This window comes from Neofelis nebulosa, chromosome X, assembly GCF_028018385.1.
Source record: "Neofelis nebulosa isolate mNeoNeb1 chromosome X, mNeoNeb1.pri, whole genome shotgun sequence".
NCBI classification, from domain to species: domain Eukaryota; kingdom Metazoa; phylum Chordata; class Mammalia; order Carnivora; family Felidae; genus Neofelis; species Neofelis nebulosa.
This window is the reverse complement of record NC_080800.1, coordinates 23,543,168-23,615,256: the sequence shown is the minus strand read 5'-3', so window position 1 is coordinate 23,615,256 and position 72,089 is coordinate 23,543,168. Positions and strand designations below refer to the sequence as shown.

The window sequence follows — 72,089 nt, the reverse complement described above, 5'->3', positions numbered from 1 at the left end:
CTCTATAATACTCTAATAACACTATGCATTTTTCAAACCTCATAGAACACGAGATCACAAAGAGTGAACCTTAATGTATGCAAATGAAAATCAGTTCAGAGACCTGGGTGTCCCAGGATGATATGCAGACTGTGACCAAATAATTCTAGCTGTATTACAAATGTGTGAAATAATATCAGTGAAGAGGATGAAGGAAAAGAGGTGCTGACCTAAGTGACTTTGAAAATGAGTGGATAATTTATGACTAAAGAAAAAGGAACTGTATTCCAGTTAGTAAAGTTTCTCAGAAAGGTATGGGCTAATAATCTGAAATCAATATACATGTTTACTGGGATTGAATAAATAAGTATATGAATGGTGGATAGTTGGAGCCAATTTTCTCATGGAGATAAGCAAAGGGGAAAGGCTGGAATGAATAATGTGATGCAAGGTTAGAGTTAGAGAAATCAGTATGACTCATGTTTAGTTTGGTATAGATACAGATGGAGAAATATAGAAATTATAGATACATGTGCATACATGGGGTAGTATACAGACATTTTCCTAGCTTTGTCTTCTAAGGGGGCTTATTAGATTCTACTAAGATTCTAGTAGTAATGGAATAATTTAAGCAGGAAAATAAATAACCTAATACTGGGTTATGACCTAAGTATAAAATAAATATCCATGAACCCATACTGCTGTACATAACTGACTGAATCAATAAATAAGTCAGGGATAATAGAGTACTGTATTGAAAGAAGGGGGGAAGAGTAACTTTACAGGAGAGAAACTTGACAAATACTACCTTAGGTAGCTGATCAAGGTGATATCATCAGTTACATCATGTTTATAATATGTGCCCTTGATGGAATGCAATGAAAATAGCCCCTTAAGTCCTGAGAATTTACTCCCAAGAGGAAATTTCCCCCAAGAACCCATAGTGCCAGTCTAATCATGAAAAAAACACCAAACACATCCCAGTTGAGGGACACTATTAAATACCTTCCCCAAACTGTCAAGGTCATAAAAAATAAGGAAAGTGAGAATCTGTCACGACCTAGAAGGACCTAGGAGAAATGATGCTCAAATGCAATGTGATATCATGGATAGGATCTTCGGCCAGAGAAAGGATGTTAGGGAAAAAATAAAGGAAATCTGAAAGAAGTATAGACTTTAATTAATCATAATGTGTAGATGGTGGTTCATTATCTGTGCCAAATGTATCACATTAATATATGATATTTACAATAGGGGAGAGTGAGTGCTAGGTGTAAGGGAACTCTCTATACTATCTTAGCAACTTTTCTGTAAATATATAATTATTTTAATTTGTAAGCTTCTTTTATTTTATTTTTTCCAAGCTTATTTTAAAATAAATGATTTTAAATAAACATGAACACTATAATTGTGATGTACTTACCTAGGGTCTATCAGTGTCCAATTCTCCCATTCAGCCACCCTGTCTGGGGCCTACCAGTACTGACCACAGGGATGGGGCTCTGTGGAGATCCCTCTGTTCTGCTGTGGGTGGTTCCCTTAGACTTCACTTGAAGTTCTTGTCTTCACTTTTGTTAGGGCCTGAGCACCTTCCCTCTGGTGGCCTGAGGTCAGTACCCTGGTCTGATACTCTCAGCAGCCAGAACCCACAGGGAAAATTTAGCAGGGTGAAATCAGATAGTCCCTGCCTGGGTCTACTGGGGCTGAAAGCCCTTGGTACTCTGTGGGATACCCTTTAATCTGGGGTGGGTGGTCCCCTCAAGCATCACTCAGGGTCTTTACCTTACCTCCTGGCAGGGCCTGGGCTCCTCTTCCATCTGCTGACTGGACTTCTCCGCACTCATAACAAAATCTTCACTACTCTGAGACACCAGAGGCACAGGTACAGGGAAGTCAATTCCTGAGATCCCTGCATAGGGCCTGCCGGGCTGACAGCAGGGTTGGGGTTCTAAGCTGGTCCCTCTGGTTTGCAGGAAGAAATATCCTCAGTCCTCAGTCAGATTTCTAAACTTGACTTGTAGATGGACCGGGGACTCACCCTTCTGCTGAGTTGGCCAGCCTTAGATCAAAGCCAAATCCCCACCCCCTCCTATATTTCCACCCCAAATCCCAATCTCAAGAGGATGCAGTGAAATAGTGCCTGCACTTAACAACCATGCCCGGTGCTCCCAAGGCAGACAGCCAGCAGAGGCAAGGCTCTATGTGAGGCAATCTGTTCTCTGGTAGACAATTCCTCTAGGCTTTCCTCCTGCTTCTCACCGTCACTTCTGTTCAGGTCTGAGAAGCTTCTGCTGGCCTGAGATTGACACTCTGGTCCAATGACATCACCTTTCATTCAAAAAGTAATAGTATTTGCTACAGACCATGTGAAAATGTTGAGTATAGCTGATAGAATTTTATTTTTTTTAATTCAATCAAGCCAGAGTTACTACAATTATAAAGAGCTTTGAACACCACATCATCGTCACCTCCAGTCAATTTAACAAGGAACTGCACTATCTAAAATGATTCTCTCCTTCCATTCTGTAAAAGGTTTACATGCCTGGGGTCAGCCTTCTACCCCAGCAGGTATATGGTGGCAACCTACACCAGCAAATAGAGCCATAGGACATTTATGCTATGGCTGCGAAGAACTCAGGAAACAGAGGAGGCGGTCTAAGTTGAGTTAGCATCTAGATCATTTTTTAATGATCTAGCCCCAACTTTAGTGCTGGAAGGGCACTATACACAGAAGAAATAGCCTTCCCCAACAGGCATCAAGACAGCTCTTAGCCCTGGTACACTGGCAAGGTGCACAGAACCATGAAAGTAGTGAAGAGATATAGGCTTCCCAAAATTCATTAATATTATCACTGGGTGATGCATGGGAGCTCGCTATATTCTGCCTGAATATAGGCAAGGGGATATATGCACTGGGCGGGGGGGATTCTAAAGTAGGGAGGGGTATCAGGCATGCCTCTGGTCCTTTATCCAATACATCTGCCCACTCAGATTGCTGTGCAACTTTAGACTGATAATAATGATTCATAGATATTCCAAGCCTTTTCCTAGAAGTTGTCTAGGACTCTCCAAGATTCCACATGCTCTCTCCTTCTGGTCCCTTTTCCCTTATATGCTGAGCTGTAAATTCACAACCCAGACTGCCCTCCTGGCCTGGGCTATCTGGGCTTCATTTAGTATGTGGTCTCTCTCACGGACTCTAGAAATTTCTTCACTCTCCAGACCTCCTGATACTCCTCACTAGCTGACAGCATCCTATCTAGAATATTTCCTGAGACTCAGTCATTCTGATCAAATCCTTGCTTCTTACAGTAAATGGAAAAAAATCTTATTGACACAGAATTTTAAAACACTCCCCCATAGATATCCTGGTACTCAAGATACCTTGCAAATATCTTGCTTGCTACCGATGAGGAATTAATGAAGAATTCATTTTTGAACAGCATAATTCGAAAACATGGAAATACCAAATAAAATAACAGTGAGAATAAGTTTGACACAAAAGATTGATCAGCATTTAAAATTGATCAATTTAAAATGCTTGTGAGAGTTCAGGATATTTACATACATTACTATGTGAGAACATAAATTGGTACAGCTTTGTTGAAACAGAATATAGCAATACTCATACAAATTTGCAGTCACCACACTACTTCCACTTTAACCCAATGTTCACTTCTATGTCTTTCCTGTAAGAAAACATCCATGTTTACCTAATAATTTATATTTAATAATGTTGGTATCAGTTCTATTAGTTATAGCAACAAATGGGAAAAAAACACTTACGTGTCCATCAGGATGAGAATGGTTAAATTACTTATGGTACATCTGCACTTTGTAGAATTCTTGGCAGTAGTTAAGAGTGAGGTGGACCTATATTGCTCTCACAGAAAGATCCTGCATTCATTTTGTTAGGGATAAGGGCAAGAGGCAAGACAATATGTCTTGCAAGACCGCCTCCTCTGTATCATTATCCAAGTACATTAAAAAAAAACGAATTATATTTTTCTAGGACATCTATGTAAGAAAAAGCCCAGACTATATTTTAATATAATATATATATTTTAAAATTGTGGTTACTTCTGAGGAGGGCTGAATTTTGGGGTATGGAGTAAGGAATGAGATTTTTGATTTATCCATGTTTTTAGAATTTCTTTAGCATCAAGGATATGTGCCCTATTTCTTTTATAAATTAGTATATTTAAGAAAGGCTCCCAACAGAAAAAGTGGCTGTGTATTATCCAGATGAAGTAACTGCTATCTGATGTAATGGAAGAAGCCTGAAATATGAATGAGTTAACACTGTGAAAGTTTCTTCCTCATGCACATAAAATCTGACAAAGGTAGGCAATACCTCTGCTGTCCGCTGACCCCAGGATCCAGGCTGCTCCCATCATGTGTCCCCACATCTCAGCAGAAGCTCTGCGTGTTTGCTGTTCATTGAATAGAAAGCATGGAGGTAGCTTACTGACTCAAATGTGTTGGTCTGCAGATGACAAACACTGCTTCTGTTCAGGGGCAAGGATAGTCACAAAACCTGTTCTAATACAAGTGCATTTGATGATATAGTATAGCTTATGAGCCCAGGAAAGAGGGCAAGACAGCTGTGAAAGAGCACTTACAGTCTCTCTATAAATAGTTACAGAGCAGGTTATCAGTAATGTACAACACTTAGAATTTGTATGACAAAAGCCCTCTTCCTTCTTGGAGAAGTTTCGGAGAAGGCCGGAATTGCCTTGCAACACTCCAAATTTTTCTAAGTGTTACTGTGTGACAGGTGTTCAAATATAGTAGCACACCCGTTTTCTAAAGAACACTGGAAATCTCACCAGGGAGGCGTTACCTTTCCTCATGCTATAAGGACCTTCCTGTACTGACCTTTTCAATAACCTCTGTAATCTCAATACACTGACACTTTGCTTCTTCCTTTTGCTACATGGTCAAAAATCACAACTTTTGAGTTTCTGCTATGCACCACGTGATAAACACAACTGAAAACTTGCACACGTATCTTAGGGCACACTGAAAACCAGGATTTTTCCCTGCAGCAGATACAGACAGGAGTCAGGAAAATGGTGGTCAGTTAGCTTTTCTTTTCTTATCAAAGCTGGCACATCTTCTGGGAAGACCTTTTCTACTGAATAGTTGTTGACTGAATAATTGTTCCACTAAGATATCCATATCTTATCCCTGGAACCTGTGAATATGGTATGTTACACTTTGCAGATGTAATAAGGTTATGAAAATGACTTTAAAAATAAAGCTGTTACACTGGATTATCAGAGTGGGCCCAATCTAATGACATGAGGCCTTATAAGCAGAGAACTGTTTCTGGGTGGATACGAAAGAGATACGGTACAGTTGGGGGAGGGGCAGTTAGATTCCAAGCGTGAGAAGAACGCAAGGTTTTATTGCTGATTCAGAATATATGGGCTCAGGGGTACCTGGGTGGTTCAGTTGGTTGAGCATCCGACTCGTGATTTCAGCTCAGGTCATGATCCCAGAGTCCTAACATCGAGACCTGTGTCAGGCTCCATGCTGAGTTTGGAGCCTACTTAAGATTCTCTGTTCCTCTTCCCCTCTCTACCCTGCTCCCATGCTCTTCCTCTCTAAAATAAAAATAAATAAAGTTTTAAAAATAAAGTTTAAAAAATATATATGGGCTCAGATGCAAGGATTGGAGACAGGCCTGGAGAAACTATGTCAGCTCCAGCTGACAGTCAGCAGGAACACAGGGCCTCAGTCTTATTACCACAAAGAACTGGATTGTGCCAACTGCCTGAATGATCTTGGAAAGATACTCTTCCCAGAACTCATGATGAGAGACCTGCCAGCTGAAAGTTTGACTTGGGCCTTGTGAAACCCGGAGGAGAGAATTCAACAGAAGCAACTTGGATTTCTCACCCACAGACATGTGAGATAATAACCGTGTGCTGTTGTAATCTGCTAAATTTGTGGTAATTTGTTATGGCAGTTGTGGAATACTAGTCCAGCCTTTTGGAAGGAGTACAGGGTCTGTTAGAATTCAGCCTTTGCTGATGGTTGCTACACAGTGACTACCCCCAATCCTTCCTCATCTACTGCTTAGGGAGGGAGGCTTTGGTTCTCATGACTTAGTTAAGCTCACTCATCAGTGTATGGATTCAGTGGCCAGTCTCCGATAAGTCACCAGATTTCTCATCTGCTTTATAAAATCTCCTCTCTTATTTCAGGGCTATCTTTCAAGAATCTGTAGATTCTGTGCCAAATCAGATTCTACCTCAGGAGCTGATTTGGAAAACACTTTTAAGAGTGTGCTGGCAGCTCCCAGATCAGATGAGCAAACATCAAACATCACTGCCAAAGTAAACGACCACATATACTGGGCTGTTGTTAGCAGAGGGGTTCCATGGTCAGGGATGACACAGACAGGAATTGTCTGCAGTGAATCGGAATGCTCTAAGGCAGGGAAAAGAAAGGTGATTCTGGGTTGTTGTACCCTCTCCCCCCCCCCCCCCCCGCCTCCCCCGCCCCAGAGCGGAGTGCAGTCTTATGAAAGGATTCAGGGGAGAACTGGACAGCAGGTCAGGATCCAGATTTGGACACCAGGGCACATTGGGGAAAGCCCAGGGCAAGAGTCATAACTGGGAGCGCGCTGGTTCTCATCCTGTGTACTAGCGCTGGGCAGAGTCAGCTTTAAAAGAACCCTGGGGCTAGGGGCAGGTGCACCTTATGCAAATGCAGCCCAGAGATACTCCCCACGTAATGTTTAATTCTCATTTCACCTTATTAATCCATCTGAATTTAATACATTGGCTGCATCTTGCTTCCTTTTACTTTCTGGGACACACTGAAGAGGAGGGAGCAGAGAAATGAAGTAAGAGACACAGGTCCACCTCAGGCAGGGAGAAGCCAAACAGTGTATGTTCTAGAAGAAATCAGATCAGGGCCCTTAGTCCCAGCCTTGTCACTTACAAGCCAGGTGAACTCAGGAAAATTTCAGTTATGTAAGCTTTCATCTGTGAACTGAGTTGTATAAGCAGTCCTCTTGTTTTTGGCTTACATATATCTTGTAAGTAGGAATGGTAGGATATATCTAACTTAAGGAAGACTCGGGCATAGTGTCTGGCATGTATTATATTTTGATAAATTTTAGTTATTACTGCTACTATCATTTTCACCCTAAAACCTACCACCTTCCCTTCTGAGATTTTTTTTTAGTCCAGGAAATTTCAGTGAATTCATAGCCCTCTAGGACATGGCACAAGAAAACAGCCAATATGATGCTAAACAAGTTAAACTAAGTTGCTTGCTGTATAACTTTTTTGAGGCTATGTTATTTATTGTTGTTGTGGGAAAATCTTGCTCAGTTTTATGCATATCAAACCTCCTGGAATTTGTATTAAAATCTGTTTCCATCTCTCCCTTCCCTCTGGACTTCCATCTGAAACACTTTTATTTGCAATTATTTCACCCCGATCACAAATATAATTCTAACTTAGACTTTACCAAATTACATTTCAGATAACTTAATTAAAATGTCCATTTAGGGCACCTGGGTGGATCAGTAGTTAAGCATCTGACTTCGACTCAGGTCATGATCTCACAGTTCGTGAGTTTGAGTCCCTCATAGGGTGAGCTCGTGCCCTGCTTTGTGAGCACAAACCCCGCTTCAGGTGAGCACGAGCCCCAAATCTGGTGAGCATGAGCCCTGCTGCTCTCTCTCTCTCTGTCTCTGTCTGTCTCTCTCTGTCTCTGTCTCTGTCTCTCTCTCTCTCTCTCTCTCTCTCTCCCTCCCTCCCTCTCTCTCTCTGCCCCTTGCTCACTTGTGTCCTCTCTCTCTCTCTCCCCCCCCCCAAAAAAAATGCTCATTTAGTGGATGGGCTTTGCCTCTTCCATCCCAGGGCAAAGATCGCCAGCACAACAACTTCTGAGCATTCTACCTCCTGTGAGTATCACAGCCACTCTTTTAATATGACATACACAAATTGCCTATTCTGTGCACTGTGTTCTTCTGCACAGGGACAAGACCATAGCACCTCTTCTATTCCTGGCCCAGGTGAAGATTTCGCTCTGCTTTATCTATGATCTTTAAGTATTAAAAACGCTTTTCTATTCCAGGCTTCGGTCTCATTGTGAGACACATCATTTGAGGTTTTGGACCCTGCTCAGCACTCAGACAAACTCGTCTGACCCACCACGCGGCTTAGTTCAAAGTACCTCACCCTGAAGGACTTTCAGTTTCCCAAGGTCTCAAACCCCCTTGCCACAGGGCTTTTACACCTGACTGCTCACACCTAAAACCTCCGTGTCCTCACACCATCTTTTGATTTGTGTTTTTTGTCATAGGGAGTATCTTACAATATTCCTTGTATCATAGCTGCTCTGAGACTACAGAATTCTGTGGGCAGGGATAGTTTTTGTTCATGTTAGCATTTCCAGTACTAACATGGAGCTTTGCAAAGAGTAGATGCTCAATTATTGTTGGAGAAAAGAAAATGGGCCACTGAGAAACAGGTACCATTTATTACAACATAGGGCACCTAGATGGCTCAGTAGGTTAAGCGTCTGACTTTGACTCAGGTCATGATCTTGCAGTTCATGGATTTGAGCCCCACGTCAGGCTCTATGCTGACAGCTCAGGGCCTGGAGCCTGCTTCGGATTCCGTCTCCCTCTCTCTGCCCCTCCCCCCTCACATTCTGTCTCTCTCTCTCAAAAGTAAATACATATTTAAAAAATTTAAAGAATTTATTGCAATATAATTATTTATCCTTCATTCTTGAATAAACTAAATACATCCAGTTATGTGTATATGTGTGTGTGTGTGTGTATATATATGTATGTATATAGTTACAAAACAAGACTAAAAGTGATAAATGAAACTAAGAATTTATCATTTTTTATCTATCTCTCCATTTCTGGACCCCAAGTATTACACTACTGAGTTTTTCACACTTCCAAGGAAATGCCTCATCTACTGCCACTTTATCTTGTTCCAGATTACTAAATAAGATGGAAGTTTTCCAATTTTACAAAATAATAAAACTCTTACTCTTGAGTCTCATCCACACCAATAAATATTTGAGCAATATCATTCATAAATTTGGATTATGAAGCTACTTAAGCCTTCTATTAAAAGGAACAATATTTTAAAAAATTATCCAGGTTACCACATAGAACAGAAACACAAATACATTGTACACTGTGTTTTCTCCAGCCCCACCCTGATCCTCTACTCCTTAAATATAGACTTCTCTTTTTAACAACAAAGTAAAGAATCTGCCTCAGACTTTATTAGGGGTGGGAGGAGCTGCTGGCATGGCCTTGGTGCACACACTGGTTTTGGCCCTGGAGCGGGCACTGGTCGTGGCCTTGGAATGTGCACTGGTCACGGCCCTGGCACGTGCACTGGCCATGGCAGCGGTATGAGCCCTGGCTGCGGCTCGGGCTCGGGCTCGCTCTTCCTCATCTCTCAAAGCCTCTTCATACCAGGCTGGGAAAGCACTGGGGACGGTATCGTGAACTTTGGCTAGAAACTCCAGGACTCTCATCTTGCTGGTCTCGGCGTGGGCTCTGGGGCCCCACAGGAACTCATAGTGCGGAGGGTCGCTGTTGGGCACCTGCCGGTACTCCAGGTACTTTTCTTTCACAAAATCCTTGGTGATGAGCTTCCTGGGCTCCCCAAAGAAGAAGTGCTGCCTCCCCTCGTATAACCCCATCACGTTCAATGTTTGCCAGACTTGTTCCTCCATGGCACGGTTGCGATTTGTGAAGATCACACCCAGAATAGTCATCAGCAAGCCTGTCTTGGGCACACCACCGTAATCACTCAGTACTGCATCGTAACTTGGTTCCAGTTTGTTCACAAGGACATAGATGTGCCGGTTGGGATCTGCTTCCTTCAAGTCAAGACCAAAAACCAGCTCCAAGTGGTCAGAGGCTCTCTTAAGGATCTTATGGAACTGGTTCCTATACATTTGGATTACATTTCTCAGCATTCCCGCCTTGGTAATGAGCTCTTTCTTTTGATATTTGCGCAGCAGATAGTGTACCAGCAAAGCCACCTTCTCATCTAGCAGGTCTCTCTGAAAGGGCACAGCGGTGGGCTGGGCCTGAGAGGATCTTGGCCTTTCCTCCCCTCGGTTGTTGGCAGCTTCATTCAATTTTGTGTATGAAACAGGCACAGGAGTAGTGGTGGTGGCTGTGGCTCTCTGACGCTCCTGGGGAGCACGATATGACCCAGCAGTAGGTGAGCTGTTGAAATGAGGACAGCAAAGGGAGGGGAAAACTTCTCCCACTGCTGTAGTGGCCTGAGCACTCACCAAATCCTGGGGCTTTTCTGGAGCCTGGCGGCGTTTCTCACGGGCACGGAGCTTACTCTTCTGACCCCGGGGCATGATGACTTTTGATAAGAGCAGGAGACAAATGGGCAGATGACTCAGTGATCTGAAAGGGAAAGAATGACATTGTTGGGCCACTTCAACAAAGAAATACAGCCTTGGCTTTATTAAAGGCTAACTCTGCAGGTTTCCTTGAGGGTGCTGCTCGAGGAACCCACAAGGCTCCTATTCTTTGATGGCCTCTGCCCTGAGGACCCTGTGGACCTTAGCTCCTACCTACAGATCTATCTGGAGCTCACTGGGGCTTAGAGCAGTTGCTCTGAGTTAGGGAGCATTTCAGTTCACATTAAGGGTCATCACTTCACTTTGGGCAGGACCTGGGGTCCCCATGCTCTGCTTTTCAGAGGCTGACCCCCCTCGTCTGAAAGCCCTCAATCACTCTGAGACCTCAGAGGAGGAACTGAGGGGAACTTCATCTTACTATGTCTGCCTGGGAATGAACAGGGAAGAAAGCACAGGCAGAGCTCTGAGGAATCCTTTCCATTCTAGAGTAATTAGGGTTCTCCTCACTCAAGCTGGAAAAGCGTTGATCCTTCCAGTAATGACAGTGATGCTGCCCGCTCAACCAGATTTCATCTTCCTGACTGCCCAAGGGTGTGAGGGGGTGCCTCAGCCTCACATCGTTACCAAGGCCTCCCAGGGCTGACCTCATTGGTGGGGCTTTGTGAGGTACCCTTTGTTGACACTGGGTTTATCCTTTATACCTCATTCAGTGTCTTCACTACACTGTGGCAGGGCCTAGGGGCTCCTCCCTCCCCTAACCTAACACCTACCTCCTCCTAGTCTAAAGTATTCACTGACGCTGAAACACCAAATACAGATGTTAGGATGCCTTACGTCAATCCAACCTAGCCTGCAGCCTCTGGAATAGAAAGTATGGGCAAGACTCCACAAAGCCCCTATGTTCTGGAGTGGGTGGTTCCCTCAGATGTCATTCAGAGTTCTTGCCTTTAACTCCCTTTAGAGCCTCAGACTGTTCCCTCTGCTGATTTGAAGTTGACAGACTTTTCTGATTACCTCACCTACCTCAGTCCCCTCCGGGGAACTTTAGAAGGTAGTCGGATGTCCATATGTCAAATGCTTCCTGGCTAGGTTCTATCAAGGCAAATAGCAGGGACAGAACTGACTGGGAACCTCTCTAATCTAGAGTGGCTGATCCCCTCACAGCTAACTAACGGTTTTCCCTTAATTCCAGGCAGGGCCTGGATCTCCTCCCTTGACTGTTCTGATGCTGCCCAATAACACCAAAGCTAGTGCTGCCCTCAGATACCAGAGGCAGAAGTTAGGGTGCATCACATTCTTAAATCCTCGTGGGACCTCCCAGGTCTGATAGCAGAGGCCTCTGTGAAGCCTCCTTTCTTCTGTTGAGGGGAGTGGCTCCCTCAGATGTCCGAGTCCTTACCTTTACTCCTGTTAGGGCCTGGGACCATTCTTCTGCTGCTCTGAAGCTGACACCCTCACCCCCATCAGTCCCCTTGGGAAATTTAGAAGGTTCTCAGAGTTTGCTACATCAGACCATTGATTCCTGCTTGGGTTCTGTCAGGGCTGATAGTAGGGTCGGGACTCTCTGGGAGGAGCTTCCCCAGTCTGGGATGGGCAGTACCATCACACTTAACTCAGGATCTTTACCTTACTTAATTCCAGGCAGAGCCCACAGGTCCTCCCTCAGTGGACGTGTCACACCACTGCCCTCAGACCAATGCCTTCACTTCCCTGAGACCCCAAGGCGGCTATCAGAGTATACCATTTCTGGCCAACTTTGCCTGGGGTGTCGCAGTGGTGGTGTTCTCTGTCACATAGGGTTTCAAGAAATTTTTAATTAATTAGTTTTACTTCTGACTGATCCTAGGTATCCTCCCCTCCATGTTAGCCCTAAACCGAGGCCCTCCCACGTCACTCTCCAGTTTCTAGAGGATAAAGTGAAAGGGCTTCTGACCTTCATCACAAGCATATCAGGGCCTCCCAGAGCTGACAGCAGAAGCTGGCCACTGTGCTGCCCATCTGTTGGGGTGGGCAATTCTCACAGAAATCAGACTGAGTCCTCACCTTTACTTCTGTTACTACCTGGGACCTCCCTCTCTGTAGCCTTGAGGCCACACCCACCTCCAAATGCCCTCAAGTCCCTGAGTCCCCAGTGGGGAAATTTGGAGGTCACTCCTTAGGCAATCCCTGCACAGAGCTTGCTAGGACTGTAAGCAGGGGTGAGTCTCTGTGGGGTCGACACTCTCCTGGAGTGAGGATTCTGTTAAACTCAATCCAGGACCTTGTCTCAACTCCAGGCAGAGACTGGACTCTTCCTTTTGCTAACCTGACACTGCCCACCACAGATCAAGGTGTTCATTTCCCTGAGACACCAGAGACAGAATTCAGGGGAAGCCATTTCCATCCACCCCTTTCTGGAATTTCCCAAGGCTGACAACAGGGATGGGGCTGTGTGGTGGCATCTTCCATTCTGGGATGGGTTGTTCCCTCTGATTTCATTCAGAGTCCTCACCTTTCCTGCTGTTAGGGTCTGGGATTCCTCTGTCTGCTGGCCTGAGGTTGACAGGCCGATCGACTGTCCTCACTTCAAAATTTTAGATTTTCTATATTTACTACAGATCATGTGATGATTTTGAGAGTGGCTAGCACAGACTTTTTTTTTTTAATTCAATCAAATTGGAGTTATTACACAAAAAATATAGCTTTGGACTCCACAATATATCTGTCACTACCAGTCAATTTAATAAGGAACTACACCAACTACAGTCATTCTCCATCTACCTGTAGGTATTCCCATTGTGGGCCCACCCCCCCCCCCACTCCAGTCAGCATCTGGTAGCAACAAAGACAAGACACAGCCAGAGTACATCTGCCCTCTGGTGTGCAAAGAAGTCAGGAAGCACGGGAGGTAATCTAAGCTGAGGATAACACCTGGGTTATTTATCAAGACAGGTCTATCCATAGCCCTTTCTTCCCAGAGTCACTGGGGTAATGAGCCTCAGCGAACTCCCCCTCCCGTTCCCCTCCTTGCAGCTACACACCTCCTTCCAGCACTCACTGGTAATACTTGCCTTTTTTGAAACATTCTGAATCACCAACCAAGCCCAGCCACTTGCAGAGCCTCAATCTCAGTGTCAGGAGGGCCACAGCATAGGGGAAGAATTAGCCTTGTCCATCAGGCTAGTGGTCCATCAAGACCACTCATGGCTCCAGTACACTGGCAAGGATGCATAGAATGATTAGAATAGTGAAGAGATGTAGCTCTTCCAGATTCCATCAGTAACATTACTTGGTGGGTGACACAGGGGCAGCCAGCTATATGCTGCCCGACGGTGGGCAGGGGGCACTCTGGGGTGAGGGGGCTATCGGGCATGCCTCTAGGGTCCCTTCATCCAGCAGATCTACTCACTCACATCACTCTAAAACGTTGGGCTGGCAGTGAAGATACAGATTCCCTAGCCTATCCAGCTATCTGGTACCCTCTACCAGATTCCCCACGTTCTCTCCTTCTGGCACCTCGTCTATTTTTGCTGAAGCCTACGTTCAGGTCCCTGACTACCAGCTGCCCTGGGCTGTCTCATGGATTCTGGAAGTTGCTCTACTTCCTTCACCCCTGGTCCTCTTGATAGTCCTCACTTATTGATGTTTTCCTGTCCAGGCCCATTTCCTGGTACCTGGTCATTCTGACAAATCCTATGTTCTCAAAGGAAAGGGGAAAATCTTTTGGACATAGAATTTTAAACTATGCACCCAGAAGAATCCTAGTACTTAATCTACACTGCAGAAATCCTGCTTTATATGGGTGAGTGATTAAATTAATTTTCTGCTTAATCTGTTTAGGAAGTAGGGAAATACAAATTAAAGTAGCAGTGAAATAATATACTTTTGATCAAAAGTTGACCAAAATTTAAAAAGTTGATAAAGTAAAATGCCAATGAGAGCCTAATTTATTCACATACATAAATATATGAAAAATAATTTGATATAGCATTATTAGAACAGAATATCAATTGGGGTGCCTGGGTGGCTCAGTCGGTTAAGCGTCCCACTTCAGCTCAGGTCAGGATCTCGTGGTTTGTGAGTTCGAGCCCCGCATCGGGCTCTTTGCTGACAGCTCAGAGCCTGGAGCCTGTTTCAGATTCTGTGTTTCGCTCCCTCTCTGCACCTTCCCCACTCATGCTCTGTCTCTCTCTGTCTCTCAGAAATGAATAAACGTTAAAAAAATTTCAAAAAACAGAATATCAAGAAGATTTGTAAAAATTTACTGTCATCAGATTCTTTCCACTTTAATTACACTGTTCTACATCTCTCCATAACAAAACATCCACATTTTCCCAAGAATTGATGTTCAATGATGTTGATGTCAGTTCTCTTAATCATAGCGACACATGAGAAGCAACTTGTGTATCCTTCAAGAGGCGAATGGTTAAATTAATTTTGGTACATACACACTTTAGAATTCTAGAGAGTGGTTAACAGGGTGAGGTGGATCTGTTTGTGCTCTCTCGGAAAGATCCTGCATTTATTTTATTCAGTGACAAGGGCAAGAAGCAAAATGATATGTACACTGTTATACATGTATTTTTAAAATCCACGGTGTATTTTTCCAATACATGTATGTAAGAATAGTCCTGGAAAAAAATCTTAAAATACTACACACAAGATTTTTTAATGCAGTTACCTCCGGGATGGGATAAAATTTGGAGGAACATAGTAAGGAAGCAGAATTATAATCTATCCCTATTATTAGAATTTTTTGGCAACATGAATATATGCCCTATTTTCTTTGTAATTAAAATACATAAGAGAACAGAAATAGTATCTGTGTATTATTCAGATAAAGTATTTATGAGATATAATGGGAAAACGTGGTTTAGAATTGCTTCACATGACAACGTTTTATTTCTTAGGTACATAACATTTGATGAGCATTGGCAAGGTGTTTCAATTGTCAGGTGATCCCAGGATCCAGGGTGCTTCCGTCATGAACTTCTCCAGCCCAACACAGGCTCTGTATGTGTGCTGCTCGATAAAACAAAAAGCGTGCAAGTGGCATACTAGTTCTCAGATACCTTTGTCTGGAGGTGAGAGGCATGCTTCTGCTCATATTTCAGTGCCAAGGATAGTCACTTGACCCTTCCTAACTACTAGCAGAGTGTCAAGTAGCCTCCAAGGATAGAGAACAAGACATGAAGTAACTGAGCATCTGCAGACCTTCCCATTAACTGTTACATAATAGGCACTCAGAAAACAGCAACTATTACAATTTGCTATGACATTAGCCCTCTTTATTCCTGGAGGATTTTCTGAGAAGATCAAATGTAGCTGCCGTTCAACAACTTTTTCTAGTGCCCATGTGTGACCAGTGTTTTCAAATACAAGATCACACCAGTTTTCTAAAGGGCACTGGAAATAATCTCAGCAGGAAGATGTCACCCCTTTTCACTGTATAGCCCCTTTCTGCTCTGACCACGGATTATAATAATGTTATAATCTCAATACACTCAGAATTTTCTGATTCCTTTTGCTGCATGGAAAACCTATAATTTGTGAGTCTCTGCTATCCACTACCTGAAGAATGTGGCTGAACACTTGTTCAGGTGTCTTTAAGCACACTGAAAAATTAGGATTTCCCTCTGAGGCAGATAGAGACAAGAGTCAGGATTATGCTGGTGAAGTTTTTTTCTTTTCTTATGAAAACTGGTGTGTCTGCCAGGGAGATATTTGCTGTCTTGGTGGTGGACTGAATGATTGTTCCACAAAGATGCCCATACCCTTATCCCTGCAACTTGTGAATATGTTATGTCACATGGTCAAAGGCACTTTGGATATGCCATTAAAATTAAGGAATGGACCTTCAGAGAGGGAGATTATAATGTATTACCTGAGCAGACTCAATCTAATGACATGAGCCCTTATAAGCAGAGGACTTTTGTTTGGCCAGAGGCAGAACAGAGATGCAGCACAGTGGGAGTAGGAGAGTTTCCACATGAGACAAAGTCAACATGCTGTTTCTGAAGTAGGGGCCCATTTGCAAGGACTGGAGGGAGGCCTTGAGGAGCTATGGCAGCTGCAGCTGACAGTCAGCAAGGAAACGTGGCCTAGGTCTTATCATTACAGAGAACTGATTTCTTCATAGAACTGGATTCCTAAAGCAACCTGTGCAAGTGTGGAATGAGATTCTTCTCAGTGTCTCCCCATAAGAACCCTGACTGACAGCTTGATTTGGGCTTTGTGTAACCCTGAACAAAGAAAACAGCACAGCCAACTCATATGTATTACCTACAGAAAGGTGAGATAATAAATGTGTGTTGTTTTAAGTGCCTTGATTTATGACAATTTGTCGGCAATAGAAAGTTACTACATTCTCCTGGAAGGACACCTGAGTTTTTAGGAATCCAGCTTCTGCTGCTTGTTGCTATATAGTGATTTCTTCACACCTTCATCATCTACCACTTAGGAGGGAGGCTTTGGTTCCTGACCACTTAGTTAAGCTCACTCATCAGTTTATGGATTCAGTGGCCAGTCTCAAATATTTTATCAGATTAAGTTCTTTTGTCTTACTAATCCCATCTGCTTTCTAAAAACTCTTTAGGGGCACCTGGGTGGTTCTGTCGATCAAGCATCTGACTATTGGTTTTGGCTCAGGTCACGGTCTTGCAAGCCCAGCATCGGGTTCTGTGCTGACACCCGGAGCTTGCTTAAGATTCTCTCTGACCCTCCCTTGGTCAACCTGTCCCTGCCTCTCTCAAAAATAAAGATAAATAAATAAATAAACTTAAAAAAATAAATTAAAAAAAATATTCCCTAACTTCAGGGTTATCTTTCAAGAATCAGTAGATCCTATGCCAAATCAGACTGCTCAACTGCTCACAAGCTAATTTGGAAAAAAAAACTTTGAGTGAGAGAGAAGCACCGAGAGCAGATGAGCAGTCTAAACTTCACTGCCAAAGTAAACAACCACATGGATGGGATTACTGTTATCACAGAGGGATTCCGTGGTCAGGCATGGGACAGACAGGGGACACCTTCAGGAGTTTGGAATGCACTAAGTTAGGGGAAAGGCACGTGATTCTGGGGCTTCTGTTTCACTGTGAACAGAGTGCAGCCTTATGAAAGGAAGTTGGACAGCTGGTCAGGATAGAGATTTTGACATGAGGGCATACTGGGAAGACCCAGGGAAAGAGTGACGTAATTCAGGAAGCGCTGGAACTGGTCCCAAATTCTGGGACCTGGGTGGAGTCAGCTCTCAAGGAACCCTGCGGGTAGAAGCAGGAGGAGCCTAGGTAAATTAAGCCCACCAACGCTCCTGAAATTGTTTTTAATTCTCATTTTCTTCTTTATTTATTTCAGCTGGGCTTAATACATTGGCCACAGGGTCCTTCATTTCAATTTCCTGAGATATTGTGGAGTAGTGAGAGTAGAAATGAATTAAGAGACAAAACATTTGCTTTATTCAAGGAGTGGAATAGTGAGGGACCGTAAATGAAGTCAGACCAGATGTCTAGTCCCACTTCTGACATTTATGAGCCAGATGAAGTCAGGAAAATTGCAGAGCTCTGTAAGACTTTTCTGTGAAATGAGCTAGAGAGGTCCTATTCTGTAGGACTCCTGGGATGTATATAATGTATGAAAGCGCTCGGCACATGTCTAGCATGTATTCTGTTTTTAATAATTTGCAGTTATGACTATTACTTTTTTGACCCAGACTTTACTAAAATCTGCTCTGTGATTTTTTTTAATCCAAGAGGTATCAGAGAATACGCAGCACCCTATGAGACAGCACAACAAATCAGCCAACATGATGCATAGCAAGTAAAGCTAAATTACTTACTATGCGTGCTTTTCAGGATATGTTATTTATTGCATGTTGGGGAGAGTCTTCCCAGTTAGGTGGAACTTAAGAGTTGTTGGGGTCAAGAACCAACTCCCTCCAACTGTCCTTCCATCCAAACCACTTCTCTTTTCATTTATTTCAGTTCCATTCAAAATCTATCCCTCACTTGGAGTTTGCCAAATTACACATAACTTAATAAGATGAACTTGAATGTAGTGGGAGGTTTCTCGAGGCCAGAGCAAAGATTGCTAGCACAGTGGCTTCTAAGCATATCCATGTCATGTGAGTATCACCTCTGTTTCTCAGAAACTCCCTGGGGATGATATGCCTAAAACACAGTTTGTGTGCTGTGTTGAACCGCACTGGGAAAAGAACCGTGGGGAAGGATGCAGGACACCTTACATTCCCCAGGAGATTTCTCTCTGGTTAATTCATGATTTTAAAGTAGCTGCTAAATAGTTTTCCATTCCAGGCTTTACGTCTCTTAACTCTGGACACAACTTCTGGGGGTCTGGCCCCTACCCACCGCCCCCACAGCCTCATCTGACCCACCACCCAGCTTCTTGTAAAACTGACTCACACCAAAGGACTTGCAGTTGCCCAAAGCCCCAGACCCGCTGGCCTCAGGGCACCTTACACTTGACTTCTCACATCTGGATCCTCCCCATGGGAGGATGTGAGAAGTGAAGTGATAAGTGCCCTGAGGCCAGTGGGTGTATCCCATCCTCTGTCCTACATGACAGCTACTTCTACACTCTCAAATTCTATGGGCACAGTGGGTCTTGATTATCCTGACACTCCCAGTACTAGCACGAAGACTCCCAAAGAGCAGATGCTCACGGAATGTTTGAGAAATAAACGAGACAGTGTGCAAGACGTCTAATTTATTATGCTATAATTAATTCTACATTATTGAATAAACTAAGCACATCTAAGTGTGTATATATATATGTGTGTGTGTATATATATATATATACGTATATATATATGTATATATATATATACGTATGTATATATATATATATATATATATATATATATATGTGTGTGTGTGTGTGTGTCTATATTAACTTGAGAGAACAGACCAAACGGTGATAAAGGAATGTAAAAAATTCATCATCTTTTACACTCTCTATTTCTTGATCCCAGCATTTTACTGCTGAGTTCTTTCATGGAAATGCTACGATGTTATGTTCCAAGTAACTAAATAAAATGGAAAATTTCCCAATTTTTTCTATAAAATTGTAAAACTCTTACTCTTAAAACTCATGAACATCAATAAATGAGTGACTTATTCATAAACTCATACTCTGAAGCTACTTAAACTTTCTGTTAAAAGGAGCAACATTTAAACAAATATCCAGGTTCCTACATAGAACACAAACATGTTATATATTCTCTGGTCCCCAGCCCCACCCTGACTTTTCACTAATGAGAACATTAGCTGTTCTCTTCAAACAGATAGTAAATAACCTTCTTCAGCCTTCACTTGGGGTAGGAAAAGCTGCTGGCTGTGGCCTTGGCACGTGCACTGGCCATGGCAGCGGTACTAGCCTTGGCTAGAACTCTGGCTCGGACTCGCTCTTCCTCATCTCTCAAAGCCTCTTCATACCAGCCTGGGAAGGCAGTGGGGACGGTATCATGGGTCTTGGCCACAAACTCAAGGACTTTCATCTTGCTGGTCTCAGCGTAGGCTCTGGGGCCCCACAGGATCTCATAGTGTGGAGGATCGCTGTTGGGCATCTGGCGGTACCCCAGGTACTTTTCTTTCACCCAATCTTTGGTGATGAGCTTCTTGGGATCCCCATAGATGAAATTCTTTATTCCATCATATAACCCCATCATATTCAGCACTTCCCAGACTTCCTCCTCGGTGGCACGGTTGCCCTTTGTGAAGATCACACCCAGGACAGTCATCAACAGGCCTGTCTTGGGCACAGCTCCATTATCATTCACTCTTGCATCACAGCTCCGTTCCAGTTTGTTGATAAGGACGTAGATGTTCCTGTTGGGATCTATTTCCTTTAAATCAAGGCCAAAGACCAGCTCCAAGTGCTCAGAGGCTTTCCTTAGGATCTCATGGAAGTGATTCTTATAAATCTGGATTACATTTCTCAGCATATCTGCCTTACTAATTGGCTCTTTCACTTGATACTTGTACAGCAGGTAGTATACCAACAGAGCAACTTCCTCTTCTATAGGGCCTCTGCGACATTGCTCAGTGGTATCCCTGGCCTTTGAGGTATTTTGCTTTTCCTCCACTTGATTGCTGGCATCTTCATTAAATTTTGTGTTTGAAGCAGCTGCAGCAGTAGTGCTGGTGGAGCAGACTCCTCCAGGAACTTTAGGACTCCCGGGTGTTCCCGTGGCAGGGGAGCTCCGGGGAGCATCTTTGAAATGAGGAGATGGGGAAGAGGGAGACTCTTCTTCCTCTGGGGCAGTGGTCTGAGCAGGCACCAGACGCTCCGGCCCTTCTCGAGCCTGGCGGCGTTTTTCACGGGCACGAAGCTTACTCTTCTGGCCCCGAGGCATGATTCTGGTCAGGGACAGCAGGCACGAATGTGGAAAAGAGAATAGATGATTCAGTGACCTGGAGAAAAGAGGATGAAATAGTGTGATATCCTTTGGCAGAGAGATACCACCTTGGGCTTTATCAAACAGCCATTTCTTCAGGTTCCTTGAGGGTACTGCTCTAGGATCCCACAAGGCTCCTCTTTTTGGATTAGCCTTTCCTCTGAGGACTCTGGAAGTAGCCAGAGTTCACCTTGGGCTGAAGCTTTCCACCCCTACCTGAGTCTACGGGAGCTGATACAGGGTTTGGCAGGTCCAGGCTCTATGGAGCCTCCCTTGTTGTGGAGTAAGGGACATTTCCATTCACATTCAGCACCATTTCCTTGACTTCTGATAGGACCTGTGGTCCTCTGATTAACCGATTTGATGCTGCCTCTTCATTCCAAAGCCCTCACCTCAACTGACGTCCTGGAGGAGGAACTGAAGGGGCACTATATCTGAGCAAATCTGCCCAGGGCCGCCCTAAGACGACAGCAATGGCAAAGCTATGTGGGACCTTCTTCATCCTAGGATAATTAGGGTTCTCACTTTGCATTTAGAGTCCACAACTTGGCTTCTTGCAGGGCCTAGGACTGCTCTCTTGGCTGACCTTAGACCTATCCCCTCAGAGCAAGAATTATACATTTTTGAAAAATTTGAGGAGTTTGGGGAGGACTCAGTCTAACGTATCTTCCCCAGGGACCCCTTTGAGGGATGATATCACATGGAGGGCTCTGTGAAAAGCCTCTGTTCTGTGATGAGTGGTCTGCCCAATGCTCAGGTTCCTTATTATGGCTCCTCTCCTTGACTGCCAGTTATCCTCCCTTCTGCAGACTTTGAGGGCTATAATAATCAGACCAAGGCAGTCATCCACCAGATATCCTAGAATATGCAGTGGGGGGGGGGGGGGGGGGGTAGGAGTGGGAGGAGACCCAAAATGATAGATATCCCCAGGGTTTTCCAGAGCTGATCACAGAGGAAGGTCCTGACTCTGTGCATCCCCCTCTGTTCTCACTTTGACCCCTAGAAGTAACTAAGTTATCTCCTCTTGTCTCCCTGAGACCACTGAGGATAAAGTGAGAGGCATCTTAGCCTCACAGCCCTGCTAAGGATCCACCAGGGCTTATAGACGGGAAGTATTCTTTGGGGCCCCTTTTGTCTTGAGGGAGGAATTCCCCTCAGTCCTTTTTCAAGGTTATGAACGTCACTCAAAACCACCCCTAGGCCTCCATCTGCTAACCTGAGTCAAATAGCCTTAGACCAAGGCTCTTATGCACACCTTTTCCCGAAACTAACCAAAAGATGAAGCAAGGGGGCACCCGAGCCTTATGGTGGCCACACTAGGAGCCTCCAAGGGCACACAGCAGGGGTGGGGCTCTTTAGAGATCTGGTTTCTCCTAGAACACAAATAGGGGCGTTCATCAACTCCAGGCAGAGCCTGAGACTCAGTCCTCTGATCGCTTGAGGCACACACTGGAGTCAAATATCCTCACCCCTTGGGGTCTACTAAGGCTGACAGCAGGGGCACGGCTCAGAGGGGGCTCCTCTCTTATGGAGGAGGGGAAGTTCCACTGAGTTCACTCTACGTCCTCCGCTTACACCTCTGATACTAACACCCTGGTTCGGTGCTATTATTTATCTGAGTTCTCCGAAGGAGAATTCACCCAGCAGTACATCGGGTAATCCCTGCCTGGAACCATCTAGGGCTAACTGCAGTGGCAGGACTGCGGAGTCTTATGTCTGTAGGGACGGAGTGGAGGCGGGGGTTCCTCAAACCTTACTCAATATTCTTATCTTACCGGAGATGAACATGGATTCCCCCCTCCACCGATCCGCCGCGACCCTCTCAGAACAGGGGCGCACCTCCCACGGACCCCAGAAACGGAAGTCAGTGTGGGCACATCCGGCTCCTCCTGCCTGGGGCCTCACAAGGGGGGACTGCAGAAGTCGGGCGATAAAGAGTGACTCTGTGGTGCCCTCCCTGTTAAAGTGTCAGTAGTACTCAAAGTCATATCTAAGTAGGTTCTCATTTTGGCTCCTGGTGCATTGACTAAAGGGTCCCTGGGAAATATCCCCCTCTCTACCACCCCATCCTTCCCCCCACTCCAACCCCACCCCACCCCACTCCTCCTCCACCTCCCCCATCCCGCCCCTCCCCCCCTCCTCCACCACCCCACCCCTCCTCCACCCGCCCCTCCTCCTACATCCCTCCCCACCACCTCCCCTCCACTCTGCCCCTCCTCCCACATCCCTCCCCCACACCCCACCCCTCCCCCCAACCCCCCCAAACTCTGGACAGTTTCTCAACTTAAACCCTTGCAGATGGCGGATCAGTGTCCTAGGCAGGGTGTGAGATTGAGAAACTGCAGCACTAGGTAGGAGGGGCCAGAACAGGTTCTGAGATGTCAGAGAAAATGCATAGTGACCATAGGCTCTCTTCACTATTCAAACAGACTTTTGGGAACTTTCTGTTAGAAAAGATCTACTTCCTATAGGAAAGAGGCAGATCTGCATAATTTTGTGAGACCCAGGTATTTTTATCTTATCTAATATTGAACAGTGTAGTGAAATTAATTTTACTTTTGGTTCTCATTTATAATACATATATACATGTCCTAATAATTATTGTATTGTATGGCAAGGCTCTTGATTTTACTGTAGTTATCTACACACCAGTTTTTTTTATAGTCATTTATTTACTTAAATAATCAATAGCCTTTTCCTTTGGATTTTGTAAATGATACTCATATTTAAAGCAAATAATTTCTATTCCTTTTTACTATTCCTAACGTTTATTTCTGTATGCTTATTCTCGGGTTATGCATTCTGATCCAGTTTTGAACAGTTAGAGTTGGTAGCATACTGCTATGTGCTGTTCCTTACATTTATGGGAATGCTACAGACATTTCACATTTAAGTTTGTTTCCTATAGACGTGAGGAAATGGAAGTTCTCTTCTAATGTTAGTCTGCCAAATGGTAGGATCATGCATTCACGTTGAATTTTTTTCAGAAGTTTTTTCTGTACTTCAGTACATGATCAAATGCCCTTTTAAATCTTATCTGTTAATGTAATATTTTAGGCAGTTTTTTCTAATGTTATAGCATCGTTACATTTCTTGGAGTCAGCCTCTTTTTTTTTTTTTCCTTCTCATTCACTGCTATATTGAAACTTAGATGAATTTATTTAGGATCTTTGCTTGTAGGTGAGTGAGCTTGGCTCAAGTGTTCTGTTTTCAAAGTGTCCTCAGCTGGTTTTCTTATCAAGGAGAGCTAGCCTAGGAAAATAAGTTGGAAAATTCCCCATTTTGGGATGCTTTGGATGTGCTTACATGAGATGGCAATTAATTATTTGCTTGGTACTTGGTAGAACTGGTCCCTGACTGCCCTTGTCCTGAAACATTTGAAGGTGACTGAAGCTTTGAGGATGGTTTACGTTTGTATTTCTCAGTAACAGTTTTCTATTCTGTTTGAACCTCTTGAGTAATTAATACTTTTTCTGAATAATATTCTATTATCATTTGGAGTTTGAAATTTAGTGGCTACATACATATTCTATTTGTTGTAGAAATTTTCATCCATACACCGCAGTAAAGAGAATAGCGTGGTAAAACCGATAGACCTGACGTCAGAATCAACAATCATCAATACATGACCTACCTGTTTACATTTATACCCATATCTACCCCCATTTCTGCCACTGAAATAACGAGAAACAAATCCTAGATATCATGCCATTTCATCTTTAAATATTTAAGTATCTATTTCTAAAACACAAGTTTCCTTTGTGAAACAAATGTTCAATACTTAAAAAATTAATATACTCAAATATCCAGTTATTTTTCAAATTTACCTGACTGACATCCTTTTAATGTTTTTCTTTAATTTGGGTCAAATAAAGTCTATTCATTGTCCTTGCTTTTTATGCCCATTAATTTATAGATCCTACACCCTCCCACATATATACATTACCTGTTTTCCGTGTCATTTCTTGTTGAAAAAAATAACCTCATGTTTTTTCCAGTTTCACATGACATGGATTTTTTCTGATTGCAACACTGGTGTCCTTCTCCTTCTGTATTTCTTTAAATCACTAGAAGATTCACCAGATTAAGTGTAACTTTTTACTGTCTCCTTTTTGTTGTTTGGAAAGACATTCATGGTGATATTGTGAATTTTTATTGCAAGGAACCTAATGTTTGTCTCCCTTTGTGTTGATGTTTGCAATCTTTTAAGATTAACATATTTATCCATTAATTAATTAAGGGTTACACGATGTTAATTTTGTATTTCTATCATTTTTTCTGAGTTTATTAGTTGAAATAAATTTTTATGCAAAAACCTATCCTTGCGCACCATTTAGTAATGATATTTATAATGTTCTCTTATAATATTTAAATTCCTTTTGCACCCATATTTTGTACATTATTTAACTAATATCGCTTACTTCTGTTTCTTTTGTTAAGTGATGATACTTATAAAACTGTCAGTTATATCAGTCTTTTCAAAGAACAGTCTTTTGTTTGTTGGCTGTATTGTCTTCTAATTCATCATTTTCTGCACTTTATTATTTCCTACATTCTATTTCTTTAGTATTTCTCTAGTTTCTTGAAATTTTTGCATGTTATAAATATTTTCATTTTTTGTCTACTGAGATTTTAATTTCAATAACTGTATTTTTATTTCTAGGTATTATTTTAGTTCTTTTTCAAATTAGCCTCTTCTTTTTTTTCCAATTTGTTGTTCTTATGATCTCTGTAATTCTTCTTTCTCTTTAATGGACTTTATTTTTTACTGAGATATAATTGACATACAACGTTATATTAGTTTTAGGTGTACAACATAATGGTTCCATAGTTGTGTATATTGTGAAATGATCACCACAGTAAGTCTAGTTAACATCCATCACTACCCATAGTTACAGGTTTTTTTCTTGTGATGAGAACTCTTAAGATCTATCCTCTTAGGGGGTGCCTGGGTGGCTCAGCTGGTTAAGGTCTGACTCTTGATTTCGGCTCAGGTCATTATCTGATGCTGGTGAGATTGAGCCCTACATCAGGCTCAGCACCGATGGTGTGGTGCCTGCTTGGGATTCTCTCTCTCCTCTCTCTCTGCCCCTCCTCTCTCTCTCTCTCTCAAAATAAATAAATAAAGTTTTAAAAAAATAAAAAAAAATCTATCCTCTTAGCAACTTTCAAATATACAGTACAATATTATTAACTATAGTCACCATGCTATATGTTACATCCTCAAGACTTACTTATTTTATAACTAGAGATTTGTACCTTTTGACCACCTTCACCCATTTCACTCACCCTCCACCCTTGCTTCTGGCAACCACTAGTCAGTTCTCTGTATCTATGAGCTCTTTTTTTTTTTTTTTTTTTTTTTTTTTTTAGATTCCACATATAAATGAGAGCATACAGTATTTGTCTTTCTCTGACTTATTTCACTTAGTGTAATGTCCTCAAGGTCCATCTATGTTGTTGCAAATAACAAGATTTTATTCATTTTTTTGGCTGAATAATATTCTACTGTGAATGTGTATATGCATATTTGTGTGTGAGATATGTGTGTGTGTATATCACATCCTTGTCCCTTCATCCACGGAAGGACACTTAGGTTGTTTCCATATGTTGGCTATTGTAAATGATGTTGCAGTGAACATAGGACATATATTTGTTTGAGTTATTGTTTTCATTTTCTTCCAATAAATACCCCGAAGTGGAATTGCTGGACCATATGGTAGTTCTATTTTGAATTTTTCCAGTAACCTCCATACTGTTTTCCATATTGGCTGCACTATTTTCTTAATAAATCTACTTAAGACTATAAATATTCTTGTGAGTACCCTTGGGCTGTTTCCCACAAGTAATTCTATAGAGTTTTATGTGTAGTGCTGGAATTTTTTACAAGCTGAATGAATAGCTTCTATATTCCTTATCTTAGAATTTTTTGAATACACACACACACAAAAATATTAGTAAGTGCAGAAAATTATTTTTGATAAGGATGTGAAGAAGAGGAGAGAAACAGAATTATTTAGAGGAAGTATCAGAGTCCCAGGGGTGTTTTTGTTTTTGTTTTTTGTTTGTTTGTTTGTTTTGGTTATATGTGACATAAGGGACTTGAATGCATTTCATTGCTTGTGACTGAGTTGAGTTTTTTCTAGGAGTGAAAAGAGGGATCCACAGCTAGAAAATCAAAACAATATAATTAGCTAAGTGCAACTGTCAGAGATTATTCAGGAAAACAGAAATTACCCTAATTCTATAACTCAGACAGAATTTAATGGAAATTACTGGTTATTCACATGATGGAGAACCAAACCAAGTAGAGTCAGGCAAACCAATACTTAGCAACTTGAGGAAGTCACTCTCATCTCTAGTGTAGAGGGACAAAGAGAAGAAAGAGATAATGTTACTAGAGATTGGTAATTGGAGTCAACAGAATCTAAAACCACAGTTAACCAATATGATGGGAGCTAGAGCCATGGGGAAGAAATAGCCATTGAAGGAGAAGCCACCCGATGCAGAGGCAGAAGGAGAAAAACCATGGCTGTTCCTGCCCTCCTGGGTGATAATCTGCTGGTGTCCTTATTGCCTGAACTATGAGAGCATGAATCTCTAAGTAATTACCCTGAATGAAAGAAGCCAGGCTAAAGAGCACATACTGTATGATTCCATTTATATAAGATTCTAGGAAATGAAAATGAAAATATACTGATAAAAAGAATGTCATTCATTCCCTTCCTCTATGTTCATCTGTTCTGTTACTCAAATTCCACGTTTGAGTGAAATCATATGATATGTCTTTCTCTGACTTATTTCATTTAGCATAATACCCTCTAGTTCCATCCATGTTGTTGCAAATGGCAAGATTTTGTTCTTTTTCATTGCTGAGTAATATTCCAGTGTACATAAGGAAAGGAAAAAATAAGAGAAAAAAGAGAGGGAGGCAAACCATAAGAAACTCTTAAATGTAGAGAACAAACTGAGGGTTGCTGGAGGGGAGATGGGTGGGGGCAGGGATTAAATGTATGATGGGGTTTAAGAAGGGCACTTTTTGGGATGAGCACTGGGTGTCATATGTAAGAGATGAATCACTGGGTTCTAGTCCTGAAGCCAAGACTACACAATATGTTAACTGACTTGAATTAAAAAAAAAACTCACAAACTACGAGATCATGACCTGAGCTGAAGTCGGACACTTAACTGACTTAGCCACCCAGATGCCCCAATATAGAATTAGTTTTAAACAACAAATAAATACTTCCATTGTCATCTAACTTAGATATAACAGCCATCAACATTTTTGTTTTAATTTTTTACTTATCTGTATTTTTGAGCATACTGCTTAGCAATTTGGGACAAATGGTAACATTGACTCCTCGGAGTTTCTAGGTCTAAAAACAGGAATAATGAAAGAGGAAGCATAGACTTCAAGCGTCTTCAAACTAATAGTAATGTGGCAAATGTCCAGAAGTCTCTTTTTCATGTCTACTTCTGTCTGGGTTTTTAGGGCCTAATCCTAAGCATGGAGTCATGCTGGTACTATATCTGAAGGACATTTAACAGCATTCATAGTCTACTGAGCTAGAAAAGTTTCTTAAAAGTTCAAAAATGTATTTTAATTCTAGTCTCCAAGTTTTCCATAATGACATTTGCAGCTGTATTAAAAATGATTGACTAAAGCTGTACCTATTCCTCAGGCTAGTCCTTGTTCTTGGTGAGAGAAATAACTTGGTGAACGTTGTTCAGAGCTGTAGCCCCACCAGCACCAGTATTCTGGTCAACACTGGGGCCAACAAATTAATCATGCTGATGAAATCTAGGGAGAATGTGTTCCCTGCTCTAGCAAGCACACTATTAGTATAGCTAACTATGACATGGAGTTGGTAATAGTGCTGCCACGTGTCTGCAGAACTCATTGGTGCTATCTGCAGCATCACACCTGGATGTAAAATTGCATGTCTTCCCTCCACCACGGGAGTACTTCTTTGAAATGTTTGTGCAATAGTTAAAATTAAAAAGAAAAAAGGGGTGCCTGGATGGCTCAGTCGGTTAAGCAACCGACTCTTGATTTCAGGTCAGGTCATGATCTCAAGGTTCAAGATTTCAAGCCCCACGTCGGGCTCTGCACTGACAGTGTGGAGCCTGTTTGTGATTCTCTCTCTACCTCTCTCTCTGCCCCTCCCCTGCTCACATGCACTTTCTTTCTCAAAATAAATAAATACACATTAAAAAAAATAAATAAAAAAGACATGATTTGCAAATGGCAAGATAGAATTGTTGAATCATTATATTATACATCTGTTAGTATATAATATTGTTTGGTAATTACGCTTCCATGAAAACAAATAAAAAAAGAAGACATGAGGAAGGAGATCAGACATGAGCCTATGACAGAAAGCCATGAAAATTTTCAGTAAATACTTCTGTTTCCCCTATATTCTTGTATACACTCCCATACAAACATTGTATGCAACTATTTTAAATAATTATATAAGATAAATATGCAAATTATGTGTAGAATGAATTTGTTTCTTAGCTTTTTTATTGTTCATTCTGCTTAAATACAGAAGACATTCAGTTGAGTATTTAACAAAGGAGATTATAGTGATGTGGCTTAAATATTCACGTGTTCCTCTATATGTGAGTGAAATATATCCGTGTGTAAAATATATATAAATTTATATCTAACATAAATATATAAATAATATTGAAATATAAATACATCTAAATTTATATTGATATATATATTATATAAGTATATAACATATACATGTATATATTATTCTTACAGCTCTGACAAAATTTAAAGTAAAAAAATATGAACATAAACAAGTAAAAATAATGTGTATGTGACAATATGTACTTTATTTTTATTATCATTACTTAAACTCAGTGAGTTTGATATTCTGTTAAAAAATGAATGCAGTGCTCCAAGTAGATAAGTGGCTGTAGATTCACTTTGATAAATAACTAATATCAAAAGCATATTCCTTGATGTACTTCCACTCCTTGTCATATTACATATCTCACTTTTTAATGATATATGTGAAGCTATTTAAATGATCTGAATAAGTTCAAACTGGTGATACATATTAAAATTTATCATAGAACAAAATCGGGGCAAAATGAAAACTTTAAATGCTATCCATTTTTATACCTTTTAAATGCTATTTTATAGACTGATTTTATTTGCTTTTTGTTTTGCAAATAGGAGAAATGGAGATATGTGGTAGCTGTCAAGAACTGTGAAGAGGCTAAGGTTTTTATCCTTCTTGGAAGCTAACAAGTTAGCCTGTCGCACTTTCATGGATACTGGCAAAAAAACATGAGGCTCTTGGGTAAGAGACAAAGAACTTTATTCTCATAGCAGTAGTAGTTGCCATAGTACCTGCATTTGCAGTTTGCATCGCAAACCCCAGTAATCACAGACTGGTATAAAGAGGACCAGGTGATATCAAAACTTGCTGTGAGTTGCAGTGCAGAAGAGGAGCTCTGTGCTTAGGTAACCTGAATCTTGTATAGTGGGCAGTGAGCATGCCCTCCCCCTTGCTCTGAAGATGTTGTATATCTATGTATATGTATATGTATATGTATATGTATATGTATATGTATATCTATATCTATATCTATATCTTTATATCTATATCTATATATCTGTTTATGTATATGTATGTATATATATATATGTACATCTATATATGTGTATGTGTATATATGTATATCTATATGTTATGTACATCTATATGTATATCTATATTTATATCTATATCTGTATCTATAGATAGATAATCTTCTGAGGCCGTTTGCAACAAGACTTTCTTGACAAGATCGTCTGGAACAAAGGGCAACCAGTGCCTCACATGATAAACAGAAATGCAAGTGATCCATAGAGAATTGTCCCCTAGCCATTACATATTCTAATTAGTAGTTAAAGTCATTTGTACGGTTGATTTACTCCTTCTTAGACCTAAACCTTTGGTGAAGTAATATGAATGGATTTACTTGCAGAAGAGAAACACCTTTACAAAAACGTATTGTCTCAATCCATTTTCTCAACATCCATCTGGTGCATATTTTATTGGGAGAAAAATAAACAGCAGGACATAAATTAAAGTCCACATAAACAAATTGGGTTCATGTATTATATGTTTAAGTGACGATTTACTCACAAAATACACTTACTATTGTAAAGCTTATTCCAGGTGAGTTTCTCCAATGGAAAGTTAAGGCTTAAGCAAAATGAAAAAAGATCTTCTGTTTTTCTATTTTGTTTGTCAAAATAAAAGTCTGTGAAAACATCTATGTGCCCCCAAATGGAATTAATCAAAGATAGAAAAGATACATAAATGAACATAATAAACCTGGAGGGTTGGGAAAAATCTTCCTTCCTCTTATATTTTACACACACTTACCATTAGTATGTTACTGTTTTGACCCCAAGGTCCTAAGCTTTTCAATGGCACAATAATAAGCATTCATTTCCTTCTCTAATGAAACATATTTTATAGTCTGTAATATCCTGTGAATAAGGAATCAGTGAGATATAATAATACACGAATCCTTACCAGTGTTCTAATGGAAGTAACTTCTGGTTATAGGGACATTTTTGAAGTATTAAATATAAAATTATATTTAAAGATTTAACATTTAACATTCTTAGCACCGGGATAATCTCCTTACAAAACCCTGAAGAATGGTCATCATTACCTTAGAATTCAAAAGAAAATGTTTCTACTTGCATTTTTGAAACCACTAGTGTTTTAATAAATGAAGTTTCTTGTCAAGGAGGATGGGGGTTGCTTCTGGATTAGATAGTCTTTAAATCAACTCAAATCACAGATACATACAAAACTGCTAAAAATCTTCTGGTTATTATATCACTTATCAGAATGTGTTGACGCTATGTTTCAAAACCAAATATAGTCATATTAAAACTGCCTATAAAATAGTCCAAAACATATCAGCTCTGCCTCTAAAAATTCATGAGGGTGTAAAAATAAAAATACTGAATATGCCATCTAAGTTGAGATCCCTTATGATTAATTTCTGTTTCTTGCTGCAAGTTTATAAACATGCCAATAATTCCTGCACTACATTAAAAAATTCTTTCTTGTGAACTGACCATGGTGACAAGAATACAAAAGTCTGCATTTTTAAACATATGAATTTGAATTTCTCCTTAATGTGGACATAAAAGCAGGCAGTGTCGAGAGTTGCATCAATCCTTCCCAACTGTCTCAAAAAATATGTGCACTGTTACAATAAAAACAGTTCACCAGCTGTTTATGTAAAAATTATTTGACGAAAAACAAGCATAGCCATATGGCACTCTAGCTCTGCTGTGGGAGCATGAAGAATAATTTTGCAGGCTGTAGTACATAATGGTCATGCTAAGTAGGGTGTCAACTATTGCAGGCACATTACATTAATAGTTAATCTGTCCTTTTATCCTCTAAGTACTTACATTTCTTAACAGCTTGTAGTTTGGAAACAAGTTAACAACTCACTGATTAAGAATTAAAATTTTGGAAATGACAAAATATTTGATGTAATATGGACATAATATTCATTTGCTAATTAAAGGTATTATTTAAATAATACATTAATTGGATGACAGGAATGTGTTAGGGGAGCTGGTTCTCATTTCGATCTCAAGTTCCAAAAATATAAATATGTTGAAGGTACTACACTATTGATTTGAAAGAAAAATAATTAGAAGAGGTATTTCATGTAAGAACCAAATTGGCATATCCACTCGCATTCTTAGACTGTAAGAATTATACCTTACTCACCTTTATATTCTCTACAATATCTATAGCTGTGTCTTGCACATATTAAGCAGGTAATAAATATTTGTCGAATAGAACATTGTTAGAACAAAAAGAATTATAAATACCACCAGCAGACCGTCGAGTCTTTAAGTTCATTTAGCACTTCTGGAATACACTAGGGAATAACCCTCATCCATTACATAGAATGCATACTTGGATGTTTATTAGCTTATGAAACTCCAATATTTTACTCTCACACTAATTTTCCTTTTTGAGTTGTTTACATATTGGGAGCTAGAGTCAACTGAAAGACAACACTGAATGACCTAGCTTTAATTCAGCAAGTTAGAGTACTTAATCTAAGATCTTAGAAAAGAGGGTAGAACAAAATGGAGAAGAAAAAAAGCCAGGTTAGAATCCAATTATTTACATTCTTAGTTTTGGTCGATACCCTGACAAAAAGATGTCCATTGGCATGTGGCTCTGTTATTAATAACTTAAAAATGTCAACTGAGTATCATGGTGACATTAATAACAGAGAAAGAAACCACAGCAGATATAGTTCTGTAAGAAAAATGTTGCAGACATAACATCTATTTCTAAAATGCTTATCCTTTGTGGTTTTCATAGTTCATTTGATACATGAATGTCTGGTTTAAACTCATGATCTATGTAATCCCCCCCATATCAATTCCCAAAGAAAGATGCTAATGTTTAATTTCAGAGATTTAGAACTCCACATTAAAGAATTTCATATTGGTAATGATTTCCTTGTTTACAAATGGTAAACACAGTTTGTGTGTAGGTGATTATGTCTCAAGAGACATTGGAAGAAGGCTTTGCTATGGGTACATAGCTCGTATTGGTTCATGGAATATAACAATCATAATAAGAAAGTATTATGAAAATAACTTGAAAAATATTTGAGAAAACAAAGTCTTTAATTTGGTATAGAAACAAATAGTAAGAGTTCATGGCTTAATATTTGAATGATGGGACAATTAAATACTGCAATCACAGAGGTGTCAATATTTCAGTTGATGACAGTCACAATGAAGCAAAACTCACAAGACTATAAGAGACTCTAAGATATAAGATTATTATCCCTCTATGATATTAACATTTAAGAAAGATTAGACTTTTTTAGTTGAATTTGTTTCACATGTTACATAAATTGATCAAAAAGGCAGTTTTCAGGGGCACCTGGGTGGCTCAGTCAGTTAAGCATCCGATACTTGATTTTGGCTCAGGTCATGATATCACAGTTAGTGAGTTCGAGCCCCACGCCAGGCTGTGTACTGACATTGTGGAGCCTGCTTGGAATTCTCTCTCTCTCTCTCTCTCTCTCTCTCTCTCTCTCTGACCCTCCCTCATTTACTCTCTCAAAAATAAATAAATAAATAAACAAAGAAACTTACAAGATTTTTTTTAAAAAGGCAGTTTGCCAGGCGTGCACATCTTTTTATTGATTTTTACTATGGCATGTGATTAAAGTAACTGCTTTTTATCACTTTAAAAGACGTTTTTTTACAAGAAAGTCTGCTGCTCATTTGTTGACTATAAGAAGTAATATTTTTAGGGGCACCTCGGTGGCTCAATCAGTTAAGTATCCGACTTCAGCTCAGGTCATGATCTCACGGTTCATGGGTTTGAGCCCCATATCGGGCTCTGTGCTGACAGCTCAGAGCCTGGAGCCTGCTTCAGATTCTGTGTCTCCCTCTCTCTCTGTCCTCCCCCATTCACTCTCTCTCTCGCCCTCAAAAATAAACATTCAAAAAGTAGTATTTTTAGTAAGATGTTAGTAATGTATATATTTAAGGTTTCAAGGATTCACAAAGTACTTGAGATGGCAATAATAAGAGTATCGAGAGATATGCTTATCCAGAATGAGCATGATAGTGTGAAGTAATGGGATATGATAATTGGTGAACAGAAATGATATTTTGTGAAATAAAAATCAGCTGGTGTTCAGAAATAAGAATACTTTTGAGGGGGAGTAGAGATTTCTTGATTTCTTGATTTCTAGATTAACTTATATATATATATATATATGAACATATTTTTAAAATATTCATTGTATGCTATTCAGACGTTAACACAAGGCACACTTATTTTTAAAAGTAAGGAGCTGTCCCAAGAAGAAATAAAAATCACCCATAATTTCCTCTCAAGAGATAGCTTATCTCTGACTGACTTATTTCACTTAGCATAATACTCTCTAGCTTCATCCACGTCGTTGCAAATGGCAAGATTTCATTCTTTTTGATGGCTGAGTAATATTCCATTGTGTATATGTACCACATCATCTTTATTTTTTTATGTGTGCAATCATCTGATTTATAAAAAGATGCAACAAAATTCAAATGATACAAAATATCAGTTTCAAAACAACATCAAAAGTGAGTGTATTTAACCATACTCAGCTTATAACAGAGCAAATGGGTAAGAAGGAGAATAATTAATGTTATAGCATATTGCTATATGAACTGGCAACAGAAAAAGTTGGTAAAGGAAGGCAGAGGAACTCTATCTTTAGAGTGTTAGAATTAGAACCAAGGGGTTCCATAATCATCTGGCATCTGCTCAATGTTGTACCTATAGTTAGAAATGTATATGATGGGAACTCCAGGGATCTTGTGGATTCTGATCCTTCGTTTAAGGTCCCAGTCAACTGTGGCCACAATGTAACACTTATGCTGAGTTACTCTCTTTACTAGGCAGTCATCTGCATAGGTTCCTTTGTGTGTGCATGGCAATAGTTCAGATCTTGGATCCTTGGTGATCCTTAGAGCCACTCGATACTTTTGCCCCAATTTCTCAATTTCAGCCATTACACAGTCAGTTATACAAGGGATACACTTGGAATACAGACAGTCCATCATTGATTGTACTAAGTCAAGTTTGGCTTTAATGGAAAAGTTGATAAAGTTGGTATCAACCAGGATGTGGTAAGGTGGGCCCAGCTGTGTGTTATATTGGAAGAATAAGCAGGAAGGATGTTGGGGGACTTCTCTTCCCTTGCGTGCACTTGGATCTTTCTTTTCTTTCTTTTTAGGTTTCAATCTATCCTTCTTTTTCAGCCTCTGATCTCGGAGACTAAGCATTCGCTTCATGGTCGCATACTTTCTTGGTTTCTTTTGCTTCCCCATGTTCACGCCGCACTCTTGTTTCTTCCGGAATCCCACATCGTCTTTATCCATTCATCTGTTGATGGACATTTGGGCTCTTTCCATAATTTGGCTATTGTTGATAATGCTGCTATAAACATTGGGGTGCATGTATCCCTTTGAATACCATATAATCTCACTCATATGTAGAATTTAAGAAACAAGACAGATAATCATGGGGGGTAAAAAAGAGAGAGGCAAACCAGGAAATAGATTCTTAACTGTAGAGAACAAATTGAGGGTTGCTGCAGGGGAAGTGAGCAGGCAGATGGGTTAAATAGGTGATGGGGATTAAGGAGGGCCCTTGCTGGGATGAGCACTGGGTGTTACATGTAAGTGATGAATCACTAAATTCTACACCTGAAACTAATATTACACTGTATGTTAACTAACTAGAATTTAAATAAAAATTTGGAGAAAGAAAGAAAGTAATTATATTCTCATAAGTGGAACATGTTGAATAGAAAACAGTATTAAAGTATTAACTATAAGGGATGCCTGGGTGGCTCAGTCAGTTGAGTGTTCAGCTCTTGATTTCAGCTCAGGTCATGATCTCATGGTTTGTGAGTTTGAGCCCAGTGTTGGGCTCTGCACTGACAGCAAGGAGCCTGCTTGGGGATTCTCTCTCTCTCTCTCTCTCTCTCTCTCTCTCTCTCTCTCTCTGCCCTTTCTCTCCTTGCTCTCTCTCTCTCTCTCTCTCAAAATAAATAAACTTAAAAAGTAAAGAAAAATAAAGCATTAACTATAAGACAGAGTCTATTAGATATATTTTTTAAAGTTTATTTACAGTGTTTTAAATGTTATTTTTAGTATTTGTTGCACTTTCCCAGTCTACATTCTTACTTTGTTCATTTATTTTACATACAGAATTTTATTTTTTTGTAGTTAAATCTGTCATATTTATCATTTATTTATGTTTTCTGAATTTGGGGTCATATTATAAAGGTCGTTCTTTCTCCCAAATGACCTTAATATTCTTCCACTGTTTTTTTTAACTCTTAACGTCCGATATATTTACTAGGCAAAATCATAAACGGTTGGTCTATAGTTTGGATTTTGCCTGGAATTGTTTTTATTCACACAGTGAAGTTTTTGTTGTTGTTGCTTCAGTTCATCAGCGTGTGTGTTTATAAACTTATTTTTGAAGTATAATGTACATAAAAACAAAAAAAATGAACTAATCATAGTTACAGCTCTGTGTATTTTCACAAAGCGAACACATCCATGTATCCGTCATCCAGATCAAGAAAAAGAACTACAGCAGAGACAGTATTGTGAAAAAAAACGTTGCAGACATGCCATCTGGTTTTAAAACTCCGAAGCCCCCAAAGTACCTCCTTCCAATTGCTATTCTTTCTAAAACATAACCACTCTCGTAAATTTTAAAAGTTCCAAAAGATAAGTTTGCCAGTTTTTGAACTTTATATAAATTGAAGCAATAAAATCACTGCTTTTCATATGATTATTGACCATTTAAATATCTTCTTGTGAAAGTGCTTATTTGGGTCTTTTGTCTATTTTTCTACTGGGTTGTCTCCCTTTTTTTAATGTTCTATAGAGGTTCTGTATGTTTTTTAGACATAAGAACTTTGTTGGAAGTCTGTGCTGAATTTATCTTTTCCTGCTTCTTGGCTTGCTTTTTCATTCTCCTAATAGTGTATTTCAATACCAAAAGTATGTCAGTCTATTTTGTCAGTTTTCTCATTTTTGATTATTATTTTTTTGGGGGTCCTGTTTGAGAAATTGTTGCCTATTCCATGGTTATAAAGATGTTCTACCACATTTTCTTCTAAACACTACATTGTTTTAACTTTCACAGTTGGTATGCAATGCATGTAGAACTGATTTTTCTATTATATGTGTTAGAAATGATGAGTTATTTTTTTTCTCGTAAATGTTCATTTCATCCAGGACCTTTTACAAACAGACACTTCTTTCTCTACTGCATTCAGTTGTCATAAATCAAGTGGTCATATATATGTGGGTCATCTTAGAACTTTTCAGTCTTTTCTGTTGGCCTATTTTACTATTCTTTTGCAAATACCATATTGTCTGCGTTACTGTGGCTTTGTAATCATTTTTGGTAGCTGGTGGTATAAGTTACCGAGTTTTGCTCTTGTTCAAGATTGCCTTGGCTGTACTTGGCCCTTCAGGTTTCTATACACATTTAGAGTCAGTTGGTCAATTTCCATTTTTAAAAAAACTGCAGAAATTTTTATTGGGAGTGCGTTTAATCTCATATTTAGTTGGAGGAGACTTGACATCTTTAAATCATTCGTTCTCTAATCAATGAATAATTATTTAGTTCATCTTTTTTTTGTATTTAGCTCTTCTTTAATTTCTCTCAGCTATATTTTGTAAGGACATATTGTACATATTTATTAAACTTATTTCTGGGTACTTTATGTTTTTAGGTAACTTTGTAAATGTTTTTATTAATCTCATTTTTGTTTATAAACCATAATATAAAGATACAGCCAATTTGTTTGTATCAATTTGTATCCCACAACCTTGATGTGTTTACTTATTAATTTTAAATATTTTGTCTATAGATAACTTTTAAAATTGTATGTAGAACCCTATATGGTTATTAATGACAATTAATAACCATTTAATTGTTTTTTTTAGATCCTTACATATTAATGTATGTATTTATGTATGTGTTCTTGCTTCCTTACAGTAGCTAGGGTGGCCTTCAAAAGGTTAAATATAAGTGATGACAGTGTTATTAATAGGCCTATTTTGTCTTGTTTCTGATCTCAAGGGGAAAACTTTCAATATTTCACTATAACTAGAATGTTTGCTCTAGGAATTTAGATCCTTTTTATTCAATTCAGGAAATTTCCTTTTCTAGATTAATGGTTTTTATCAATAATGACTATTAACTTTTGTCAAATACATTTTCTTCATTGATATATGTGATTTTCTCCTTTCGGTCCTGTCATTTTTTGAGTAAAATATTTGATATTTTTAATGTGAAAGAAATCTTACTTTCCTGGAATGAACCTCAACTGATCATGATGTATTATCTTTTTTTACCTAGATTTATTTATTATTTATTATTTAATTTACCTTTTTATTTATCACTATATTTAATTTTCTGATGATTTAAGATTGTTGCATCTGTGCTTATGAAAGCTAATTACCTATAATATTATTTTTCATAATGTCCTTGTCAAGTTTTGGTGTTACAGTTAGGCTACTCTCATAAAATGAATTGAGATGTCCCCTGTTTTTCTATTCTTTGGAAGTGTTTTTATGTAATATTGGGTTTTTTTCTTCCTTAATGAAGCCATTTGGTCCTGGAATTTGCTTTGAGGGAAATTAAATTATTGATTCTGTTTAATTTCATTACTATTCAGATTTTCTCTTTATTTTTATGTAAATTTTAGGAAGATGCACTTTTCTGGGAATCCATCTAGTTTAATAAGTTTTCTGTAGTACAGTATTTTGGATGTGTGTTGGAGCTGTAGTGATATTCCTTTTTCATTCTAACAGTGGCTTTCTTATGCTTTCACTTTATTTTTCTTGATCCCTCTTGCCAAGAATTTATCCACTGAATTAGTCTTTTTAGGGTATTAACTTTTAGTTTGTTGATACTGTATTATGTATTTGAACTCCATTTCATTGATTTTTCTCTTCTTGTTTATTTTGTTTTTTATTCTTTGGGTTTATTTTGCTTTTCTCTTGCTATTTTCTTGAGATGGATGCTATCTTTTGTTAACTTATCCATTTTTACCCTCTCCTCTTCTCTAAAATATGGCTTTTAAACTGTAACATTCCCTATAAATATATGTTGAGTGTTTTGAAAATGTTATGCTGTATTTTTATTTTCATTCACTTCAAAATACATTCTAATCTCTGTTTTGTTTTTTTTTCCTTTTCTCCGTGGTTTATTTAAAAATGTATTTTTCTGGGCGCCTGGGTGGCTCAGTCGGTTAAGCGGCCGACATCGGCTCAGGTCACGATCTCGGGGTCCGTGAGTTCGAGCCCCGCGTCGGGCTCTGTGCTGACAGCTTGGAGCCTGGAGCCTGTTTCGGATTCTGTGTCTCCCTCTCTCTGACCCTCCCCCGTTCATGCTCTGTCTCTCTCTGTCTCAAAAATAAATAAACGTTAAAAATTTAAAAAAAAAAAAATGTATTTTTCAATTTCTTTTTTTAAAATGTTTTTATTTATTTTTGAGAAAGAGAAAGCACGCGCGGGGCGGCGGTGGGGGGGGTGTTAGAGGGGGAGGGGCAGAAAGAGGGGGGACAATTTCTGAAGCAGACTGCACTGACAGCAGAGAGCCTGATGCAAGGCTCAAACTCAGGCACTGTGAGCTCATGACCTGATCTGAAGTCAGATGCTTAACTGACTGAGCCATCCAGGTGTGCTGTATTTATCTATTTCTAAAGTTAAGGGAGATTTTGATGTATTTTTTATTGATATTTTCACCTAATTACATTATGATTAGTGACTATGATTTTCGTTAATTCTCTGAAAAATTTTTAAAGTTATTTTGTGGCCTGGTATATATGGTTAGTGATTTTAAATGTTCCTTGTGTGCCTGAAAAAATGTGTGTGTTGAATTCACTGGGTAAAATGTTCTCTGTATACCCTAAACATCAAATTTAAAAATCGTAAAATATTCTGTATTTTATAAATGTTTTACCTGCTTGATCTATCAGTTCAGAGAAGTATACTAAAATCTTTCACTATTTTTATAGATTTTTCTATGCCTTCTTATATTTTTGTCAATTTTTGCCTGTGTACACAGAATACATATTATTTGAGGTATAATGATTAAAATACTTGCATCTTCCCAGGAAATCAAACTTTTGATCATTCAGAAATAATCTTTATATCTAAAATTGCTTTTTTGCTTTTAAAATATATTTTATCTAATATTAATATAGCTATGCTTGACTTATTTTCATTGGCATTCACATGGTAAAACTTTTTCTAAGCTTTTTCAACATTATTGTATCCTTTTGTTTCAAAAAACTCCCTTGTAAGTAGCATATGGTTGATTATTTAAATCAGGTCCGAATCTATTTTCCTTTAATTAGCACTTTCATTACATTTCTTTAATAAACTAGTATATTTAGGTTTACAAATACTGGCTTGTTATTTGCATTCATATTGTCCCAGATGTTTGATGAATCTCTTTTTCTCATTCTTTACATTTTTTTGAGTTGAACATTTTGTTATTTCTTTTTCCCCTTCTATGATATTTATAGTTTAATATTCTTTATTTCTTCAATTCCTCTGTCTCTAGAAATTACAACATGCACCACTGAATTACCAAAGACTAATATTTGTTGGTTTTTACCCTCTTCTTAGTAAATGTGGGAAATGTAGTCTACTTTAACTACAATTAATTCTGTTTTTGATTTATGTATATATTATTTCTGTGGGGTTTCATTCTTTAATTTTTAGCTCTGGCAGATATTGTTATTTTTATTTCATGTACTCTATGTTGATTCAGATTTAATCGTATTTACAGTTTTGCTTCCTTCCTGCATCTCAAGACCTTACATTTAGGATTCTTTTTTTCAGCTTAGACACACTGTATTTTTTCCTTTATTGTGATATGGTTGCTGAAGGATTATCGTGATTTCTCTTTGTCAGTCTATGTCTTTATTTCCTGTTCATTTTTGAAAGGTATTTTTATAGAACATTTAATACTATGTTGGTAGTCATTTTATTTTAATACTTTGAAGCTATAATTCTATTGGCTTCTGGATTTCATTGTTGTCACAAAGACAGCTATCCTTTAAACTGTTGATCCTTTAAATGTGATACTCCCATGAATTTTATAAAGATGTTATTATTTTTTGCTTTGATTTTCCACAGATATATTGTACATATTCTTGAATATCTTTTATCTTTTGTGGGTTTCATTGGGATTCTTGAATGTATGGGTTGATATGTTCTATTAGTTTTAGAAAATTTATAGCCCTTTTTTAGTTACATTTTCTTTTTCTCTTTTTCTGAACTCCCTTTAAATGAATTTAAAACCTTTCATTGTATTCTCTGTCTCTTAGCCTTTCTTCTGTATTTCATTTACTTTTTCTCTTCCTGATTCATTCTGTGTAGTTTCTTCTGACCCATCTTACAAATCACGATAGTTTTGTTTTGTTTTGTTTTTCAACTGAATTAAATATGCCGTAAAATCTACCCTTTACCTTTTTAATTTTGGTCATTGTATCTTTTAGTTCTAGAATTTCTGATTGGTTCTTTTTGAAATTGTCTTGTTACTTTTTACACTTTGCTGTTTCTTGCTGAATAGTTTAAGTTCAGCACTTACCTCCGTGATCATGGATGGCATAGCTGATTTATAGTCTCTGTGTGTCAGTTATATATGGTATCTGTTCTTATTGTGGGACTGTCAATCATCGTGTCTCCCCATGTACTGGGTTATTTTTTATTGTGTACAGATGATTTGTTTGGATACCTATTTAGATATTTTATTGTGTTCTGGACATGGATATGATGATTTTATGTATCTGTGCCTACAGCTTCCAGGGAACTTTTTCCCCTCTACTGCCAAGTGTTTGGAGGCATTGGTAATCTAAAATCACCATAATCCAATTTTAGAGTTTGAGATTTTCTAGGGACTAGACGACCTAAAACTGCTTTGGTCCATGCAAGGGCAGGTTTCTTTCTGGTTCATGGTTAGTCCTAGTTTACAGGATCCCAGGAACTAACCTAAATGAAGGACAGGTTACAAAACTGTTGTACATCTTGGCAGGATCTGAAATTAAGTTCATCTTTTGATCACTTAACCTTTCAGACTACGTCAGCCATTGTTGGCCTCTTAGCCACCTGCAAAGGGTCACATACAACATTGCAAGTATTGCTTTCAACTCTGAATTTCTGTCTTCTCCAAGATATTGGCTTTCTATTTCCTCATCATATTTTTAGCTTTCTGATTATATGTTTTCCTTCTTCTCCAGATTATTAGGTATGTTTTTTGGGATGCAGGTTCTGGATTATGCAATTTACCAATTCAGTAAACTTTATACGGCTTTCTTAGTCATTATCTTATAATATTGACACGTTAAATTAAGTGTTGACAAACAGTGTGTGTTCTGTTTCTACTTAGGTTTCCCTTGCCTGTAAATTCTCCAGGGCAACGACGAAATGCTGTCTAGAAAATGCAGAAATTGTGAGTTTAGCAAGGATTATATATTCAATGATATCTAACAAAGTTCTTTGCAAGTTACTTTTTTAAAATTTTTTAAATGTTTTTGTATTTATTTTTGAAGGAGAGAGAGAGACAGAGCATGAGTGGAGGAGGAGCAGAGAAGGAGAGGGAGACACAGAATTCGAAGCAGGCTCCAGGCTCTGAGCTGTCAGCACAAAGCCCAACGCGGGGCTCGAACTCATGAACCGCGAGATCATGACCTGAGTCGAAGTCGGACGCTCAACCGACTGAGCCACCCAGGTTCCCTTATTTGTAAGTTTCTGATAGCCATTAAGTTGTTTGCTTTGGTTTTCGCTGTGAAAAGATTATTTCGAGGTTAATCCTTTTAAATTTAAATATTAAAATGTATAACTTAATATAAAGATTAAGCAAAAAGTTTAAACACACTTGGCTGTTGGCGAAGTGGATGGTTATCCATGTCTGTCCCTAGAAAATCATACTAGACACCATTCTAAAAGCAACTCAAACAAACAAACAAAATACTGACATACCGGCAATCCTGCACCATGTTACACTTATTAGCTAAGCATTTAATCTCTTTACTTAACAACTTTTATTAAATATATGTCACATGGCAGGCACCATCTTATCTACTAAGGAGATAGAACATGCTGTCCCTGTTCTCAGAGACACCGAAGTCCCATGATAATAGCTGTTCAATAAAGAGATACTTGTGTAACAGTATGGTGAGTTATCTGGTAGAGACAATGACATAAGTCTTCAGAGTGCTGAGGGTAAAACGATTGGTGAACAACAGCAGAGCTTTGAGAAATTGGCATGTCTTTCCCTTCATCCCAACTAAGGATGTGCCTATAAGCCAATTCCATGTCCAATTCCACCTTTCCTCTCCATTCTGTTTCCCAGGGGACAATGCATCATTCCTAGGTTTTCTCCATTACCGCATGCCTCATTTGTAAATAGAATCCCTAAATGATTCAAATAAAAGTCTTGGGCAGAAATGGCATGTACATATGTGGAAAAAAGAGGTATTTGAAAAATCACCTAAGAAAGAATAATGCATAATAATGCATTTTATGCTTCAAGGAGATGCAGCGATTGTTTCTTTTTTGTGGCAATCTTACAATCGTCAAAGTAACTTTCAAATACACTTCTGAAATATTTCAGATTTTATTTCCTTCCACGTATTATGAGAAGTTACATGCTGACCCCACTTAAAAAATTACTGATTAAAAAACTGTAATTCTTGATATTTAGTTTATTATTATAATACATAATATCATAAATCCAAATTCTCTCAAAATTGAACCTTCAAATAAAAGTAAGTTTTCCGAGGTAAACTAACTTACGGTATTACCTCTGTTCAAAGGTTTATGAAGTATGAGATGATTGGGCAAAAAATCATCCAAAGTCATAATTACAAGAAAAGACTAAAATATGAGTTGAAAGCAGCGACATCAACATTTCCTTCTGCTCCTCTTTATATCTAATAATTGCATCATCCAACTTAAAAAGCACCTTAATATCTAGTAAATGAAATAACATTATAAAAAGGGAGATTCACCAGTTTGTATATAATGATTTGTGTACCTTAATTCTCAACCTGAAAGTTTAAAGTGAATTGTCTCACACATACCAGAAAAATCATTTAGCTTAATTCTGTTTATGTCTAGTAAACAATATATAATCAGTAGTAACAAAAGAACACTTTATGAGGCCATGAGTGTTAGAAAACCTTTCCTACTTTAAAAGTATGTATTTTCATCAAAAGCCCTCAGGATATATGAGTAAACACAGAAGTATCATATAATAAAAAAAGTAATTCTCTACCACATTCTTTTTTTACTTTTAATATGTGATCCTATATTTTTAATATGCTTTTCTTAGATTAGTCATGTTAACTTTTTAAAAGGCCCATTTTCATATTTTATGGGGAAGGCAGACTGAAATTAACAAATGGAAGTGTATTTTAAAATCAGATTCATTTGCTAATAATTTTTGATGAAGAATCAAAAGAAAGTATCATGTAAGAATACATGGATAGCTGGATTATCAGCATTGTTTAAGTGAATTAATTTTGTTTCTTTATTTTTCAGCACAGGATTACAAATAATTTAGTTTCATATCCCTTTATTTATTGAGCTAGATTCGTTTTGCATCTGTACTTTCTTTCAAACATCCGCCTTTCATCTTTATTTAAATAATCAAAGACTTTTGCTAATATATCCAACTTATCTAGGACTTAAAGTCATGTCTCTGCTTTCAACTTATACTTTCAACTATACTATAAAACACTGAATTTGCATCTCTGATTCTGAAACCATACAAAGGTGATGTTCCTACTATATTTTTTAGCATTGCTCTGCTAGTCCTAGCCTATGGAATAATGTGGACAAACAAAATGAAATATAGCTATTAGGAAGTAGTAAAGAAAATTATATTGCTTGCAAAAGGTATTATTGTCTAGACAAAAACTCAGAAAATTATCTGAAAAAAATTATCACGACTTAAAATGCATTTTATTACTGAGAGCAAAAAATGAGTAAATATTATGAAAAATTCTATATATCATCAAAAATACTATAGAAATATAATGAAAAAAAACCACTCCATCCATAACAATAACAAAAAATTGGTAATATTTGGGTATGACTATAAAAAATGAATGTGGGGGCGCCTGGGTGGCGCAGTCGGTTAAGCGTCCGACTTCAGCCAGGTCACGATCTCGCGGTCCGTGAGTTCGAGCCCCGCGTCAGGCTCTGGGCCGATGGCTCGGAGCCTGGAGCCTGTTTCTGATTCTGTGTCTCCCTCTCTCTCTGCCCCTCCCCCGTTCATGCTCTGTCTCTCTCTGTCCCAAAAATAAATTAAAAATGTTGAAAAAAAAATTTTTTTTTAAATAAAAATAAAAATAAAAAAAATAAAAATAAAAAATGAATGTGAACTTCATGAAAAACTCTATACAACTTTATGTTGAGACCTAAGGACTTGAGTAATAGAGACTCATATCAGGCTTGTGATGGGTAAATTTAAGTGTCAAGTTATCTGATCAGGTTAATTATAATTTCTGAGTATGTCTGTGAGAGTGTTTCTGAATGAGATTTGCTTTTAAATTGGTGGACTCAGTGAAGTAGTTGTCCTGTCCAGTGTGGGTGGGCATCATCCAATCAGTTGAAGACCTGATTAGAACAAAATGCAAAGCAAGTAGGAATTCAGCTTTTTAACCACTTGCCCTCCCCAAACTTGCCTCACTGCATGAGCTGGAACATCTTATCTCGTATTCTCTGGCCCTTAAACTGGGATTTATACCATCTGCTCCCTTGGTTTTCGGACCTCAAGACTAACTGAATTATACCACCATTTTCCAGGGTCTCTGCTATTATATATTATATATACTGTATATAAATCATAACAAAATTGTCAGTTAAGACGACTTTATATTTTTAGATAAAGCGATTATTGGTAGGTAGAAAGCCAATGAGCTCAGACTGATAGCAAATTCAGAAGTGCCAGAAGTGAAAGCTAACACCACAAATAAGCAGATCTTCTCAAGGAAACCCTGGGAAGACTAAGCTAAGAGTCAACAACAATCTAAGCCAGGCTGAGCTGTGGGTCAATCCTCAAGATAATTATTTTAGGAAACTTTATTGATAACACCCGGGATGTTTGTGCTCCTCTGTCTACGGCTCATAAACACAACAGCTGGCTTTATTGAATTTTGCCCTCAGAATGAAGCCTACGAAAAATTCTAGATAAAATAGTCTCTTCTGGGACGAGGTTACTAGTAAGTATTTTGTGACTTGGGAAGGAAGCTAAACTGAAGTTGAGACAGTCCTCGAGGGGTTATGAAAAGGAAGGTGTTGGACAAAAACTAGAAATATTATTCGTGACTTTTGTTCTCATAGTAAAGGTCTTTGGTTTACCAATTAGAAAGGAAGACTTTGGGCCTGTTTGCCTGCTCACCATCCATATAGATGTCAATAAGTGCCACAGAGTAAAACATGTTTACTTCTACAGAATCAGTGGTCAGACTTAATTATGGAAAAGTTCTATTGGAGAAATATGGCCACCCCCTTTGTGGAACACAGCATGCTGTGTACCGATGCCAATTAATGCATTACTTCATTTACAAATATTAATAGATCAACATTTATGACAGTACACTTGAGGAAAACACAAAACGTGAAGAGACGGACAAAAAAAGAACAAACAGAATAACAGAATTAAAGGATCAAAAAATTCAGAGGAAAAATAATTCAAAGACAATAAATTAAATCTAATTCACATCCTGGGAGACAACTGAGATTGCTTCTGTGACACAAGAATAGTTGGCCATGAAAACAAAAAGATCTGAGATGTAAACTACATTTTTGGAAATTTAAAATTCAATGGACTGAGTAAATTATAAATGTACATAACTTATGTTTGAATTGTAGATCTAGAAAACTCTCAGAATAATTGAGACAAAGTGAAGGAAAAGTATGAAATGGTAACTCCAGAGAAAGGAAGAACTAATCAACTGAAAAAAGAATTATGGAAGGATATAAATGTTTAGATATAAAGGGTCCATTTGCTTCCCAGTAGGATAAATAAAATAAGACATCACTTAGAAAATTTCATCATCAACATTAAAAATAAAAATCCTACAGGGGTGCCTCTGTAGCTCAGTCGGTTAAGCTTCCGACTTCGGCTCAGGTCATCATCTCGCGGTTTGTGAGTTTGAGCTCCGCATTGAACTCTTTGACAGCTCAGAGCCTGGAGCCTGCTTAGGATTCTGCGTCTCCCTCTCTCTGCCCCTCCCCAGCTCGTGATCTGTCTCTCTAAAATATAAACATTTAAAAAATAAATAGAAATTAAAAAACATAAAAATCCTACAGATTTTAATAGAGGAAAAGAAGTTTTATTTGCAAAGAAAGAAGTGTAGGGAGGTAACTTTTCATCAAAACTACAAGATGTTTTCACTCTTATGTGGATCCTGAGAAACTTAACAGAAGTCCATGGGGGAGGGGAAGGAAAAAAAAGGAGGTTAGAGAGGGAGAGAGCCAAAGTATAAGAGATTCTTAAAAACTGAGAACAAACTGAGGGTTGATGGGGGGGGGGGGAGGGTGGGTGATGGGTACTGAGGAGGGCACCCTTTGGGATGAGCACTGGGTGTTGTATGGAAACCAATTTGACAATAAATTTCATATTAAAAAAAAGCACAAGATGTTCAAAAAAATGAAGCAGTATCTTTAAATTTTTATGAAAAATATTTGAAACTAGAATTCTATACCCAGTTATATCATTCACCAAGGCATGAAGGTAAAATAAATATATATTCAGACACTTAAGAACAGAGAAATGTAATACCTATGAAAAAGTTGCCCAAAAGACATTTCAGCAAAACAAGATATCCAAGAAAAATGGCAACACGTAATATAAAAAACACTGACATCAGAGTATGACCTAGAAAATTAAAGAAAATTAAAAATAAATTTAAAGGAAACCCATTAAATGTGCATTGTATTTTCTTTTCCTTTCACAGAAAATAATAATAGATTCAAAGACTGGTCAGTTTGTACTACTTAATCTATGATATACATTTGGATATTTGAATGGAAAGTACTATTTATTGCTTTTTTATGCTTTAATATCAACACATAGAGAAAGTCTTTTAAAATTGTAGAGAAACGAGTGTAAATGTTATAAATGTCACATCAAAAATACATGATGAACAAAAATTATGAAGTATGGAAAAGAGGGGTACAAAGGAGGAAACATATTAATTATAATTCTCTCTTTTAAAAACAGGGTGTTATTGGGGCACCTGGGTAGCTCAGTGAGTTAAGAATTCAACTTGTGACTTCAACTCATGTCATGATCTTACGGTTTGTGGGTTCAAGCCCACAATGGGCTCTGTGCTAACAGCACGGAGCCTGTTTGGGATTCTCTCTCTCCCCCTCTATCTCTGCCCCTCCCCCGTTGTTCTCCCTCTCTCTCTCTCTCTCTGTCTCTCAAATGAATAAATTAAAAAAAAATAATTAATAAAAATTAAAACAGGGAGTTATTTTCTAGAGGTGAGATATTAAGAAATGCAAATTCAGGCAGATATAAGTTAAAAAACAAACAAAAAAAAAAACCAAGACCACCAGAAGAACTAAAAATAGTCTGAAGACAGGTGGGAAGTAATGTAAATGTCATACATCCTCTACTTCCATGGAGAAGAGACAATAGAAACTGTATATATTTTATATTTGGTAAGTAAAACTATTTTTGAAGTTAGAATGATAATTACCATGAGAACTAAACTCAGAAACCATTGACTGTGGATGACTCTAAATTGTGTGTGAGTGAAAGGAAGACAGTTTTACTGTTTTTATTTTAGTCTTTTCTGTAATAATTTCTTTAACATGTACATTTATTATCCTCATAATAAAACATAATTTGATAAGGTTTGAACCTAGATGTATCTAAAACTATCTTAATTAAAGTGTATACCAGTCCAATGATGAACAAATGTACTATGACAAAGAAAGAGAAGTTCCTGACACAGACTAGAAGAGTTGTAGGGAAAGGAATTATTATTAAGTAAAAATTGCCAGGATACTTAGAAAAGTAATAAATAGAGACTATTTTTCATGAAAAATATACAAATATTCATATTTAGTATGTGAGGAAAAATTTTCTATATGTGAGCACAGTGGGAGGGGACAGAATGGTATGTATTGTTAAATGTAATTATTTTTAAATACCATAAAAAGGGCAAATGTAAACATATGAAATATATTTTTGTCCAAATCAGTAAAGGATGCTGTCATTATCAAAGAATATTTATAAAGCAACAGAAACTAACTTTCATGTAAATAATTGGAATGTGAACTCACAGTTTATGAAATAGGGATGACCAGGAAATATATGAAAAAATATTCAGTGTCAGTAATAAATGCCACTTAGGAACATTGGATTAGCAAATTTTAAAGTTAAAAACACATTTTCAGCAATGAACATTCTTTTGACTTTTTGTGGGTATGTATATGTAAAAGCATAACCTTTTTGAAATATCCATTTACAATGAATATTTTAAGAGCCTTAACAAGGGCATTTCCCATCAGTCCTGTGAAATACAAAGAAATGCAGTCAATGACATGCACAACATAACCATTATGTTATTATGCTAAAAATTTATAACAGCAAAACAACAGAAATAGCGTCTCCAAGAAATGAAAATGTTTAAATAAATTAAGAAAAATTAATTTTGTTAAGAAAATTGAATGTGAAGAAAGGATTAATTTGCTTAAATTTCACTTGGGAGGTGTCAGCCCAGTGCAGTGGGGGTAAGGAAAAAAAAGGAAATGAGTTAAGATATAAAGCAATGTCAAACAGTACATTCCTGCTTTTGCTGCTGGTTCAGCTAAGCCACAAAGAGATCAAATAGCTCTGGAGGCATGTTCACTTAGCATATGAGACCTCTCTTGAGGGGTAACCAGTCCTGAGAATAGCCCACTGAAGACAGAAAAAAGGGGTACTTATATGCCCTGCTCTCTTCTGTTTCTTATTTCCTATTGGCCAAAGTTGACCTAAGGGTAGCTAATCCCCTGCTAATTTGGTGCACACTCTGGAAACTGGATACTGCTCTTCACAATGTACTGTTTCATGCAAATTCAAAAAAGGGAGGAAGGAATAGCTTGTCCACCACCCAAGAAAGTGAAAGAAGGAGATAGTCCAAGAAATATGAAAAAGCACACAAGGTTGGAGTCTCAAATTATCATGGAACCCATATAATCTAGTTTTCTGAGAATAAAGAATAGCATAGAAATAGTCATGGAATAACATTTAATTTTAGAAAAGCAGGGGGAAATGACTATATGTTGTTAGGAACCCAAGATGAGATAGCAATATGAATATTCAGAGAAATTAATGGATATATCAATAATCTAGAAATAAATGTACTGCCAATAAGTTGCTTTCTGTGTAAGGTGATTTTTAGGTTAGGGTTATTTTTTTCGAAATAGTGGCTGCAATGTTCAAAAAATTTTACTGTGATTTTCTATTAGTTTTAAATTAGAGTGAACAAATACATATATAAAAAATGTAAAGTTGTTACAATGAGATTTAATTTTACTCAATTTTAACAAATTATTTTTTAGTATACATATCAAATTTCAGGAAACTTTGGACACCAGAATAAAAACTCCATGAGGATGCATACAATATATGGTTTAAAAAACCAGTTGATGTGACATATTCCCTTTCCATCATGTCAGATGAAAGTAACATTATACCTTATTAGGCAGTATGTTTTGAATAAAGCTCACCACATAAATTATCTTTGTTGGTTTGGCATATTAATTGATAAAATGAGAAATTACTTTATATTTGGGGTCCCAAGAACTTTTAAAAACACAAAATAAGATCATGTGTCAGTTATAGCTATGCCTGTATTAAAATAATCCCCAGTCAAGGGGCGCCTGGGTGGCTCAGTTGATTAAGCATCCAACTTTGGCTCAGGTCATGATCTCATGGTTTGTGAGTTTGAGCCCCATGTTGGGCTCTGTGCTGACAGCTCAGAGCCTGGAGCCTGCTTCAGATTCTGTGTCTCCCTCTATCTCTGCCCCTCCCCCACGGGCTCTCTCTCTCTCGCTCTCTCTCTCTCTCTCTCTCTCAAAAATAAATAAAAGATTAAAATTAAAAAAAAATAATCCCTGATATTTAAATTTAGATTATATAAAAAGACTGGAGAAAATTCAAGAGCATTGAATAAAGGCATATCATGACATAATTTACTTCTAGATGATGAATGGGAAAGGAGACCAAACATTTTAGTGTTTTTGTAGTTTAACCAAATCTATATTCTTTCATCTTTATTCTGACCAGATTTACATTAAACTGAGCTTTTAAAACAAAACAAAAGCTAGCCTTTTTGCTTAGATGTTTTTGGAATTGGATATAAGAATAATTCTCTACTGTCAGTAAAATCTTCTAATGTCTGGTTATAGCAGTATATTTTGTTGTGTTTCTGTTTGATTTGTTTTCTGAAATTTTCTCCAGCACACCATGAGGTAATAGTCCTGAAATATGAGAAAAATGAATGGGTGACAAAAAGAGGGGTCATAATAATAATAGCCCATATTTAAAGAACACTATCATTGTCAGCCATAGTTCCCAGTGCTCATACACATTAGTAACACATTTAACATTGAGAAAACTCTATGAAATGCATAATGTTATTGTCATTCCAGGGGCGCCTGGGTGGCTCAGTTGGTTAAGCATCCTAACTTTGGCTCAGGTCATGATCTTGCGGCTCATGGGTGCAAGCCCGACATTGAGCTCTGTGCTGTCAGCACAGAGCCTTCTTTGGACCCTCTGTCCCCCTTTGTCTCTGCCCCTCTCCTGCTCATCCTCTGTCTCCCTCTCTCTCAAAAACAAAGAAACATTTAAAAGTATATTATTGCCTTTCCCATTTTACAGATGAGAAGCTGAGGCAGAGAGGTCAAACAGCTAGTGAATGACAGATCCTGGATTTGAACTAAGGAAGGCTGGCTCCAAAGGCTGTTCTGTTAACCATTATAACACATACTACCTTTCATTGTCACTTAAGCAGTTACTGGAAAATTAAAATTATACATTGCATAGAAAATATTCTGCCGTGAAGAATCTCTCTGACTTTTCTCTGGTGCAGATGCCTAATTATAGCTGACTCTTCATGGTACAGATATCTATAGAGCTGAGATCTTACATCTACTTTATAGTTCTTCTTTTTGTGAAATACTGCCCAAAGCAGAAAAAGAAGTAATTACGTCGATTTTCCTCATTGTTGTTTCATTTCCTAGTGCATTTCTCGTAGGTAATGCTACTAAATATTATAACCTTTAGTCTTTTGATTTTATCACTCCAAGATTTAATGCCAGAACATATGGCACAGATGCAGGCAAATTTAGCAATAACATATTTACAGTTCACACAGATATTGAATGGTCAATTTACTATTCATTTCAGAGAAAGAAAACTTAAAATTTATCTTTTGTTTTTCTTAGAGTCATACATTCTACTACCAATAACATACAAACATCTAAGAAAATATGTAACTTTCATTTATGCTATAAATAAAATTATAAGTTTATAATTATAAACTATCATTAAATTATAAATTTATCAATGGTTAAATATAGTGGTAATTTCAGAAATGGATGTTTGGCAATTTTACTTCTAAAAATTTTTTTTTTAACGTTTTTATTTACTTTTGAGACAGAGAGAGACAGAGCATGAATGGGGGAGGGGCAGAGAGAGAGAGGGAGACACAGAATCAGAAGCAGGCTCCAGGCTCTGAGCCATCAGCCCAGAGCCCGACGCGGGGCTCGAACTCACAGACCGCGAGATCGTGACCTGAGCCGAAGTCGGATGCCTAACCGACTGAGCCACCCAGGCGCCCCGGCAATTTTACTTCTAATACAGAGAGGGAGATAAAATAAGATTGGAATGAAGTGATAAGGTAGAACAATACTTCCAGAGACTGGCATGGCACTCATATCTTCAATATAATATGACTTGACAACTGGAAAAAAAAGGAAAAATCGAGTAAGAGCAAATAAAACTGATAACAAGTGAGATCTTCTCCCTTCAAAACTGAGCTATTGAAAGAATATTCTGTTGTTTAATCAGAAGGGAGTAAACTCAGAAATATGTGGCCTTGACATGCTTTGTGGATACATATATCCACAAATGTTGAGGGAAAGACAGGACTAATAGTACATTTTGCTTTAACGGGGACAGGAAGTCCTTGTGACTGCTTACTCAGCTCTCCAAGTTATAAAATGAAATGAAGTACATGTAGACAAAAGTAATCTAGGAAGTATCCCAAGAGACATCAAATGAATCAATGACTAGTGTTGGTATTTCTGAATTTAAGATCAATAACAGTAACATTGGAAAAAGCAAATGTTGGATTTGTCAAGTTAAAAGATGAATTTTTTGAAGAATCAAACTTGACAGCTTGGTTAATCTGAAAGGGAAAACAAAAAACAGAGATTTCATTCCTTTATTTTAAACTTCGAATGTTGAATATTGAACATTCACTGTCACAGTAATACTTCATGATACAAAATAGCACAATATATTGATTATTGCCTTATTGCTGAGCATTTACATTTTGTCAAATTTTCTTTTATCATACTAGGACAAAGATCTTTGAACCTAAATCTTTCTTCAGCACCAACTACACTGACTCTAAAATTTCTTTTTTAAGAAAAATATGTTTTCTAAAGGTTTTTTATTACATTTTTTACAGAACATGTCTGTCACCTGTCAGGCAGTGTGATTAAAGGCTGGAGAAATTGCCTATTTGCTTGATATAGAGTGCGGCATATTCTAAGTGAAATACATGTTTGTGACCAAATTCATGTGCTATAAACTGCTAGTCTTAAAATTATACACTTTATTTATATTTCATCCTATTTTTATTAAATTCAGAATGCAAATGAGACCTGGTTATACTTCAGTATGTATGCCTTGAGATTAAGTTGTCAGTCCTAAATATAATGACGCTGTGCACTGTTTATGAAAAATACGACATTCTGGTTAAGAAACAAAGCTAAGCAACAAAAGCAAAAAAGAAAAACTCTCAAAAGCCCATCACACTTATTCCAAGCCTACAATACCGGAGCTGATCGCGTGATCTGACTCTGACACCTCTCTCCATCTCCCATCCCTGCAGCCCGCCCTCGCTCTTCCCAGAGACTGCCTTTCTCACAGTACCTCCATCACCTGCTGCTCCCTCAAGGAACTTATTCCAGATGGTCACGGGGCTCACTCTTAATTTTTCAGAGCTCCTGAAAAACACTTTCCCTGACTACCCTCTTCATTCTCTAATCCTTCACAAGCCTTGTTTTTCTTCATAGCCTTTACCTGCACTGCCTGACATTATAAATGTGTATACTTCTTTATTATCCTTCTTCCCAGTGAAATCAAAGATTCATTAGGACAGAGACTTTTTTGCAAACCCCTGCACTTGCATCGCCTGGAACATTGTTTGTCATATAATAGGTTCTCAATGTATATCAAAGGAGTAATACAGGGGCACCTGGGTGGTTCAGTCAGTTAAGCAACTGACTCTTGATTTCAGTTTAGGTCATGATCTCACAGTTTGTGAGATCGAGGCCCGCATGGGGCTCTGTGCTGACAGCTCAGAGCCTGCTTGGGACTCTCTCTCTCCCTCTCTCTCTGCCCCTCCCCTGCCTGAGCTCTCTCTCTCAAAATAAATAAATGAACATTTTTTAAAAAATTATAAAAGGGGTAATATTATGCCTTCACTGTTGGGGTCCTAAAGTGATGCAACAGAATCTTTATATTCTCCACGTGATATCAGCTAATCCTCAAACTTTGTGATACGGAAAAAGAAATCAGTAAGATACTGCATAGATTAATGTATGTAATCAAGTGGTAAAAATTTTAAAACGAAATTGTGTATATTTAATGTAATGGTATAATTGATGATATCTTTTATATGCTGGAAAACATACAGTTAGATTACTTATTAAATTTTAACTAATTATTTCCCTGGTAATTATCCACTACCTTTCATGCCATCCCATTCTGTCCCCCTACCCCACTCAAATTCCTAAGTTCATAGCTCCAGGGGAAGAATGAGAAAGAAAAGAGTCTTCATGTTTCTTCTGGATATAGACACCTAAAATCTAAAGTCCTTAGATAGAGAACATGTTCAGCATTGATGAAAATGGGGGAAAATCCATAGGAATGAGCAGAATTTCTTCAGTTTTAAAATTGTCTCTACACAAGCTATCTTATAAGTTTGAGGGTAAGGAGAAAACAATAGAGTGGTATTCAAAATAGAGAATGACCAGTGCTGGTCTGCTGTTGACCTATCAGGCACACATGTGTGTTATAAACAAGTTGTATGAGCTATTCTGGAGATAACCTGCTACATAAGAGTCCAAGTACTGGAGTGTGCCAGAGAGAGGGAACAATCCCTGGGAAAGAAAGAACCAAGGGAGAAAAACTGGCTATATGATGGGCCTAGACACTCAGATCTTCAAAGGCGTTTCCAAGCATTATCTGTTCTCATTCCTTTGCACCTTTAAGTCTCCATGAATTTTGACCGAATCTCTAAGAAAAGGATAAAGCCCCAACTGACTAGAACAAGTTTCCACTACTCCAATAGAATGGAGATCTTCAATAAAAATAAAGTAGATATGAGAAAAATAAAATAATTGTATTTTTTTGCACAACTAAGCTCTATACACTGGCTACCCACACTGCATATACCCAGTGGCAGATTTTCTGAGAGTGATGAAGCTCAAGCTTTAGGGTCTCTCTCTTGCGCGAGTCCCTAGGTTTGTAGGAGTGCTTGGAGTTGCAGCACATTCTCGGAACCAGTTTGCACAGAAAGTATTTCTCTGTAAGCACTTCTAGAAAATTATCTAAAGAGACCTCAAAAGAAATGAATCTGAATTGTTAAGGCTCTAGAAATTCCTTGTGATTTCTCTTTTCATTAAAAACTATATACCCTGGGGCGCCTGGGTGGCTCAGTCGGTTGGGCGTCTGACTTCAGCTCAGGTCACGATCTCGCGGTCCGTGAGTTCGAGCCCCACGTCGGGCTCTGGGCTGATGGCTCGGAGCCTGGAGCCTGCTTCCGATTCTGTGTCTCCCTCTCTCTCTGCCCCTCCCCCGTTCATGCTCTGTCTCTCCCTGTCTCAAAAATAAATAAACGTTAAAAAAATTAAAAAATATATATATACCCTTAAAATACACACACACACACAAACACACACTTTTGGGGTGCCTGGGTGGCTCAGTCAATTAAGCGTACAACTCTTGATTTTGCCTCAGGTCATGATCTCATGGTTCATGAGTTCGAGTCCTGCATCAGTTTCTGTGCTATCAGCATAGAGCCTGCTTCAGATTCTTTTTCTCCCTGTCTCTCTGCCCGTCCCCTGCTCATGCTCTCTCTTTCAAAATGAATAAGCATAAATATAAATATAAAAATAAGTATAAATACACACATACATATACACTTTTGCCTTGCTCTTTTTTTCCCTTTGTTCATTTGTTTTGTTTCTTAACTTCTACATATGAGTGAAATCACATGGTATTTGTCTTTCTCTGGCTGACTTCTTTTGCTTAGCATAGTATTTTGTAGCTCCATTCACGTCATTGCAAATGGCAAGATTTCATTCTTTTTTTATGGCTGAATAATACAGACTCTTAGCTATAGGGAACAAATTGATGGTTACTGGAGGGAAAGTTGTGGGGGTTTGAGTTTATACATACACACACACGCACCTTTGAACCGACTTATAAATATATAATTTTGTATTCTTTTTGTTAATAAAGCCATAATATTTATAGACTTTAGGCTCCACTTAATTTGGACCCACCTTTGCATATGCTTGTATATACATATAACTTTAAAAAGATAGAACACCAAGCTGATAAATGCATGACCTTTGGGAAGTAGTGAGGACAGGCCAAGTAGGGAAAGGCTTTTCAAATCTTACTTCACATACCTTTACAAGTTGTTGCTGTATCATAATCTACCTTTCTTTTTTTAATTCCCTGACAAAGAGAAACAAAATTCTCATTTTCAAAATAACTTAGATTCTGATAAAAACTACCCCCCCAAAATAAATAAATAAAATTAAAATGAAACCAAGAGTTTGGATTTACCAACAAAGGAAAAAAATGCCACATCTTTCTTGTTTCCTTCACAGACGAATTTCTGTAAAAATTATTATCACTAGTTTTATTTTAGGTTTTATTGAAGTATAATTTACATATCATAAAATTCACAGGTGGTGTCAAATCAGTGATGTTTTAAATGAATTTATGAATGTGTGCAACCAGCACCACAATCCAGAAATATTCTCATCACCCTCCAAAACTCCCTTGAGCACATGTGCAGTCTATAAAATTATTCTTTTATAAAACCTGTTTTTATTTAAGAAGCTTTGTCTTCACTTGTTCACCTCTTAGTACTATCCTTACCTTACTCCTTTTGACTTCTGCTGCAACAATCATTGAACCTTTCCTTGCCATGGTCACTAATAATCTTACTGTTCTTTTTTTTTTTTTTTTTTTTTTTTTCAACGTTTTTTATTTATTTTTGGGACAGAGAGAGACAGAGCATGAACGGGGGAGGGGCAGAGAGAGAGGGAGACACAGAATCGGAAACAGGCTCCAGGCTCCGAGCCATCAGCCCAGAGCCTGACGCGGGGCTCGAACTCACGGACCGCGAGATCGTGACCTGGCTGAAGTCGGACGCTTAACCGACTGCGCCACCCAGGCGCCCCTAATCTTACTGTTCTTAAAATTGATCGATGTTTCTCCACTTTTAACTGGCTTGATTTTTCATCTCTCCTTGGCACTGTTGGCAATTCTTTGCTTTATGAGCCATTCGTGGCACTCTTATAGCAGTAAGTCTACTCAGTATCTGATCTCCCATTTCCTTTCTCCTTACTAATAGGAACTATGGAGATTACATGTGACCATATGATCAGCTAAAATATACAAATTGTCAAGGTCACTTGCATTTGGGGAGGTGATGGGATGTAAGAAGTTGGCTAGGCACTTCTGGGAAAGATTTTGATTCTTGATATAGGTGTTACTTCTTCTTACTTCCCCCACTTTGCCCTTCCTGCCGGTAACACAATTGCTTATTACAGTTTCATAGATCATCTCCCAAGTAGAACAGAGCAATGAAACTAAGAGCAGGTTCTTTGAAAGAATTAACAAAATTGGTACATCCTTAGCCAGACTTATCCAAAAGAAAAGAGAAAGGACTCAAATAGATAAAATCATGAATGAAAGAAGAGAGATCACTACCAAAACCACAGAAATACAACTAAAAGAGAATACTATGAAAAATTTATGCCATATTGGCAATATATGTCAATATGAGTGAAATCATATGATGTGTCTTTGTCTGACTGACTTATTTTGCTTAACATAATACACTCTAGTTCCATCCATGTTGTTGCAAATAGTAAGATTTCATTCTTTTTGATCACTGAATAATATCCCATTGCATATGTATGACACATCTTCTTTATCCGTTCATCAGTCGATGGACATTTGGACTCCTTTCATAATTTGGCTATTGCTGATAGCACTGCTATAAACATTGGGTGAATGTGCCCCTTCAAATCAGCATTTTTGTATCTTTTGGATATTTACCTAGTAGCGCAATTGCTGGGTCATAGGGTAGTTCTATTTTTAATTTTTTGAGGAACCTCTGTACTGTTTTCCAAAGTGGCTGCACCACTGTGCATTCCCACCAATAGTGCAAACAGTGTTTCCCTTTCTCCACATCCTCCAAAACCTGTTGTTTCCTGACTTATTAATTTTAGCTACTCCGACAGGTGTGAGGTGGTATCTCATTGTGGTTTTGATTAGTATTTCCCTGATGATGAGTGATGTTGAGCATCTTTTCATGTGTCTATTAGCCATGTGTATGTCTTCTTTGGAAAGTGCCTATTCATATCTTCTGCCTATTTCTTCACTAGATTATTTGTTTTTTGGGGTGTTGAGTTTGGTAAGTTCTTTACAGATTTTGGATGCTAACCCTTTATCCACTATGTCATTTGCAAATATCTTCTCCCATTCCATCAGTTGCCTTTTAGTTTTCTTGATTGTTTCCTTCTCTGTGCAGAAGCTTTTTATCTTGATGAAGTCCTAATAATTCATGTTTGCTTTGTTTCCCTTGCCTTCAGAGACATGTATAGTAAGAAGTTGCTGCAGCCGAGGTCAGAGAGGTTGCTGCCTGTTTTTCCTCTAGGGTTTTGATGGTTTCCTGTCTCACATTTAGGTCTTTCACCCACTTTGAATTTATTTTTGTGTATGGTGTAAGAAAGTGGTCCAGGTTCATTCTTCTGCATGTCCCTGTCCAGTTTTCCCAACACCATCTGCTGAGGAGACCATCTTTTTTTCCATTGGATATTCTTCCCTGCTTTGTTGAAGATTAATAGTTGGCAATGCATTTTGTGGGTCCATTTCTGGGTTCTCTATTCTTTTCCATTGATCTATGTGTCTCTTATTTCTTATCTATTTTTCTCTGTGACCCTCGATTCCATCCTCAGGAAGATCTTGTAGTCCGTTACACTACTTGGCCAAATCTGAAATGAGTTTGCGACATTGAGGGGTATGCCAATAACTATAAACTTCACATATGCTGAGTAATCATACCTAAATATATTCACTACATTGAGTTCTCATTTATGTATTTGTTTCTTTACTTATGTATTTATTTTTTTGCTTGCTTGCTTGTTTACTGCTTTTTTTCCCCATCATGCTGGTGGTGACTGAAAAGCATTAGATAAATAACAGCATGAAAGGACATAAAAGATATTTTTGAGGAGATAAAGGCATAATATGATCTTGTGGTAAGTAGCCTCTAATACTGCTTTCACTGATTCCCTCTTCCTGGTATTATCGTTTGAAAGTGGGTTGTGTTTAGTGATTCACTTCAGTGAACATAATGTGGCAGAAGTGACAGGATGTTGCTTCAGAGATTAGGTTACAGGACTGTAGTATCTTTTTTGCACCCTCCTGTACTTCCCTATTTTCTGAGGGAAGTCACTTACCTTCTTGTAAGGTACCCTATGGAAAGGCCCACTTGACAAGGAACTGTTGTCTCTGACCAATAGCTAGCAAGGACTGAAAGCCAGCCAACAGCCACATGAGTGACTTCAGAAGCATTGCTCCTTTCTCAGGTGAGCTTTGAGATGACTGCAGTCCTGGATGACACCTTGATTGAAGCCTTGTGAGATACTCTGAGTTAGGTGACCCAGTTAAGTCACATGCAGATTCCTAATGCACAGAAAAAGTAAAAAAAAAAAAGTTGGCTGTTTTAAGATACTAAATTTTGTGCTAGTGTGTTTCACAGATATGGATAACTAATTTAGACCTCTTTTGTGTAAAAAAAAAGAGATACATGTGCTCTTATATGCATAAAATATGTTTTGCAAAAAGATTCTAGAAGTTGTTAATACTACTTTCCTCCAATAACAGAGTATGAAGAGGTGGGGAATTAATTTTACTTTATACTGTTCTCCACTGTTTGGATATTTTATCATAAAAATGGATTACTTCTTAATCATCATAAGAAAATAACTAGTTAAAGTACTAGTTTTTGTTTAGTTTAGTTTTTAGTTTTGTTTTAATGAGAAAATTATAGCTAATGTCACAGACGATTTAGAAAAGAATGAGGACACCACATATTAAAACCTATGGGAAGTGGCCTAAATCATACTCAGAAGAAATTTTATAGAGTTAAAATGGATTTGATATGAAAAATCAAAATTAAATATAAGGAACAGAGTTTTCTCTTTAAGAATAAAAAAAGAAAAAGAAAACCCAAATAAGTTGAAATAATGCATATGTAAGTGCAGAAATTAATGAGGTAGAAGATAAGCCATTCAACGCAAACAAACACACACCAGTAATCTCTCCTACACTAAAACCAAAACCTGGCACTGTGAAATGATGGATAAAATGTATTAAAAAAATGGTAAATATAAATAAGAAAGAAGATCTGAGGCACAGATATATGCCAAGAATGAAAAAAAAAACATGATTACAGATTAGAAGCATTTTCATTAATGGTAAGAACAAAAAAGGATGTGCTCCAATACCCCTATCATTCAGCTTTGTTTAGGAGATCCCAGCAAATGCCAGAAGCAGTGAAGGAGAAACAAGTCAAGGTAGTGCAAAATACATTAAAGACTGATTGTTGATGATGTGATAGCACATACAGACAATCTGAAAGGATCTCATTAATTAATAATTGCAACTAATATGAGAGTTTAATGAAGTGACCATTTACCAAAAGCTCATATGTGACTCCTGTACTCACTTAAGAGTAATAGCTTATTGTCTTTGCTCTAGTATAGCAATTGCCCTAAAATGACTTCTGATTTCAGTGGACAATTTCAGCCTTTAATGGCAATCCCATTAGACCCCATTCTGTACTTTAAAACATGTCTGTACTCACTTAGAAATTGAGGGGATTGTCTTGCTGATTTTTTCTTTATACATCCATGCTAGACTTTGTTGGAATGGTCATTTTCTCATGTCTAGACATCTAATACTCATTGCAGACATTTCTCAAGTTTTAATCTGAGTTTTAGAAACGGGGGTTATGGGACGCCTGGGTGGCTTAGTTGGTTAAGTGTATAACTCTTTGTTTTGGCTCAGGTCATGATCTCATAGTTCGTGGGTTTAACAATTGCTTTGTTCTCTCTCATGCAGAGCCTGCTTGGAATTCTCTCTCTCAAACTCTCTCTCTCTCTCTCTCTCTCTCTGCCCCTCTCCTGTTTTTTGTAACTTAAAAAAAAGAAACTAGGGTTCAAAAAGTGTAGTAGATCATGGATCTCCACTGTGGTATTCTGCAGAAGGCTTCCTACTTGATCACTCTAGGAAGGGCCTAGATTTATGTAACCCTGAAGTTGTAAGCACTTTCTCTATGTACATGTGTAGGTATAGTCAAGAGAAAGTTTTTTTTTTTAATTTTGTTTAATGTTTATTAGTTTTTGAGAGACAGAGAGAGACAGAGTGTGAATGGGGGAGGGGCAGAGAGAGAGAGACACACACACCTAGTATCCGAAACAGACTCTAGGCTCCAAGCTGTCAGCACAGAACCCAATGTGGGGCTCGAACTCACGAGCTGTGAGATCATGACCTGAGGTGAAGTCGGATGCTTAACCAACTGAGCCACCCAGGGACCCCTACTTAAGAGAAAGTTTTAAAGCATTTTGGTGGAAAGTGCAGATTTCAGTTTGGATCTTAGATCAAGTTGGCATGAGGCTGCACAGAAATCATGGATGCCATGATAATACCTGTTATCTAAATGAGACAGTCACCTCCTTTGTTTCCAGTGGAGTGACGTTTTGCTCCACATCATTTCTTATGTACTTCCAAGCTATATTTGAATTATGAATACAATGGCGTTAATGTGATAGCCAAGGAAAATTTCTTTAGTTATAGTTTTATTCAAAAACTTAACTCCTTGAAAAAATTGTATTTCCCTAGGAAATTCATTTCCCTGCTTTCTGAGAAAATGAAATTCAGTTGTCTTCTCTTTGAAAACTACAAAATTCCATCCCCAAGAGTCTAAAATGATGGCCTTACTTCATATTTTATAGGACAGAGAGTCAAAGCAATAACAGTAGGCTCCCCCACCCCTTCCTGCCTCCAAACCTGTCAGTTTTTTTGACTGAATTCTTACCGTATGGTCTGATCCTAGGAAGAGGCATTCCTCCACTTGTTTCTGAATCAGATCTCCTCCAGGACTTGAATCCTGGAGTTTCCCACAATTTCCCTCATCATTCATTTCTTTCTCATGTTTTATTGTCAGTATAATTTTTTCTAATATCCCTCATCATAAAAACAAAGTATAGCAATGATGTCTTAAATATACATCTTATTCCAGCTATCACTCTATTGTCCTTTTCCTCTTCATAGCAAAACTTCTGGAAAGACTTGCCTACACTCGCTCTTACTTGCTCTCCTCCTGTATACCCTTCAACCAATGCAAAGCTTGCTTCTACTCCACCTCTGTCCTAAAGATGTCCATTGAATTTTCCTTACTACAGAGGTAAATTTCCTATTATATTATCAGTGGTGTGAATAAAGCAGCTATTCATGCATAATTTATGCAGTTCCTAAATACTAAGTACTTTATAGTTTGGTAAAATGTCTCTCTTTAAGAAAATTTCCTTTTTTTGAGAATTTGCTAAATGTTGTCCTTTAAAATTTCATCTTTATCTCAATTTACACTTTTTATTGCACTTTTATTAGCAGCAACTTACCAGAAGCACATCATCAAACAAAATAGTCTGAGAAATGATGAAAGAAAGAACATTTTCAAAAGGTCACAAGTAATGAAAGTTACTCAGCATGAATCACAAGACAAGCAGAGGGAACTGAATTATTTCTACTGATAAGATAAGCATTACCACAGTTCAATGGCTATTAAAGTTAGAGAATTGTCCATGGATTTTTTGACATTTAATTTTTTAAATTATGTTGAAATAATTCAAGATTTATAGAAAAAAAGTTTCAATGTTAATACAGGGAGTGTCCACACACTCCTCACTCAGTTTCCCCTAATGTTAATATATTACCTTGGTATATTTGTTTAAACTCAGAAACCAACATTGGTTTGTGACTATTAAGTAAACTGAAGACTTTATTCAGATTTTCCCACTTCGTCCACTAGTGTCCTTTTTCTGTTACTGGATCCTGTCTAGGATACCACGGTACATTTAGTCACAAAGTCTCCTTAGACTCCTCTGCTTTCTCAGCCATTTCTCGTTTCCCATGACCTTGAAATTTATGAAAAGTACTGGCCAAGTATTTTGTAGAATGTTCCTTGATTCGGGGTTGTCTGATATCTTCCTCGTGGCTAGACCAAGGTTATGGGTTTTGGGGAAGAACAATCATGGATATGAATGCTCTTCTTGTATCATATTTGAGGTACATGATATTAATGCGACTTTACCACTGGTAATATTAACCACCAGCACTTGTTTAAGTGGTATTTGTAGGATTTATTTACTGTAAAGTTACTCTTTTTTTTCTTTCTATACTCTGTTCTTTTGGACACATGACACTTAACAGCGAGAGGAGAATCAAACTCCATCTCTGTTTATACTATTTGGAATTATTCTGCAGGGACATTTGTCTCTTATCCTCACTTTATTTATTTTTTTATATCAAGATGGACTCATGAATATTTGTCTAATGCTTTAGGTCATAATGTAATACCATATTATTATTATTTTTTAATCAAATTGTTCTAGATTTGGCCATGGGGAACTCAGTTATTTCATGTGCCACTTTGATATATCTTCATCCTACTTCCTTGCTTTCCAGCACTACAAGGTGCTCCAGGGTTATCTTGTATACTTTCTGTCCTAGAATTGGAATCAGATATTTCTCCAAGGATCCCTTGTTCTGTACATTGGAAGATGGTATTATAAATCAAGATCCAGGTAGTGGTGGTGCTTATTACTACAGGGGTATCATGGGTCCCAAGGCCTCTCAGTGAAGAGAGCTATGAAATATTTATCAGTATAATAACCCATATATACACACATTTCTATAATTATTTCAGCATTTATCCATCTTTATATATATTATACTAAACTAATTGTGAATTAACACTGATATCTCCCAACTCTAATTCAGAACCACAGAGTTCATCTGGCCTTCCCTCCCTGCTTATCTATAATTTCCCTCTCTGACAGTAAGAAACCTAGTTCCCACCATCCATTTACTTGCTTATTCAACATGAGATATGTATGTAAGGTTGGTGGAGAATTATTACTTACACTGAATCACCTCATAAGAAACAAATTTGCCAACTGGAGTACAGTTTTTCTGTACAGGATTTTTTTAAGAGCGAGAGAGAGTATGAGCAGGGGAGAAAAGTAAGGAAGAGGGGGAAAAAGAGAGAATTAAGCAGGCTCCATGCTTATTATGGAGCCCAACACAGGGCTTGATACCATGACCTTGGGATCACGACCTGAGCCGAAATCAAGTCAGACTTTGAACCGACTGAACCACCCAGGCGCCCCTTATGTGCAGTTCCTTTTGTCTTTAGTTTCGATAAAGTTATTTAGCCAGCTTTTTTTCTCCCACCTGCTTCAGTGAAGTTATGTCTTAAATTTGTAATTGAGTTAGATTCATTTGTCATAGTGTGTATTACATTCTGAGATTTCCTGACATCCTGGTAAGGATTAAAGTTTACTCTTTGTGATGTACAATTCTATTAATTTTAACAAATGTGTTGAATCATAGGTCTATCACTCCAGTACCATACAGAGTAGTTCCATCACATATATATATTTCCAGGAGAGGAAACTACTAAGAGAAAGCATATGCAAAAATAATAATAACTTTCCCCAAAAATATTTGGTTCTATATGATGATATTAAAGTGTATTCCCATATGACTAAAAAAATTTTTTAAAAATTACAGGTACCCTTACTTACCAAGAATTTATAATTGTAAGCTTTTTAAAAAATATTTATGAGTGTGACTATCAATTATCATTTATTAGTCTTAAGTGGGTAACACCTAAGACCCGAATCTTTTCTCTTACTTAGAGAGCAATTCACTGTAGAAAAGAAAGGTTTCTTTATTTGACTGAAGATCTTATGATTATATCTCATGGGTCTCAGTCCTTCACAGTGTTGGTCATACCTGTCAGCTGACGAAGAGAGTTTCTAGAATATCTGGGTTGTTATAGCTTTTTATCAGAATAATCAAAAGAACCAATCATGCAGACTTGGCTGTTATTTGACTTTGATTCTAGACAGAGATTCATGAGCAATAACCTTTTCAGCTAATGTCATCATCCTGATCAATGTGTAGCAGAGGCTAGAAGTGCTTACCCTATGCCATTTACTGTTTTTATATTTTGTATTTTAGATTTTGTTCTTCTTTGGTTCATCATTGTTGTTGTTTCATTTGTTCTCCTCAGTGTCCTACAATTTAATTTCGGGGGTTTGAGTTGCTAACACGGCTGCGATATAGCTGGCAGAAGTCCAAAGTGAGACTATGGACACCTATATAGATGAAAGGATGTTCTAATTCTCCATAGAACACAGCTTGAGATTAGTATACTAAGCTCCTTGTGAACCTGGTCTGTCATACATCCATCTCTGAACTTTCACCATCCAGTAGAGAAATCCATAAGGCTCTGAAAACTACATATAAAAATCTAAACCTATCACCTTACTGTTGAAGAGACTGAAGTCAAAGCAAATTAAGATAGTGAAGTTCATAGAAGTTGATCACAGGATGGCTAAGATCCAGTCTACTGTAACTTTATTGCATTTTGCTTTTGGCTCAGGACATCGTGGAGTGAGACGTGCCGAAATTCGCTGTTGGACTAACAGAATTCACCCCAAATTTTTTGGCCTGCCATTTAGCAATTAGGCTCCATTATATATTTTTTTCACGTCTATTCTTTTCGACACCTGTCTTTTTAAGGAATGTATGCCAGGAGACTTCTTTTTAAGAGTATAGTTTGGCATCTGTCACAACTTTATGTGGTTAAATTCTGTGCATAATTAGGAGACAATTATAATACTTCATAAAGGCCATGAGGGTTTACATAGAACTGTCCTATAGAAATTCCATATTGGAATGAAAATAATTGGTGTTGAAAATTTAAATTTAAAGTTGCAGTTTTGCCTGCTTATTTGATAGAATTGTTAGCTTTGCCTGCCACCTCATGGAAGACTGGTAGTGATATTATATTGCTCTCTTCTATACATCAATAGGACCAGGATTTGCATAAATTAAAATTATATCAATTACTTCTCTTTTCTAGGACTTACTTTACCTGCTTGGTTTTCACCTATAATCATAATTTTATTTTTCAAATAAATTATTTGAGTCCCTATTATCTATCTATGTATCTATCATCTATCTTACTCAAACCCAACCTCTTTAGAGGACTTCCTCCAAATGGCAAATTGTTTAAGTAATCTGGAGACTTACTCAGTCCAAAGCAGGTGGGGGTGGATGTGCCCATCACAATTCCAAAAGAGAAACAGAAACACTGGGGGTCGGGGGGAGAGTGATACACAAGTTAACACGTGACTTATATAATAGAGACCTCATAGTGTGTAATTGTGGGAGCTGGTTAAGTAGCCTTCATAACGTTTTTGTCTGGTTCAGGTGATGGAGCCTAAAGTCAGTACAGCATTCCGGAAGAAGAGATGGATGTGAAGTGGAGGGAAGCAAGGATAGACTGGAATCCAAGCGGAGTAGCTGGAAATCACAAGGACAGACTGGAACCCGTGTATTGATCCTTCACTGTCTCCAAACCTCCAACTTGGATGAGTGAATGCCCTGCAGAAGTGGGCACTCTTTATTGTGGAACTGATGAAGCTAAAGGAAGATACAAGGGAGGCTGGTATAGCTGTGGGCCCTGTAGCTGCCTCATGGTAAGGTAAGCCAGCAGATCAGTGACAATGTGCCCCTACCTCTACTTTCTGAGCATAAAAAAATATATAACTACTACTTTACCTTTGCCTTCCAAATCTCTCTTCAAATGTCTCATGTAGCACAAAAATCTCCAAATGATGCAGGGAACTCTGAAGAAAGTTTCAGTTCCCAGTACCAGGCTCCCCTGCACCCATCTCCCCCCACCCTGCACCCCCCCCACCAGTACTCTCTTCCCACACCCCCCTCCCCGCACCTCCTCACCGCTCCCACCCACAGATCTGCTTCCAACAGGAAGTGAAAAAAAAAAAAAACAACAACCCTGGATAATTAATCTGCTCTTGCCATTGTTCTCACTGCCACTCAAGGTCACTAGAAATTCCAAGTGTTTTTCAATATTTTGTTGATGTTGTTGCTAGTATTAATCCTACCCAATTGTGCAGGGTTTGCCCCAAATATATAAACTAGTTTATAATTTTGTTTCTTTATATCCTGTTTTAAACCACAGTGCTTAGTTCAGACTCATTAGGTTCTTTGAGGACTTTTAAGGTTCTTTCCTTACAGCAGAGCTTAGTAGGGGCTGCCCCAGCTTCCCAGATCCCAAGGCAGTTGTTCCTGACTTTGAATCTCAGTGAACAGGAATTTTGGCCAAGTTACTTTCCATTCCAAAGTCTAATTTCATTATGTAAATGTCTCAACCTATTCTCAAGGGGCCAGAGATAATATCCACTTTAAGGAGTATTATCAAAGGAAAGGAGGAGTGTTGGGGGTAACTTACACAAATTACTGGTGTAAAACAAAAATGAATATTATTATTGAACAGTAATTGAACATCCAGCACCCAAAATTTACATTAAATAAGGCTTAAAACAAAATATTTTTAAAAGCAATGTAACCTCGTACAAGCAGGTGAAGAGAATTTTTAGCAATTCATGGATGTCTAATGGGATTTTTCTTCCAATGGTATCAAACGGTTTATATCTGTAAGGATAAACTCTTTTTTGCAACATTAAGTTGCTTTTAAAGTCAGTTCAAATATATATTCTCAAATATTAGGAATCCGTATATTTCTGGCTGGTATCTTACAAATGGTTGTCCCAAGAGGATTTCCTGGAAGGCAATCCTGTGGGAGTTCTCAGCCCTGTAACTTCAAGAGAATTGCGAGTGCAGAGTAAACAATGCCATGTGATTAAGTTTAATTTTTACCAACCTTTGTCTGCTCAAATTAATCAATATTAACATAGGGATTCAGAAAATGTTAATAACCCCAAATGTTTATTCCAGAAGCATGAATTATCTTGTTAGGAATTTACCTATGCACCTTTTCTCCCCTTGTCCTTTTCTGTGACAGAGTCTGTGTGTGTGTGTGCATGGGTGTTTGTGTATGGCCAAGTGTCTGCATTCAAGGAACAGGACCATGGTTTGCTTTATTTTACTTTACTTCCAAAGAATAAACACATTTCTGAAATTTTCAGTTCAACTGAAGAAATTAACCTTAAACTGCTAAATATGAAAAAAAAAGGTGATAGTTTTCAGAGTGTCAGAAATAAGAGGACAGATTCAATAAAGCTATTAATTATTTTTAACTAGAAATAAGAAGATTCAATAAAGCTATTAATTATTTTTAACCATTATTAGGAACCTTTAAAAGTCAGTTATAAGAGATTACCCATAAGAAAACATAGGAAAAGAGGCAAAGAAAAAAAAACTTACGTATTTTCTTATGCAGAGATATAATGGGTAAAGAGGGAGGAGTAAAGAAACCAAGTGAGAGGAAAGGAATGGAGGAGGAACAATGTAAAGAGATAGAAGAGAAAGTTTTTATTATGGAAAATAGAAGACAAGAGGAAAATTTATTAGTTGAACTCAATTTTAAACTTAAAGTCTAGCCTACGGAGACACTATCTAGCTGGAGCAGGCATGAGGCCTTCAGGATGGCAGGCACTGCACATGGTCTTGGTTCTCTTCCTCCTCAGATGAATTGGAGCTACTGGAAGACGTATCCGACTCTGCATCCATGACTTCAGCTCCAGGAGCTCCCCAGTGCTGGTGAAGACCTCTCTGTGTCAGGTGACGCATCAGGAACCAAAGCATGTGGCTATCAAACAGGTCAGTGTGGTGCAGGCGATCTTCGTCTCGTTCTTGCTTGTTCCTCTTCATCGTATACTTTAAGCCGACCAGGTCATTGGTAGCTTTAGCTGTGGGTGCCCAGATCTTGGCATCATGATCTAGGCCACTGGTCGCCATCACAGGTAGGTGAGGATGGGGCTGAAGACAGTTTATGGTGCCTCCCCTGTCCCCTTCCATGAACTGAACAATCTGGCAGGATGATTTCTCCCAGAGGAAGATGTGGCCGCAATCACTGCCGCTCACCACAAACTCACTTCTGGGGCCATAGAAATTGACACCTTTGATTGTGGCATTATTTCTGTGCCCCTTGTATCTCTTAACATACTGGGCTCCGTCTCCTTCAGAGGAGTTGAAGAGATAAATATCTTCATCATTATAACTGGCCAGGAGCTCTGTGCCATCGTGGCTGTACACCAGGCAGGTGATGCTTACTTTGGAATCACAGCTGACTAGGTGATGAGGACAGAATTTCTTGAGTACTCCATTGTTCTCGTTGTTGTCAATTTTCCTCTGGTCATAAATTCTTACAAACTGATCTCTTCCACCCACTGCAAACTGGTAAGTATTGGCAGGATTCACGTATATTGTATACAGCCCCACTCTCTTCTCCCTCTCCTTGGTTACCACCACTCTGGAAGCCGGGCGGTCTTGTCTGAGGTCAATGGCAAAAACAACTGCGTCTTCGCCTGAACTGAGGAACTCAAAAGGGGAGTCTGGCACCAGGGCCAACTTGTGGGAGGCTCCCCTGTGCTGGGCCACACGCTTAGTATTCTTGCAGTGTGGTATGGCAGATAGCTCCGCTATGCGTATCTGCCCGTCACAGCCACACGTGGCCAGGGTGGAATCACCGCAATTGGGTAGGAACTTGGCTTGAAAGACATTATTTTTGTGGCCACTCGCAAACCCGAGTATTGGCTGCTCACGCACCCAATCCCACACTATCACTCTCAGATCATCGCTGCTACTGGCCAGCCAGGTGCCACGCTGGTTAAAGTGCACCGTATTGACACAACCGTTATGGCCTTGAAGCTGAGAGAGCAGGTGGAAACGCTGCACAAAGGCCCTTGCCCCACAGGCCTCATATACAAAGCGGGCACTGGAACCCAGCTGCCGCTGGCGGAGAGCAGAAAGGACTTGCCAGCGAGGGCGGGGCAAGGCAGAGGTTTCGGAGGACACCCAGTCCTCCAGGGCCCGATCCTCAGCGGATAAACACCGATCAGGGTGAGCTTCGGGGCACTGTACCTGGGGCCGTTCTCCTGCCGCTTCTTCCTCTCCCTGGTCCTCGTGTTCGTCCTCTCCTAGCGAACCCTCTTCTCCTGGGTCCGACTGGAGTAGGTTTTCCTCACAGATGAAGAATCGGTCGGAATCTACCGTGCTTTCCAAGTTGATGTCTTCACTTGAACTTTCTGCACCAGTGCCTTGACTTTCTGGGCTGGGGACGCCACCATCTCCGGTCATATTCAAGCTCAGCGCAGGGTCGGAAGATGTCTCCCCGCTGGCGTCTACCTCAGACCGCTCCTCAGGGCTACTGAGCAGGCCTCTCTCTGAGTCTTGCAGGCCATCTGTGCAGCCCCCGTTATCAGACATCTTCAAAGATGATGACTGCAGCCGGTCTGGAGCGGTTAAAAGTCCCAAAAGTCCGAGGAAGGGAGCAGGGCTGCCCAGGCCGGGCCAGAGAAAAGTCTCGAGGGCTCGGGCGGAGATGCCAACGCCGCCACCGCCGCAGGCCAAAGTGGGAGGGGGCGGTTACCCTGCTGAAGCCTTTGGAAGTATGGGCGCTGACGAGGTTCAGAAGACACTTCATTCTGTCTAATATCGCGGTATCTCAGGACTGCTCAGCCTTTTCCGGACCTTCAGCCCCAACCCCACAGCTGTCTCGCCCCGTACGTTTAGTTCTTTTGAAGACGGAAACATGTTGCACTTTGAAAAACATTCTTAGAGAATTATTAGCAAAAACGATAAACCTTAGGCAGAACAGTTACTCTAAGACTCTCAGTGCTTTGCTTGAAGAGAACGTACAGTATGAAATGAAGAAATAGACAAACACAGTCAAAGATTGCCAAGGTCCGCACGGCTGGTCAGTTTATGACGTACACAAAATATCTCCAGCGAATCAAACAGCTTTACGGAAAACTTGACAGCTCTAATTGGTAGAAATGGCATAAATAAAATAAACGTTGCCTAGTTGATTG

At 38.5% G+C, this 72,089-nt stretch overlaps 4 protein-coding genes across 5 annotated transcripts; all 4 read right to left on the bottom strand.

Moving 5' to 3' along the window:
- Positions 1-9,230: 9,230 nt before the first annotated feature.
- On the bottom strand, positions 9,231-10,968 carry LOC131502004 (melanoma-associated antigen B10-like). 2 transcript variants are annotated; one of them, XM_058712617.1, is made up of 2 exons: positions 10,870-10,968; positions 9,231-10,405 (listed from the first exon to the last, which is right to left on the bottom strand). In XM_058712617.1, exon 2 carries the CDS (start codon positions 10,354-10,356, stop codon positions 9,244-9,246), a length of 1,113 nt encoding a protein of 370 aa, XP_058568600.1. In that variant the 5' UTR covers positions 10,357-10,405; positions 10,870-10,968; the 3' UTR covers positions 9,231-9,243. The 2 variants fall into 2 exon arrangements, with proteins under 2 accessions (XP_058568600.1, XP_058568601.1); XM_058712618.1 differs by having other exon boundaries at positions 10,781-10,874.
- Positions 10,969-19,208: 8,240 nt separating this feature from the next.
- MAGEB10 (MAGE family member B10) lies at positions 19,209-20,762 on the bottom strand. The gene has a single exon (XM_058712890.1). The coding sequence runs from the start codon at positions 20,708-20,710 to the stop codon at positions 19,664-19,666; it is 1,047 nt and encodes a 348-aa protein (XP_058568873.1). The 5' UTR covers positions 20,711-20,762; the 3' UTR covers positions 19,209-19,663.
- Positions 20,763-35,014: 14,252 nt separating this feature from the next.
- On the bottom strand, positions 35,015-35,691 carry LOC131501998 (rRNA-processing protein FCF1 homolog). The gene has a single exon (XM_058712615.1). It carries the CDS (start codon positions 35,658-35,660, stop codon positions 35,058-35,060), a length of 603 nt encoding a protein of 200 aa, XP_058568598.1. The 5' UTR covers positions 35,661-35,691; the 3' UTR covers positions 35,015-35,057.
- A 33,330-nt stretch (positions 35,692-69,021) lies between these two features.
- LOC131502679 (DDB1- and CUL4-associated factor 8-like) lies at positions 69,022-71,792 on the bottom strand. The gene has a single exon (XM_058713573.1). It carries the CDS (start codon positions 71,482-71,484, stop codon positions 69,697-69,699), a length of 1,788 nt encoding a protein of 595 aa, XP_058569556.1. The 5' UTR covers positions 71,485-71,792; the 3' UTR covers positions 69,022-69,696.
- Positions 71,793-72,089: the final 297 nt, after the last annotated feature.

Bases quoted from the DNA above. Each gene is read 5' to 3' on its own strand.
- LOC131502004 (XM_058712617.1), bottom strand. From the start codon at position 10,356: ATGCCCCGGGGTCAGAAGAGTAAGCTCCGTGCCCGTGAGAAACGCCGC.
- LOC131502679 (XM_058713573.1), bottom strand. From the start codon at position 71,484: ATGTCTGATAACGGGGGCTGCACAGATGGCCTGCAAGACTCAGAGAGA.
- LOC131501998 (XM_058712615.1), bottom strand. From the start codon at position 35,660: ATGGGGAAGCAAAAGAAACCAAGAAAGTATGCGACCATGAAGCGAATG.
- MAGEB10 (XM_058712890.1), bottom strand. From the start codon at position 20,710: ATGCCTCGGGGCCAGAAGAGTAAGCTTCGTGCCCGTGAAAAACGCCGC.